The 72089-nt window shown below is 41.2% G+C and overlaps 3 protein-coding genes and 1 non-coding gene across 7 annotated transcripts in view; 2 read left to right on the forward strand and 2 right to left on the reverse strand.

Annotated features, from left to right (window-relative positions):
• The first annotated feature begins 7113 nt into the window (after positions 1–7113).
• On the forward strand, positions 7114–39173 carry LOC112143205 (isthmin-2). Its single transcript, XM_024266998.2, has 6 exons — positions 7114–7774; positions 16916–17149; positions 23233–23524; positions 28915–29046; positions 30029–30088; positions 34582–39173. Exons 1-6 carry the CDS (start codon positions 7646–7648, stop codon positions 35097–35099), a joined length of 1365 nt encoding a protein of 454 aa, XP_024122766.1. The 5' UTR covers positions 7114–7645; the 3' UTR covers positions 35100–39173.
• Positions 39174–49054: 9881 nt separating this feature from the next.
• trnat-ugu lies at positions 49055–49127 on the reverse strand. The gene has a single exon. It is a non-coding gene; the product is annotated as a tRNA-Thr (tRNA).
• A 3320-nt stretch (positions 49128–52447) lies between these two features.
• On the reverse strand, positions 52448–67174 carry hhipl1 (HHIP-like 1). The gene is made up of 9 exons (XM_024267021.2): positions 66572–67174; positions 60612–61258; positions 60379–60522; positions 59938–60266; positions 57507–57633; positions 56513–56658; positions 56365–56446; positions 53582–53664; positions 52448–53503 (listed from the first exon to the last, which is right to left on the reverse strand). Exons 1-9 carry the CDS (start codon positions 66869–66871, stop codon positions 52953–52955), a joined length of 2409 nt encoding a protein of 802 aa, XP_024122789.1. The 5' UTR covers positions 66872–67174; the 3' UTR covers positions 52448–52952.
• A 1595-nt stretch (positions 67175–68769) lies between these two features.
• Positions 68770–72089, forward strand: part of LOC112150289 (coiled-coil domain-containing protein 85C-A) — a 21408-nt gene continuing 18088 nt past the window's right edge. The window contains exon 1 of one of the 4 annotated variants that reach the window (XM_024278469.2): positions 68770–69880. In XM_024278469.2, coding sequence (XP_024134237.1) covers positions 69256–69880 — 625 coding nt within the window. In that variant the 5' untranslated portion in view covers positions 68770–69255. The remainder of the gene's footprint in view (positions 69881–72089) is intronic. The other 3 variants (XM_024278479.2, XM_024278486.2, XM_024278496.2) reach the window with 3 other exon arrangements.

The following is a 72089-nucleotide window of genomic DNA, read 5'->3' on the forward strand; positions in this document are numbered from 1 at the left end:
ACCCTTTGCTATTTTGTCTGGGTGTCTGAATCTATAATTCCAAAATCTAGTGTCCTAGAAATTCCATAGAACTCTGCAAAAAAAATTCGGCATTCATCCCAACACCTTTGGCAAATATAGACCACAATGCATTGCGTTTGAATGATTTGTTGCTTGATAATGGCGGAAACGAGTTGCATGAGGGATAAATAATAAAGTATCTGTAGGAAAATATTGATTAGGGTGACAACTAAATTAGGCCACTTTTTGGTTAATCGCTTGGAAAAATAATAAAAACAAAACAAACAAAAAAAAGTATGACATTTGATTGTATTCCTGTAATTGTAATTGTTCTTCATGTTTTTGTGTTAAGCACTTATAAAAAACTGAGACGTCTTATGGGACATAGTTTCTGCACAGCAGTAGTAGTTCTTTTGAATTTTGCCTTTGAGATGTGGGCAGGACTATTGGTGTGAATCTGCGACAGACTGGCGACCTGTCCAGGGTAAACCCCGCCTTCGCCCTTCAGTAGGCTTCGGCACCTCCGACCCCGAAAGGGAAAAAGCGGACAAGAAGGAATGAATGAACTATTGGTGTGAAGATGGCCTGCGCTTATTTCCCATCATCCCTTTGTCTACACTCTCTCCCGCTAGCTTTCAGCCCTTCACAACCCCAAACTAGCATTATTGTTGCAAAAAAATGTATTGTTTGTAGCTTTTATTTATCAAGTAAATACTTTTTCAAGCAGGACTTTTTCATCTGCTCCTGATTCACAAGGATTTGAATAAAGAAAAGCTCAGAAATGCAGTTTTAATCAAAATTTTCTTTATATATTTTCTCCATCATCAGAAAAATGACACAATTTTCATTAGAGTGGGTCTTTCAGCCTAATCCACTTCTGAGAATAATAATAGATGGAGTCATGTATGAATATGCCCTGCAGGTGGCAGCAGACACCTTGTGAAAGTTTCCCTCTGGCTCTGGGTTACAAAGTACTGCACTTTGTTTTGTTGTATGCAATAAAGAAACCTAAAAATTAAAAATTAAAAAATCGAGTCATAACAAATGTCAAAATGGAAAATAACGCAGTATAGCTCTTAACTACCTTGCTTCAGGGTCCAAAGCACTTTACAGTCAGAGTACCTTTCACCCATTCACACACTGATAACAGCTCCTCTACCAACACTGGCAGCAGCCTATAACTGCCAGGGTGGGAATCGAGCCTGCAATGTTCCAACCAGAGATCGCCCACTCTACCTCTGTACCACAGCAGCCAACAAGCTACAGTGAGATCCGCATACTGACTTTGCCCCCCAAAATTCCAGCTGCTTGAAACCTACAAATAGAAACATCTGCTTCTGATTATCTGAGTAAGAACTCTGAAGTATGTCCATCATAAACTGAAGATGTGAGGATTCAGGACCCCAGCATTGAATGCTGGAAGGTACATTACAGAGTTCAAATTAGGAGAGATTCACCCACTCAAAAGAAAACAAATCAAAACAGTTTAATAATTGTGAGACTGTATGATGTCGATTTACCTGTTTAGACCAAAAAAAAAAAGTTTTTCTGCTTAGAACTTCTTTGTTTTTTGATTTAGAAATTAAATTAGAAATTTGATATGAACAAAAGCTGACAGTGTTAAAACAAAATATAATTTAATAAATGAAACATTGGCTGCACATTAACACAAAACAACCAGAAACAATTTGTCAACATCAGCGTGAGCTGATAACACCACCCTTACAGATAAGACAAACACGGCTTTTGTTTAAATAGAATTAAATAAATTAAAACTACCTATTGCCATAAGGATTAGTTTCTCCACACACATACATCCCTTGGTGGTTTCTCCTCCAAGCTCGTTCCTCTACCTGAGGCCTGGGAGCTTGAGCGTCCTGCAGTATCTTAGCTGTAGCACTGCGCTTTTCTGGACTGAGATGTCTGAGGTCTTTCTAGGGATCTGCTGTAGCCACTCCTTCAGTTTGGAGGTTACAGCCCTGAGTGCTCCAATTACCGCGGGCACCACTGTCACTTTCACCTTCCAAGCTTTCTCCAGTTCCTCTCTGAGTCCCTGGTATTTCGCCTTTATCTGGAAGTCCCACAGGATCTTTGCTCTCTCGTTCTCTACCACTTTCGGAAGCTTGGCTACCACGCTCACCAGTCCTCGGCCTGCTTCCTTGTGGCTTGCATATATATATATATATATATATATATATATATATATATATATAGACACAACAGACTCAACCACCCAGCCCCTCTTTCTTCAGGTGCCTCTCTATTGTACATCCAGAAATGTCTGCACCCCAGTTTTTCAGTTTGCATCTTTAACAATTTTTCTGGCAGTTGTGGCAGAAATTTGTGACCATTGTTTGGTTTCGGGCTGCACGGTGGTGCAGTGGTTAGCGCTCTTGCCTCACAGCGAGAAGGCCCCGGTTCGAATCCTGGCTGGGACCTTTCTGTGTGGAGTTTGCATGTTCTCCCCGTGCATGCGTGGGTTTTCACCGGGGACTCCGGCTTCCTCCCACCGTCCAAAAACATGCTTCATAGGTTCATTGGTGACTCTAAATTGCCCCTAGGTGTGGATGTGAGAGTGAATGTGTGTGTGATTGAGGCCCTGAGACAGACTGGAGACCTGTCCAGGGTGTACCCCGCCTTCACCCTTCAGTAGCCGGGATAGGCTCCGGCACCCCGCGACCCCATATGGGAAGTAGCGGTCAAGAAAATGGATGGATGGATGTTTGGTTTCATCAGAACTCACTTTCAACTTCTTGATCAAAGTTTGAACTCTGGTGACTGGCATTCTCCGTTCCTTGGATGTTTTCTTATATTCCTCTCCATAGGCATGTTTAAATTAAAAGTGGGGTCATCTGGACCCCACAAGACAGCAAGCTGAACTTTCTTTTTTAATGATTTTTTTTATCTTTACTGGTGTCTGTGGTAGACATTAAATCCTGTCCACCTTTATCATTGGAGGAATTACACATCAATTTAAGGGTGGGGTCATCTGGACCCCATAAGAGAGTGTTTGTTTTTTCACCTTTCGGCTTATCCGGTTCATGTTCACCACAGCAAAACAGCAACCACTGCTTTGGATCAGTGATTTGGCAGAGAGTTTTTACACCAGATCCCCTTTCTGGTGCAACCCTGTATTTGAGAGGCACAGGGAACACAGTTAGGCTGCAGTGTCAAGGGTCTTTTTCAATGAATCAAAAAATGACACGAGTGAAGCTTTAAAGTGTAACCAAACCCCAAAATCAACTTTTTTTCACTGTTGACTTGTATAGATGGGGCTTTTAAAGTCCTGTCTGTTGGTTCTCACCAAATTTTTGACAAATAAAAATAAACTTGTTTAATTCTTGAAAATATATCCAAAAACCTTCTGTGTGCTGCCCCATAAAGGTTGAATCGAGGTAATACAGTTGAATTTCGTGATTGGTCAAACCATTTCAGTCCCACGTCATTTCAGAAGTCCCAGTCCCGTGTCATGAACTGCAGCTCCAGTGATGATAACAGTCCTGTTCCCCAGCCCCTCCCTCCCCTCTGACTGGATTTTCACCTTTCGGCTGTGGGTGGAGTCAGCCTCCAACTTCCCTGTTTGGTTACCCTGTAGACCAGGGGTCGGCAACCTTTAACAATAAAAGAGCCATTTAGGCTCTTTTTCTACTGATCCAAAACCTGGAAGGAGTCGTATAGTCTTACTTTAGCCTTTATGAAATTTTGATTTACATTCATAACCTTCTGTTTTTCAACAATAAATATGAATTTTGTCTATTTTTGGCACGAACAAAGGCAAGCATATGAAAAGAACCTAGCATCTCTCAAAATGTGATTTATTTATTTTTTTTTTTTTATTTTTTTACTTTTGGCAGAAACTCAAATAACTTCATTTCAAAATGAAAGATGATCTGTGCCAAAGTATCATCTCAGTGTGACTCTGGGCAGCTAGTTACCAATGCTGTGGAGTATAAGACAATATGTGCTTTTAACTTACAAAAGATCAAACTTTTTACCAAAGTTTTGCTTTGCATCTAAAATCTGTGCAATCCTCATTGAGCAGACGAAACGTCTTCAGGTCAACAGGAATATAAAAACCTACTAGTTTATCATCTATGTGCACCTCAGACATCATTTTTTTAAATTTAACTAATCTAATTTTGATAAATGCTAATGAAGTAATCTTTAATTAAAAAAAATGCTTTTTCTTTTTCTTTTATTTATTTATTTATTTATTTTTGTTCTTATTTCCCCTCTTTATCCTCAACAGTCTTACTCTGCTGGTTTTTGTTATTTTAGTTTGGGGTTGGACCTTGGTAGTCTTAGCTTTCAGGCTTTGTTTATTCGTTTTCTTTAGTTAGTTTTGGTTACACAGACATTAGCAGGAGCTGCTGACTAAGATGGTCGACATGTCTGGATCAGCAGTCTTTCTGACTTATTTTATTTTTGGCCAAGGAGTCACCATGGAGAGATAAAAGATAGACATGTTGATCTGGAGCTGCAGGTTGAAGATCCCTGCTGTAGAGAGAGCAAGAGCAATGCAGTCACACTTATGAAATATTTACCAATCAGAAAAGACCGTGCATCTAAAGGGGAGGGGCAGAAGCAACAATTAGTCCAAGAAGCAAGTGATCTGTTTTTTTTTTTTTTTTTTTGTCTACTCTTAGAATCTTGCAATGATCCTAGCATTGTCTTTCCGAAGAATCTCCTGATCACAATATGAAAGCAGATTAACTGTTTTGATCATCAGCAGATTAATTGTTGCACCGTTATGGTTGTTGTGTGCCATTTTCATCAGTGAGAGTGCCTTTAGTTTTCTTTAGTCTTTGATCAGACAGTCCGTTTACTCCATTTGCAGCTTAACAATGACTGAATCTGTCTGTGTGGGGGCTGACAGGACCCCAGCCCCATACACCCCCCACACCCCGCTGCAGGTTTGAGCATAAATCATCAACACTTGCGCTCCGACTGGAGCTCAGGAAGAAAATGTTTAGGATCTTTCTTACCTTTTTCATCTGTTTTCACCACTCATTAAAACAGAGCGATGGCTTTCACAGAGCAGGTCCACCAGACCACAGACCCACAAATATGGGAGCAATTAGCTCGGGGGATGGGGTGCAGGGACTGAGTGGTGCTCCTCTGGAGGTCTACACATGCACACACAGACACACATAAAAACAGATCTACTCCGCGCACGTGCACAAATATTGACTTTGCCTCACAGAGGTCTCAGGACTGTCGTGCACTCGCTTTTTCAGATCCTCGATCCTAAGCTCCGCCCCTTTGGATCATGGTTCATTAAGTAGGCAAATAAACCGAAGCTGCAATCGACTTCTTCATCAGGAGAGAGCTGAAGCAGCTGTACAGAACCATCAGCTGAAGTGCAACTCCTATAACCTTTGAAGAAGCAGCAGATGTGACTTTTAGAAAACAAACCCAAATGAGCTCCTGAAACAGTCATTTGGATTTCCCCGAAGCAATTTTCTGGTTGAAGTAAAACCAACTGTAATTTATACACAAAAAAGCATCTCCAAACACTGACCTTCTTAAGGAGAGAAGTCCAGGTATCCACTTCCTGGATACCTGGACTTTTATCCAAACTAATCTGAGACTGAACCTAAACTCAAACCCTCAATCACGTCTTCAGGCCACAGTTTTACAGCTGTCATTACAGGCAGTGACCTCTCTATTGTACGATCGTTTATGTCCACGTGCAAAAGATGATGAGGGACTTGCATCTGAAGCACAAACTGCATCTACATCTGGAAACTCTTTCACCCTTGACCTCCCCCCCAGCTCCGCTCCTTTACGTCTCCGGGGATCCCCCACCAGGGCCCTGGCCTCCATAGCTGCCGTCTGAAGGAAGTTAGTGAGCGTGCAAATGAAGCTGTTTGCAGGCTTGAAAGGTGTGTGGTTTAGAAAGCACAGAGGAAAGGATTGTCCATCTGTGACTTACATGAAGAAGTGACTCAAAGTCCGTCGGGCTTTCAGACACCGCACCCAAAAACTAATGAAGCTCTTCTGCAAATCCTTGTTTTTTACCATTGTGACCTCACACTGGATCTTCAGGCTGATGATGATGTCATTATTGATGCTGCAGTGACAAACATCAAGCTTCAAGAAAGTAAAGACAAAAACACTACAATAGAGCTATTAAGATGACGTAAGGCCGCGTAACGAGACACAGAAAAGCAAGTAATACGTTTTTTGTGGCATTAAACTAAATGTTAAAACAAGTAAACAGTTGGACCAATTATTCCTTTTTGGCTAACATGACAATCTAAAGCTCTACATTTGTCCGCGGCTCACCGATCGCCTCATTTCTACCGTGCTTACATCACGTGACTGTCAGGTACGGGGGCCGTTTTGGTTCAGTTGTTCCGCTCTCGGTTAGTTTCATTTTCAGACTGAGGAAACTCAGAGTGAACAGAAGTTCAGTCCGATAAAAAAAAAAAATAACAAATCGAGACCACCTTGAAATATGGGTCTGAGAGCGGTTTCTGGTACAAGTGTGGTGCCAAGATGGTTATCCCTGCCAGGATTCACATTCTGGCAGAGGATAACTACCCCGGCACCACAGTTGAGCGGAGAAAGTGGGTGTGTGTTTGTTGTAGTCTGGGGGTGGAGCTTGCAGCACAGATTTTTCCTGGAGGAGGGGGTTCACATCATGCTGATGTCAGCACGTTTCCAGCCGCTCGTTTTTGTGGGTATGGGAGGGGCTGCTGCTGAGAGTGCAGGTTTTTACTCTTAAATGCATGAACGGATCAGGATACCACTTTGGGGTTCTTTAAAAAGAGGAATGAACAGTGAAATGTCCTTAAAACCTCAAAAAGTAGAATTTTGGCCCCTTTATAGCTACATTTAAAAATGATTTTTTTTTTACTTGTTTTTTGTGGTGATGAAAAAATTTTCTCTGTGTAGTGTAGATCGGTCATTAAAGTTGTTTTTAAACTCTTTCTTTCTTTTGCGTAAAACATCTTTTCGTTTCTTCTCTCTTTTAGTTATGTCTTCTGCTTGTTCCTGCTTTGAATGATTCTCTCCACCTTTGTCTGTACCGAACACATTGAGGAGTTTGTTGTAGCTCACATTCTGGTTTGTGTGGATCAACACAAATACACCATCAGATTGATCTTATGGAATAATGAGAAGTGTTTCTACAACTCAAAGGAGAAGTTTGAGTTTCCCTGAGAGAAACAGTTCCAGCAGTGGTTGAGACTTAAATCCAGGTACATGTTTAGTTTGAATAGAACTCCTGAGGAGTGAACTCATGAGAAGGTCTGGATCTGATAAACATCTGTTTGTGGAAGTCCTCCTAAAGACCAAAACTGGTTTGGACTCTAAAGAGTTTCTGCAGCTTTCATTGGACCCCAAACTTTGGATGGGGGGTGTCATCGTTCCCGCCTCCCACACTGACGTCATCCCAATCAGAGGGGGTGATTCAACGGCTCCGCGCGGACAGTGGGCAGAGGTGAGCCTCCTCCTCGAGCGGAGCAGTCGGGAGGAGAGAACTGACAAAGCGAGATTTGGGTTAATGAGATCGAAAGTGACAAGAGCGCGCAGAGACGCGCGCGCACGGCGGGAGTCTATTGCCAAAGCCATGCGGCTCCAACAGAGATCTCAGGCTGATGGTTCTGTTGGTCGGGTCGGTTCGGGTTAGACCAGACTCATGCGGAAGATGAAGATGAGAGGAGCGCTGCGCGCGTGCCTGCTGGTCCTGACCGCAGGAGCCTGCGCACTTCCCGCAAAGATGAACCCCGCAGGCGCAGACAGAGCCGTGGCCGCGCCGCATCCTCAGGTAAGAGATGCTGTGGGGGTTCAGCTTCTTAAACGTTTGCAGGGATGGACAGATGTTATTCAGTCACCTGATGACACCCTCTCACAGTGGTTCACTTGTGCCTCCAAACGTCCTCTCAGTGCATCAATAGAATTATTGAAATCAAACTAACTTCCTAGATTTTTACCCACTTCTCAAGTTTTTTTTTTTTTTTTTTTTTTTGTGATTTTCCACATCCTGTCTCTTAAAAATTAAACTTCCTAACATTTCTTTCGTGTTTTGCTTGGGTTGCACTCCCTTCAGATCAGGTCCAGTTTCACTACAGGAGCTTCTGCAAAAGTGAAGGAAAAATGTGCTGATGCTGTCTGGAGCTGGGAAAACCAGGAATGATCAGCAGGTCTTTGGACGGGTCAAAAACAGTTTTTGTTCAAGAACAAACAGCAGAAGGGCAGCAGAGGTTCAGTCCACTTTCAGAGGGGTTTCATGGGTCGTTCTCTGCAGCTTGGTTTCAGAGGTTGTGATAAGCTGTTCAGCAAACTCAGGACTTTCCCCCTCATATTTATTAAAGTAAACCATAAAAAACTTTTTCAGTTTGGGGGAACCAACAACATGCACACCTAAACTTTCAACAAAGACTACATCGCTGTCACCATCTTCATTGGGTTGGTTAAAACACTTGTCTAGTGATTAATTATTTACTTTAGGCGATTATTCATTGATTTAAAGCAGAGGTGTCAATCGCACACTGAGCCAAAATCCAAAACACACATTAGGTCGTGGGCCGAACTGGATAAACTTATATTTAATGAACTCCATCCATCCATCTTCTTGACCGCTTCCTCCCTTTCGGGGTCGCGGGGTGCCGGAGCCTAACCCGGCTACTGAAGGGCGAAGGCGGGGTACACCCTGGACAGGTCGCCAGTCTGTCTCAGGGCCTCAATCACACACTCATTCACTATCACATTCACACCTAGGGGCAATTTAGAGTCACCAATTAACCTATGAAGCATGTTTTTGGACGGTGGGAGGAAGCCGGAGTCCCCGGTGAAAACCCACGCATGCACGGGGAGAACATGCAAACTCCACACAGAAAGGTCCCAGCTGGGATTCGAACCGGGGCCTTCTCGCTGTGAGGCAAGAGTGCTAACCACTGCGCCACCGTGCAGCCCTTTAATGAACTCTAAAACGACATTTTTAAAACTTTAAAACTGTAACTTTTTAACATAATTATGAACTACATATAAAACATTACCTGCAATAAGGCTAGTGTGAATGCTGTAAGCTGAATTTGGCTTCTGAAGATGCTAGTGCTGATAGCTGAAGATACTGAAATTGCTAAAAACACTGAAGCTGATAGCTGAAAACAATTAAGCTGATAGCCAGCTAAACATAGTGGCTAGTATACCAGCTAGCATGTAGCTGAAATATAGCTAAACTTCATCCATCCATCCATCTTCTTGACCGCTTCTTCCCTGTCGGGGTCGCGGGGTGCCGGAGTCTATCCCGGCTACTGATGGGCGAAGGCGGGGTACACCCTGGACAGGTCTCCAGTCTGTCTCAGGGCCTCAATCACACCCACCCACCCTCACATTCACACCTAGGGTCAATTCAGAGTCACCAATGAACCTATGAAGCATGTTTTTGGACGGTGGGAGGAAGCCGGAGTCCCCGGTGAAAACCCACGCATGCACGGGGAGAACATGCAAACTCCACACAGAAAGGTCCCAGCCGGGATTTGAACCGGGGCCTTCTCGCTGTGAGGCAAAAGCGCTAACCACTGCGCCACCTTGCAGCCCTAGCTAAACTTCAAAACAGCCTAAAAAACAAAAAACAAAAATCCTGATCTTTTTTTCTTTTCAAATTATTACTTTTTGTATTTTTATAATCATTCTTTAATAAATACATTCTGCACAAATCGTTTTTAATAAAAATATTGTGAAAAAAAATTTGCATTAAGAAATGAAGATGATTTTTACTTATTGCTTTTTATATCATTACAAATTCTTTGATGAACACTATCTTCACAAAATGTCTTTAATGAGAAAATTTAGATCATTGTTACTGATTAATATAAAGGATTTGTCTCTGGATGTTTTGAAATTTGATTACATCAATGAAATTAATGATTCTTCATGACCTGAATTTATTATTGTAGAGTATAAATATTTGATATTAAGCAATATGAATCCGATATTGATAATTCACGTAGAGAAAATGGTATCGTTGAGCCGGGGTGGGATAATAAGTTCGCTTCCTCCCACTCCCTTTCAAGCGATCTACTTGTGATTCAATGTCATGTTATATTTTTTGCATGTATTATTCCTGATTGTTTGAAATAAACCATTTCATTCATTCATTCAAATTAGCCAACGCAGCTAGCATGTAGCTAAACTATTTGCTAAACTCCAAAATAGCTTAAAAAAAAATCTTAGTAAATTTCAAAATAGTCCAAAAAACTAGCAAAATGCCAATTTTTAAAAAATGTAAAACCTTTTAACATAATTATTAATAATAAAAAGGCAGGAATATTTTTCCAGAATAAATCAACTTAAACCTTAAATAACTTTCAATATTTTACTCTCCAAAAAAAAATATTTAGTCAAAATTATACAAGTTAAAAAAATGCGCAAGATAACATCGGGCCATTAATAACAATAAAATGAAATGATCTGGGAGGCCAGATAGAATTACCCAGAGGACCCAATTCGGACCCCGGGCCCTGACTTTGACACGTGCTTTAAAGAGTCATATCAAAGACTACAAATGGGACACTCACCAAATGGTTTCTGAGCTCAGCTGTGTCTGCAGCTCACCACTCCCCAGGGGGTGGGCCAAATGTGGAGAACAAATGTCACGCACCGAGGTGTGTGATAACTGATGGGACTTTAACTTTAAATATCTGTCTGGCATGATTCAGGCTCATAAAAACCTCATCTCAGTGCGAGTTTAGATCTTTGGGGCAAATTTTGTTTTTTACTCCAAAAATAAAACCCAACTGTTTGGCAGAGAGGTGGAAGCTTGATAATCTGGGCTCATTTTGCAGCCCAGGATGGAAGCCACCTGAAGGAACAATTGGCTCCACCATGTACAGTAAAGACCAGAAATGATAGACAGACAGAATGTTTTTTTTTTTTTTTTTTCAGTGATCCCAGTAACTGAGTTTAAACCATTGACTGTATGTGACCCCCTTCCCTCTGACGTTCCAAACAGGAAGTACCTGCTGGCTCCAAGAAACCAAAATCCCATCGACTTCTATAGAGAAATAAACAGCTGTTGCTCAGTCATTCTATTGGTCAGAATAACTATGCTTTCTCTGATACCCTTTTAACATGTTCTTAAGAATCATCATTATTTAAGGATATTTTCTTCTGTAGTGCAAGTTATTCAAGTTATATACTGGCCAATCAGATGCCCATTTTTTAAATGTCAGTAGGGCTTTTAAGACTTCCAGGAAGATGACTCCTACAGTTGTCATAGAAATGGTGACCCAGATTGACTTGGACCAATCATTCCTTACTGATGTCATCTGGTTCCAACATGGCAGCATTCATACTGAGAAAAATGTTGACTGCATTGGCTTCATTTGGATGGAGCTGAAAGTAAACCATTTTCATAGGTGACTCACTCGGTCCAGTTGTCTTACACAGTCAATGATTTGAAATAAGTACAGTCATCATTAGTGTCTTCAGCCAGGGAGAATTTAGCCTTTATAAGATATAAGGACATTTGTGAGACCTCTTTGTCGTAGTTGAAAATATATGTACCTAAATTGTGACTGACTGAAGGGAAAAATTAGAATCCAACTGTCCATATATTTTATGTTGAATTGAAAGAACTGGTTTTTCCACTCTCCAGGTTTTTCCTTTTTTTCATATTCACCAATTATAGCAAAATGATTTACTAGCAAGACAATCCACTTTTCTGTTTCCTGACTTTCTGTCATCATCAGAACATATTCTAGCCCCCTCCCCCTGTTGATGGAACTACGGTTTAGTCTACTTCAGTTTTTGGTTAGAGCCTGGGTGGAGATGTCGTCTGCAGGACTTAACTGCTCCTGTTAGGTTGTTGGGAGTGTTTGAATGTTTAAAGCCCCCATGTCCCCCCCAACTTCTGTTGGAAAATTAGATCTCTGAACAAAGAGATCTGCACGTTGGAGTGATAAATCATAGGGAAATCTGCAATCTGCTGCTTCTCAATAATGTGTGTTTGGTTCACACAGAAAACAGAGTCCGGCTCAGCTGTTCTTACAGTCAGACTGTTATTTTTATGGAAAATAATAAAACTCCGCAGAAGTTTTGTTTTGACACTTTGGGGCCTCTGGGCTTCGTTTTCAATCATCCCCCCTTTCAGCTCATCTTTCTTCTCGTGCAGCTCTGGTTTTATTAGAGCATCAAGTCTGGAAATACAAATCACACATTTTAACTCCCCAAGTTAGATTTTTATCAAAGCTTTTTTCTTAATCTACAGGTTTATTTCAAAAAAATATGTAAGCTACTAGAAGCAGGTGACTTCCCCCCAACATGAAGAAGGTTCTGCTGCACTTTATCAACTTTTAGAAGGGACGTTTGGAAATATCTGGAGGACGCTTTTTCACGCAGATCTGGATGTGAGGAAACGTCTGAAAAATAAACTGATAGTTGTTGGTATGGCTGCTCCTTCAGGTTCTGTCGGGTTCCTTCAGACTCGTTCAGATTCGTTTAGACACATTCAGGTTCCTTCAGACTCCTTTGGATTTCTTCAGGGTCCTACAGGTTCTATCTGGCTCCTTCAGGCTGCTTTAGAGTCCCTCAGCTTCCTTCAGGGTCCTTGAGATTTCTTCTGGCTCCTTCAGGTTTTGTCAGGTTTCATCAGAGTCTTTAAGGTTTCCTGGATTCCTCCAGTCTCTGTCAGGTTCTATCAGACTCCTTCAAGTTCCTTCAGGGTCCTTAGGGTTCTTCAGACTCTTTCAGGTTCCTTCATGTTTATTTAGGGTACTTCAGAATCCTTCAGATTCCTTCAGGGTCCTACAGGTTCCATCAGTGTCCTTCAGGCTCCTTCAGGTTCTGTCAGGTTCTATCAGACTCCTTCAGGGTCCTTAGGGTTCTCCAGACTCCTTCAGGGACCTTCTGGTTTCTTCCGGTCTTCTCAGGGTCCCTCAGTTTCCTCCAGGGACCTTGAGACTCCTTCAAGCTCCTTCAGATTCCTTCCGGTTTCTTCAAGTTTAGTCAGGTTCCGTCGGACTCCTTTAGGGTCCTACAGGTTCCATCAGAGTCCTTCAAGCTCCTTCGGGGTCCCCAAGTTTCCTTCAGGGTCCTTGAGAATCCTTCAGCTTTCATCAGAGTCCTTCAGGTTCCTTCAGGCTCATTTGGATTCCTCTAGTTTCTGTCAGGTAATATCAGACTTCTTTAAGTTCTTTCAGGGTCCTTAGGCTCCTTCAGTGTCCTTCAGACTCCTTCTGGTTCCTTCAGAGTCCTTTAGTGTCCTTCAGACTCCTTAAGGGTCCTTCAGGTTCCTTCAGGCTCATTTGGATTCCTCTAGTTTCTGTCAGGTAATATCAGACTTCTTCTAGTTCTTTCAGGGTCCTAAGGCTCCTTCAGAGTCCTTCAGTGTCCTTCAGACTCCTTTAGACTCCTTCAGTATCCTTCAGGGTCCTTCTGTCCTTCAGGGTCCTACAGGTTCCATCAGAATCCTCCAGGTTCCTTCATGGTCCCTCAGTTTCCTTCAGGGTCCTTGAGACTCTTTCCGGTTTCATCAGTCCTTCTGGTTCCTTCAGGCCCCTTTGGATTCATTCAGGTTCTGCCAGGTTCTATCAGACTTCTTCAAGTTCCTTCAAGGTCCTTCAGACTCCTTTAGGGTCCTTCATATTCCTTCAGGGCCCCTAGGGTTATTCAGACTTCTTCTGGCTCCTTCGGATTCTTTCGGGTTCTGTCAGGTTTCATCAGAATCTTTCTGGCTCTTTCAGGCTTCAGTGATGTTTTTAAAGTTCTCAGACAGATGAATTCAACAGCACGTGCACAAACTTACATGCACATGGTAACATGCTCATATTTCCGTGGTCATATTGAAGTTCACATGCTCATGTGGTCATATTTACGTATACATACCAATGCGCACATACTTATGTGTATGTGCTAACGTGCACATACTTATGTGCACAAACATGTTCCAGCCCCCCCCCCCTACCACTGGATTGGGCGTTGGGGCAGCTGCAGTGCAAAAGTTTACCCACAAACGTTCCTCTTCTATAAAATGGATGAGGATTGAGACTCTGTGGGGGTGAGGGCTCTGATTGATGCCTGGGGGGCTCTTTTAATAAAGATTTCAGAAACGGGGGTGCTTCTGCTTCGACGGAATATTCTGGGTGGATCGTCTTCCCTTCCTTACTTCTGTCCCCGGAGATGATGCTTGCACATTTTGAGGAGGGTGTCACATTCTTCAGGCGGTTCAAGTTAAAGAGGCGAGCTTCGGGCCAGGAGGGGGGTGGGTACTGAATGTCTGAACCTCAGTAAAGGAACTGTAACATGTGCAGTCTGTATGTGAGCGCCTGTGTTCGGATCATATCTCAGCACAGCAGGATTTGTCTTTTTTTTTTTTTTTTTTTTTTTAGAATTCTTTGTGGTTCTTTTGTGGCAGCAAAATGAAATATTTATTTTAAAGTTACCACTTTTGTCAGGACCACAATTGAGTAAGTGTGTGGGCTGGAAATCTTCCAAACTCTGCAGCTTTTTGTTCTTGTTGACTCTTATTTTGAAATCGTGGTCATCTGAAGGTGTCTCCCCTGGTCTTTATTCTTGCAACAATGTTTTAAAAAAAGAATTTCATATGAAATAACTAAATGAGAAAAATGTCTTTTCGACTGAAGGGTTTAGTCACTACTACCGTCCATTCAGCAAGGCCCCAAAAAGTGGGCAAATAATGTAGGCCCCAATTGGGTTTGTTCGCAGTTTCTGTGGTGGCCCCAGCTGTGTTTGCCCACATTGACTTAAGGGGGATTCAGTGGATTAGCTCACTACAAGCCAGCATAGTGTGTTAGCGAGCTCTATGGAAAGCTAGTAAACTCCTGTAGTATGCTAGCGAGCTCTGCTGTAGCATGCTAGTGAGTGCAACTGTAGCATGCTAGACAGTGCAACTGTAGCATGCTAGCAAACTCTGCTGTAGCATGCTAGCGAGCTCCGCTGTATCAAGCTAGCAATTTGCATCGTAGCAAACGAGCTCCATTGTAGTGAGCTAACCCACTGATTGCCAACTTAAATCAATGTGGGCAAACGCAGGTGGGGCCACCACAGAAACTGCACACAAACCCAATTGGAGCAAACATTTTCTGCCCACTTTTAAACCATATGGGGCCCACTTGGCTTTGCTGGCTGGGAGGTGAATGTCTGTGAGGAAAACCCCTCACAGCAGCCCCTCACACCCCAAACCTAACACTAGCTATGGAACAAAAATGGTGAGCAATATTGGAGCCATCCAATTGTACAGTTTTGATCCAGATATTAACTCAAACGAGGAGAACAAAGACGGACATGGATGCATCAGAATGGAGCGGAACAGGAAGACTGGCCGATTTGTAGTTTGTACGTAATAACTACAAGCTTTTTTAAACTGCATTTTTCGTCTCTTCCTGATTCACCACTAACCACAATAATCATTCATTGACTCCCACTCCAACTATATATATATTTTTTTCAAATTATTTTCAGTGGTCTTTTAGTTACGATGTTGTTTTTATCCCCCCTCCCCAAAAAAGTTTCATTTTTAGGACATATTTTCTGCACACCAGCAAGCGCTTATTAGAAATTTGACTGAGTAGTTGGTGCGGAGCGACCCCGGCTCCAAAAAAATGGTGAGCAATATCACAGCTACACAGCTGTACAGTTTGAGCCGGTTGCCAGCTCAGATGACGAGGAAGACAAGTACAGTAGGGGGTGAGGACTGGAGAAGTGGAGAAGGGACATGGTGTCTGTTCATGTCAGCTGCATCACAAACCTGAGCTTTTCAAATGCTGTTTTTATCTGCTCCTGATCCATCACAACTTGAATAAATAAATACTTTAAAATGCAGTTTTATTCTTAAATTATTTGATACATGTCCTTTATCATCAGCAAAATACTACAAGAACAACATGTTAAAAACACCATTTTAATTGGAGTGGGTCTTTAAGACCACTGATCCACTTTATAAAAATAGATTTATTTACTTGTTTTTGCTAAAAAACAAGCTTTTCTGTAAGTTTTCAGAGTTAGAATCCACCTCACCACTTAAAGTTCACTTTCAATTCATTGTGAAAAATACTAATCACTAATTGCACTTAATATGAAAATATGTAAAATAAATATACCAATCAGCCAGCAGCTCTTCTGGAGTCATGAAGAGGAGGAGGATAAAAATGAAATATTGACAAATTCAGCCCCCTTCCTCTGGTTTTCATCACAGCCATAACTGTAGTTGATAAATAAACTTATCTGCACTTAAAGCATAAACATATAAATTTTTCTTTTGTATTTTAATTCATAGCATTTTTTACTCTAACCCATCCCAAGTCTTTCTGAAGATTTTCTTCTTTCATTTTCAAAAAACCATTAAAATATAGATCAGTTTTAAAGGACATTTTCCAAAAATTGTCTTTAATGCTTAATAACTTCCAGTCATCAAGACCATTTGAGGCTAAACTCTTTGTTGAGAAAAACTGCAAATCTGAAGTGGAAATGTTTGTAGAGTCAGAGCTAAAATATTAGTTGAATGCATATTAGCCAAAATAGCTACCATGCAGCTGAAATATTAGCTAAACTTCAAATTAGCCTAAAAAAACAGAAAAAAATCCTGAATTAGCCAAAACAGCTAGCATGTAGCTAAAATAGCTAATTTCAAAATAGACCAAAAAAGCTTCATAAATGGCAAAATAGTTCAAAAATCTAGCAGAATGTGATTAAAACTTTCAACTTTACTCTGACGCGATAAAATATAAAGTAACTAGTTGTCGACTATATTAATAGTCGATTAGTCGACGACTCGTGGCAGCCCTAGTTGGTGATATTTGGATGATTTGAATTTCTCTACTACAATTTCTGCTTCCGTCTTACTGAGGCTGTTTCCTCTTCTCCAGTGTTGTTTTCCTGCACTGTTCTCACTTTTATAACTTTACATATCAAATCAAATGAAGAAAGACCTTATATTTCCTCACAGGTGACGCCTCAAGAGAACCCAGGAGGGGAGAGTCGGGGCTTGGAGGAGCTCCAGCAGGAGAACCTGCTGCAGACTCTAGCTTCTTCTCCGGCACCCCTGCAACGCTGGTCCAAACACAGTGCAGTCCTCTCTGCTCCTTTCCCTGACGACCACCCAGAGTCCTTCATCTTGGATCTGAAGAACCTCCCGGAGTTGGGTCACGCAGATACGGGCTCCCAGAACCCCAACATTCAGGTGAGCGGTGGAGTCAGGCTGTGGTCTCACATTACATTAGTGAAGGAGAGGGGCTAACATCTGCGCATGTCTGCACGTGACATCTGCGTGCAGACAGGGAAAAAGACTGACAGAAAATATGAAACATATGAGAGCAAAAATTAAGGGTCAAAGGCTGTTTTTTCACCGAGGCTGTGGATCAAACTCTGGCAGAGAAACATGAAGGCTGGATTAGGACCAAACATGTGCGCTCATGGAGGAATTCATGGAGGAGGTAATCTGTCAGGATGCCTTCATGCCGCCCCGCCAACAGGAGAAGAGGAGGCTGAGATCTTCAGGTCTTCATAAGGAGTCATAACATCACAGCTGCACACCGTTAGAGATTGAAAGCAGCTCAGGTCACAGAGCTCCGGTCCAAGGCTGCAGCTCACAACACTTGATTCTGTTCAAAAACTGATGCAGGTTACAACATTTTATTGTGTTGTAAAAATGTTTCGAAGGCTGTTTCTCCATCGTAGTATAATACTCTGACACAGCAGAGATGACAGCTCTTCAAATAGGCATTAAAAAACAATCAAATGCACAGCAATCAAAGGATTAACCCCTTAATGCCTGTTGTCTCAAATATGCAACAAACCAAATTAGCTATAAAATTAACTAAATGTAGCATTTACTTAATAACAAAAACCCAAGTGAATATCTTTTTTTATAGCTGGGAATAAATTTTGGCGTTAGGGGGTTAAGCTGCATGACAGCTGTGATGCACGGCACACTTAGGTCTAATACAAACGAAACACAGGATACAACCCTCCATAAACTTAGGGAATTGAAAAAAAAGCCAAAGTAGAAAAAAATTAGTCCGCTCCCACACCCAATAAATCCACCACGCTGAAAGTCCTGTAGAGAGAGGACAGCGAAAAATGAATAAACTTAGCAAACGGGACAGCAGGACACAATGCTTCAACTCTAAAAACACACAATATTACAACAAAAACATTTCTTATGAAAATATTTTAATCATTGTTTAAAATATAACACTGCTGTCATGAATAAAAATGTATTTGGTAGGTTGCAAAACTTCATGGCCAGTCTATGAAATGCTCAGTCGAACCATTGACTATATAATAGAACTAAACAGAGGGACTCCTCCCCCCAGGGTTCCAAACAGGAAGTACCTGCTGGTTCCGAGAAGCCAACATCCCATATTCTTCGATAGAGAAATAATCAGTTGTTACTCAGTCATTCTATTGGTCAGAATAAACATTCTTACTGTAATACTTTTTTACATGTTTTTGATAATTCTTATTTTTTATTATTATTTTTTTTTTAGTGCAAGTTATTCAAGTTATAAACTGACCAATCATATCTCTCAATAAGAGTATGTGGTCTCACGCAATGAGATAAATCACTAGAGATGACATGCTAGCTTGTTGAAGGTCATATTGGAATGGTATAGATGTCTGTTTACTGCTGTGTTACAATTGCACAAACAGATCTGGAAAAACAAGAATGTGACTTTTCACTAGTAAATTATTGCTGATAAAGGAGAACTTCTAGAAAACATTTGAACAGGATCTGAGTGAGTTTACTCTCAATAGTGAACGTTTAGGTTGATCTTGTAGTCTATTAAAGTCAATGGCCGCTTTAGACTTCACACTATTATACGTTTTCTGTCAGGACCATCGATCTTTTAGTTTATGGAGGATGATCGTGGTATTTGTATGTGTTTGACCTCAGAGCTGACCAGATGACTCGCTGATAATCAGATTACTAAGTGGAGAAAAATAAACTAACTAGGATTTCTTTGGTAGTGAAGAGGGAAGAGTCCATCAGCGCTGAATCCTCGTCTGGTGGGTGGACCGGTAAATGTGGCATGTGAAAGACCGCCTGCCCGCTGTCGTGTTGGTGCATGAATCCTTTTGATCGAGGCTGAGTGGATCCACTTGTAGAACAGGAGCCTCCAGCCCAGCGTTGCCACCCCCGCCAGGTGAATTTACCCCGTGGTGTTGCGTCGCGACCGGTTCCGGTTCAATAATAAATCCTGGCTGCTCCGTCCTTTAAAGCGAGTGCCACCCGGACCTCGCCGCTCCGGGGCCGTGGATGGAGTTCTCACTGAGCCCTCGGTGCCGTCTCTGGGACCATCGGGACCGGCGAGGCTGTCGACCGGGTTGGATTGTTCTCAGTCGGCTCAGACCGTGTCGCGCTTATCCGGGCGCGGACCAGCCGATATATAACGGGCTCCAGCAGTCTGGGGCGATGTTGACTACCCACCGACCCGTTTATAAACAAGGACTGAGGAGTGTAACAGTTTGTGTAAATCTCAGTGTGTGTGTAGATTTGAATAAAATGAATGAATGAATGAAATGGTTTATTTCAAGCAATCAGGTCATAATACATAACATATCACTTAATGAATCACAATTAGATCACTTGAAAAGGAGTGGAAGGAAGCGAACTTATATAATCCCACCCCGACTCGACCATACCATTTTCTCTACATGAATTATCAATATCCGGTTCAGGACTTAATATCAAATATTAATAAAATCAGGCTATTAAGGATCATTAATATCATTAATGTAATCAAATTTCAAAGCATCCACGACAAATTATTTAATATTTTCATTGAAAAAAAGACACTTCCATGTATCAGGTATGCATTGAGTTTCCTATATAATAACGTATTTATTTATAAAAAAGTTTGAAATGTTGTTCATTTGTTGCACTTTGTACAAAAAGTGGGAATAATTTTTCTGATGATCAGAGTTTTGTCCTTTTTAAAATCTGACCAAAATTAACCATTTTATGGTCATTTAACTGTCTGCTAAGCCATGTCTCATTGTTTTAGTTTTATACCATTCCAATGTGGTGTCACTCTTTGTGCATCTTGGACAATAGTAAAAAGCCTGCGTGCCATCTTTAGCGGTTTATCTCATTGGTCTCACAATGAACATTAGAAATGTCTGTTTTCACTTCCAACAAGCTCAGTCCTGATTGGAGAGAGTGGTTGCCATAGAAACGTTGACTCAGACCAACTCGGACCAATCACTGCTAACTGATGATCTGTGGTTCCAACATGACAATGGCCTCATCCAAAAAAAAAAAAGGTGACTGAATACTTTCTTGAATTTAAACCGGAAGTAAGTCCTTTTCAGTGGGTGACGTCACACTCACTCAGTCCAGTTCTCATGTACAGTCAGTGAGTCAAACAGGATCTGTATCTGTCATAAACCTATCACAAAAGCAGTCTTACCATCTCTCACGACTCAAACTAACTAACTTACCTCTGTGAACTACCTGGTTCCACAACAGGAAACTGGTACCATGACAACCACAGGTCAGCATCCTCCTGGGGACAGAAACACCCTCATCAGCCTCTCATTACACGTGTTTGTAACTGTGTATCTGAAAATTAGACATTCCAGTCAGTGAAAAATAAACAATTAAGTCATAGAAATATGCAGCTGCAGTCTCCAATCAACACAACATGGGTAAACACATGATCCACTAATCACAACCATAGCTGTCAGCATCACAGACGTGTATAGCAATCAAGTCATAGAAAGTGTAATTTTTATTACTTCCAGCTTGAAGATAGCTCAAAGGTAATGATTTTTTTCACATTGAAGACCTAAATCCAAATTAGATAATTGCAGATCAGTGTTGATGGATCTCACTGATGGTGGATCTAAGATGCTGGGGTTCTAGCCACATCCTGCTTCTTGTCTCTTCCAGCACGATTTAGAGCTCTCATGACCATGTGTGAGGGCAGGAACAATGGTTCAGTAAATCCAGAGTTTTCACTCCGTGAAGTGCTCTTTCTTTACCACAACATACTATGCTTTACTGCAGCCGCCGCTCCAGCCACCTGCTAGTCTCACGCTCCACCCTGTCCTCATGCCCCAGTGAGGCTCTGCTTACCCAGACAAGAACAATACACCGTTTTCCAGTCACAAATCATGGCCTATGAAATGAAAGTCCTTACTCTCTTTCTAAAAACTTCCCAGATCATCTCAACATGGAGAAAAAACTGTGATTATCTCAAAATTTAAGAATAAATATTCTAAAAATGCAGAAGATGAGTATAAAGAAGTGCTTATTATGGTTCTTCAATCTGCATCTTTATTAATTTTTCTTTATTAAATCTCTCATTGATGCAGCTGTTTGGATGCTCCTCTGAAGTTCCTGCTGTTTTCTTGGTGAACATGTGCGTGGAAACGTGTTTGTGCGCGTGGGGCAGAAGAGCAGCAGCCATCAGTGCATCTCCACCACATTCTTCATGCATGTTTCCATCTGCTGCGCTCACAATAACCCTCTTTGATGGAAGCACCTTCCGTCTGAGGTTCAGATGGATAAGTGTACCTGCAGCGGGCGGGCCCGAGCCCCCCAGCCTGTCAGAGATTACGCCGACATGTGCAGGAATGCGAGACGCTCCGATCGTGCCGGGAACACGTTCACAAATGAAACTCATGGAACACAGAGAGACAAAGCTTCATTTGTCAGAGCAGAACATGTTGAAACGCTTCCCTTAATGCCACCATGGAAACAAAAGCGGTTAGCTGAGATGTGCTATTGTTTCTGTGCTTTTACGTTATCAGGTCGTAAAGTATCTATCTGATCAACTTGTTTGTTTATTCCACTGTTTGAACTCTGTAAAAATACACATTTTTTGCACACGGGGTAGAAAAACACGAGAATTTTTTTCCTAGAGAATTTGTGTTCTGTGTGTTAAACTGTTTAGAAAAGTAATTTTACCTTTGATGAATATGAAATATTCCCAATAACTCAAAAATTTTCATATTGACTCATCACGTTTACATCAATTTAAACAATTGATTTAAAAATATATATATAAATGTTTGTATGTACCGTATTTTTCGGACTATAAGTCGCACCGGAGTATAAGTCGCAGGGGCCAAAAAATGCATAATGAAGAAGAAAAAACCATACATAAGTCGCACTGGAGTATAAGTCGCATTTTTTTCAAGTAATTTATTTTACAAACTGGTTGAAAAAAACGATATTACATCATCCTGGAAGGTAAGTTATAACATTCATAAGTGAATAGAAAACAGGCTGAATATGTGTCAACACATATTCACATATTAGCATCATGAAAAAAACGAAAAGGTGTAGCATTTATATAACAACAGTTTTATTTAAATATAGCCTCAAGAACTCATCAACTTTGTATCTTTACTGTAATTAATTGCACGCAATCTCACTCCATATCACTAAATCCCTTAAATTCTTAGTCCTCTGTGTCACGTCTGAATAACTAAAGTAAATAAAGTAATTGCATAGATCACCATAAGAGGGCACTCTAGACTTACGGTCCATATCTCATCTCATTAAAAATTCGTATATAAGTCGCACTGAAGTATAAGTCGCAGGGACATTCAATCTATGAAAAAAACCGCGACTTATAGTCCGGAAAATACGGTATATATGTATGTATGTATGTGAACTCCTAAACTAAGCCTGTAGATCGTGACTTAAGTGTCGATCTGATTTCATGAATCAAGATCAATGATTCACAAATCAAACAATGATTTTCATCATTTAAACTACATATGTCTGGATGGTTGGTAAATGTATTTTTACTGGATATATATATATATATATATATATATATATATATAGCTTTGAGAAGAAAGCGGATTTGTCTAGTCATCCAGGGTTTCTGATTTGAGAAAACCCGAATGGTTTTGCCAACAGTCACATTCTCAACACAGACATTCAAAATTGCTCAGCAAAATATAAAGTTTAAACAAGTGAACTATCCTGATAAGGATTACAAATTATAGGACTTCCATTATTCTGTCTCTCGTTGCTTTGCCCCGCCCTCATAATTCCTGGCCAATGACTGAAGAGATCTTTACTCACATGGCTTTGTTTCCAAGCTTTGGTTAAAAAACAGAAAAGTCAGGATGAAAGCCGGTCTGAATACAGAACAAACACAAGGTTTAGGTCTCAATCTAAGCCATAGGACTTTTTCAGTCTGAATACATCCTTAGATCCTAGATAATATTGGTTGCTAGGTAACCTGGGTTGATCAAGATTCAAGAATGCAAATTGGTGAATGGTTTTTGGTCACTCTGCAGGTGACCATCGAAGTGGTGGAGGACACTCCCACAGAAACAGAGGTGGAGATGGACCTGGCGAAGGAGGGCCAGCGGAACAACTGGTCTGCCGAGTGGATCAACATCAACAAGAAGCTGTTCTGGCCACTGTTCTGGGAGTACCCAGATCAGGTGGAGAACGGGCTGGGTGAAGCCAGCTCCCAGGAAGAGCCGGAGGACTACAGCTACAGTCCAGAGGACTCTGTCCTGAGCCAGGTGGGCGGAGGCTGGGCCCAGTACTGGAGTAAAGGATGGGATGGCAAGGATAAATACGGTAAGCGCACATCAGGCTGGACCCTTGAGGTCACATCTGTGATGATGAACAAACGCTCACGAACTCTTATTCTGATCCTCACCTGAAAACTCACTCCTTCGTTCAGAAATGTTCCAAACCCTTTACATTTGTGGGAGGTATTCATCTGCATCTCCGACCTTTCACAGTAAACTGACTTCAGGCGTTGAAGGGAAATTTCTTCCTCCCTGCATAAATCAAGCGTGTGCTTTCCATGACGGGAACAGGAAGGAAAAGACAAACAGCACTTAGAGGAAAAGCTTCATTTTTTTTTTTTTTGCCGTGTCTCTCTCCATGTCTTTGTATAGCAGAGCAGCAGTGCCCCCCCTCCCTTACAGGAAAAATACACATCCATGTTTGTATTACTTCAGAGGCCACTGATTACTTGAACACCGAACTCGACTGTAACCTAAACCTGAAGGGTTTACACTGGGATCTGCTCTGCCACGGCTCATTAGATTAACATGAGACACACACACATACACAAATATACCCACACGCTTACACACAAAAACACGCAAACATTGGTAGACACACTCACACACAAAGAACACATACGGACACATTAAAAGTCTCATAATAAAGGGAGAGCTGCAGACTTTCGCAGTGAAAACAAACCGTTGATAACAAAAAAAAAACAGTTAACATGTCAAAGTCAGAGTCAACATGGAGGATCAGATACCTGCAGACTCACCGTGACCTTTAGTTTGTTTTGACAGTCTGAGCAGAGAAAGTATGATAGAGAAGCATAGATTATAACCTATGTTTTATGTAAACGAACAATGAGTCAGTCATTGTCTGCTTTAGTTATATAACCACCAAGCTTGGTCTTTATTGATGGAGAAGTTCCAGATCTTGGGGTTACTACTTGTTAAAGTCTTCCCTGTCCCTCTTTGGTTCTGGGACAGGATCAGCTCTCAAGCTTACATGATGGTGAAGAGGTCGTCACAGCATCAGATCCTCAATTGCTCTGTTTTAGACTCCAGTGATGCCCAGCCCAAGATGCATGAGTTAAATGCAGCTAATTAAAAAATATATATCTGTAAGCTTTATAAAGTTTATTTTTAACAATCTATATAAGTGAGCATGAGATTACATGTAAGGGTTATTGGGGGGATCCCTGTGAGGCAACTGTGGGAGGAACATTCCTTTTGAATGGAATCATAGGAAGAAACCTGCAGCAGAACCAGAATCAATAAAGCCTCAGTCATAACTACCTTCAAGAGTGGATTACGGGTAGTCTGCCGGCAAAATATGGTCTAATTTGTATATATGGTCATCAAAGGTCAGAGATGGCTCAATGAGCCCATAGAGGGAAAATGTGCTGCAATTTTTCCTGTAGGCCTGCTGTTTACAACAAGTCAAAGCGAACATTTCAACACATTCTCATTCCCAAGTCGTCACATATTGACGTTTGGTTAAAGGGTAACCAAACAGGATAGTTGGAGACTGACTCCACCCACAGCCAACATTTGAAAATCCAGTCATGGGGCGGGGCTGGGGAACAGGACTGTTATCCTTACTGGAGCTGCAGATCATGACGTGAGACTTCTGAAATGACGCTGGACTCAAATGTAATACCTTGTTTCGACCTGTAGGGGGCAGCATACAGACAGTTTCTGACTATATTAAAAAAAAAAAAAAAGTTTTTTAATTTGTCAAAATTTAGCAATGACCAACAGTGAGCACATTTAAAGCCCCATTTATATAGGCCAACAGGCCTATATAATTTAGGGTTTGGTTAACCTCTAAGGACAAAATGTCCATAAAGGATATCCAAAATGTACAAAAAAAATGACATTTTGGATATCCCTAACTCGTCGATTTTTGACATTCCAATTAAATCATGGATTCTAACCTTCGGGTTTCGAACCCTAACCCTGTCCTGGTTCGTGTCCCGTGTTCATGTTCCCCTCTGGTACCAAGTATGGTGTGGTACCGCATCTGGTATTGTGTCCGGTGCCAGGTGAGGGTCCCAGAAGTGGTCAGCATGCGGTACTGCATCCAGTACTGTGTCCCAAGGGTTGGGGACTGCCAGCACATCAAAAGACAATGAGTTGTGGACGCTCAAAATGTCAAGAAGTGATACGGAGGGGTCATTAACCAAACGTCAATATTTGACGAGTTGGCAATGAGAATGTGTTGAGCACCTATTATAGCACACAAGAGCATATAAGGGTAAAGTGGGCGTAGGCGTATCGTCTGGATTCATTTTTATTAAACTCCACCAAATCCTGGTCAGTATTGTTAATGTGATAAGTGTGTGCTGACAGAATGTAGTTTGTGGACATCTTACAAGCGTTCTACAGACACTTGCGTATCAGCAGGGAGCCAATACTCACATGGTAAATGGTAAATGGTAAATGGCGTATACTTGTATAGCGCTTTCTACCCTCCTTCGAGGGCCCAAAGCGCTTCACAGTCACAGACCCGTTCACCCATTCACACACACACATTCACACACTGGTGGTGGCTCCGCTGCCGAACACTGGCGCCAACCTCCCACCAGAGGTAATGTGGGGTTCAGTGTCTTGCCCAAGGACGCTTCGACACATGGGTGGGCAAGGCGGAGTCGAACCCGCTCACTTCTGATCAGGAGTCGACCGCTCTACCACTACACCACGGCCGCCCACATCTTACTAATGACTAGACTGTGCTGTTTGGGGCACCATACAACAGCATCACTCACACATCGTAAGTGCGTGTAACTTCCATTACTACTACACAGTACACTTGTCACACGCACAATAATAGTACATTCCATTTTCATGACGTCCCTCAAGGTTATGAGCCTAAGAGACACCTGTGTTCTCTTTAAGATGCTGCCTCTTCTCTCTTCAACCCTCCTTGGTTCCAAGCAACCCAAAACCCAGCAGCAATCGTATGGGTCGACCCCTGGACGAGTGCATGTTACTACAAGTGCGTTTACTGTAGCATTCTGTAATCTGAAAGGACGAGAAAAAGAAAAATATGAAAAACAACTTTTTTAAGATGAACATGTTAGCTGCAGCAATGAGAGGAAGCAGAGGAACCAAAAACAAAATCCCATCTGTTACAAGAAAAAGAAATCAATTAGTCTTTGCAGCGGTAAGGGACTGCGAAGCAGAGGAGCATAAAATCACCAAACATCTGTTAAACAGACATGTTTTTATATAACATAAAGACCGAAAAACTCCCCAGAACATCTGTTGTAGAACAGAGAAGATTTAAGTAGGTCCTGTACACCGAGGTGCATGTTTCATGCAGACGTACAGTATGTATGTAGATTTCTCTCTGGCATGTTTCCATCTTCATACAACATTCAGGATTCCTGTAGGGTCTTGAATTTGGAAATAATACCTTTAAAAGCCTTGGATTTTGATATCTGAGCCTTAAAAATTGTGCTCTTTGAAATGTTTCCGCTTCACATTTCTCAATGAAAACATGATTTTTGTGACCCATGAACTTTTTTGATCGAATAAGGAGCAGTAAAACCATTCGTTAGATTGGGCTAAGGCAATATGACACAGAACACAAACAACAAGGCAGGAAGTTACAGTTTTGATCATGGGGAAACGTAAATTTGCCTCTCTGTAATGCTGTTTTTTTTTATTTTTAAAATTTAAATACCAGTAGGCTGAAAAATTGGTCTTAATTTTTTAGATACACAGTCTTAAAAAGTCTTGAATTGAACTTGAATGAACTTGTAGGAACCCTGAACATAGTTGGTCATTTTATGCAGGAGGGAGACGACATGTGATGGTCACATGGTTGGAGTAGTGTTCCAGACAAACTGCTGTTTCCTCTTTATGGAGCCAAACAGAAAACAGCAGCAACATGTGAGTTTCTTGCTGATAAATGAGCTGCTACATTACTAAAGCTAAAGTTAGTCATGCTTACAAAGAACAGACCAGTAGAGGTTTATTTAAGTAGCAGTAAGTTTCAAAGTTATCACATACCTAATACATTTTGATCCAAGATCCAAAACACAACTTAGGTCACGGGCCAAACAGAATAAACATTTATTGAACACTCTAAAACTACATTTTTAAAACTTTAGAACCCTAACTTTAACATTATTATAAACTAGATATATACTACATATATACTATACGGCATTACCTGCGATAATGCTAGTGTGAATGCTGTAAGCGGAATTTGGCTGCTGAAGATGTTAGTGCTGATAAATGAAGATGCTGAAATTGATAGCTAAAAACGCTGAAGCTGATGGCGGAAAACGCTAACGTTGACAGTTAAAATCACAAAAGCTGATTGCCAGTTACATATTAGCTAAATGTCAAATTAGCCTAAAAAAAAGAAAAAGAAACTTAGGTTAGCCAAAACAGCTGGCATGTAGCTGAAAAAATAGCAAACATTCAAACTATCCTATAAAACTATACTAGCGTGTAAATATTAGCCTAACTCCAAAACAGACTAAAAAAACAAAAAAAAAAAAACGCCTAAATTAGCCAAAACAGCTAGCATGTAGCTGAAATATTAGCTACACTCCAAAATGAATGAATGAATGAATGAATGAATGAAATGGTTTATTTCAAGCAATCAGGTCACAATACATAACATATCACTTAATAAATCACAAGTAGATCGCTTGAAAGGGAGTGGAAGGAAGCGAACTTATATAATCCCACCCCGACTCGACCATTTTCTCTACATGAATTATCAATATCCGGTTCAGGACTTAATATCAAATATTAATAGCGTTTGCTCGTCGTGACCCGTCATGACCCGGAACTGCCTTAGCCTAAAAATCTTAGTAAATGACAAAATACTCCAAAAAGCTAGCAGAATGCCAATTTTTTAAACTTTAAAACCGTAACTTTTTAATATAATTACGAGTAATAAAAAGGCAGGAATATTATTTCAGAACAAAAAGTCAAAAAACGTTCAACTTTACTACACTCCGATTCCATATAATATAAAGTAACAACTAATCGACTATTAAATTAGTTGTCGACTATTTTAATAATCATGGCAGCCCTAATTGGTCTATTAGTCACATACTTGAAATCATAGTTCTGTTCTTCGTATGAGCTCATTCAGATGATCCTCTGCTTCCCTGAGACCCTCAGAGCTGTGATTGTTCCTCATGCGCAGCCGTCATCACTCTCACTGGAAGAAGACCTGAACCCACATGCCCCCCGCTCTTTGAAGCCCCTCCTCCCCAAAGAAAGTGCTGTGTTTAAAAACAGAGAGGTCGCGCAGTGTTGTTGCTCAGCTCTTTTCAGCCGCTCCTTAATTGCATAACGTGCATGCTCCAGCTGAGCCAGGAATTCACAAGTCTGACTTCAAAGGCCTGTTTTAATACTGGATATTACTCTGGAGGTCAGACCCCCTCCTCTGCATCACCCATCCTTTATTCCTGTGTTTTTCAGAGTACGAGGACTGGAGCGGCTGGGCTCCCTGCAGCGCCACCTGTGGGTTTGGAACCCAGAAACGTTCCCGGTCTTGTGGTTATGCGTGCACGGCCACCGAGTCTCGAACATGTGACCTGGAAAGCTGTCCCAGTAAGAGGCACACAATCAGCGGCCTGCTTTGGACAAAGCACACACATTCTGCTCCTGCAGCTGCATTTGTGCACGAGCACATACAATAGTTTACACGTGCACGTCGCGGTGGGAGATCTCCTGCAGGAGGGAGCTCCTAAAATGATGATGGGATCTCACAGGAGATGATGTAAAAGGTCACCTGCAGCATGTGTTTGCAGGTCATTAGTGAGGAAGAGTACTTTTCTTTTGCACGTGCGCCACATGGAGACGTTTGTGTGAGAGGGAGGTGAAAACAGAGACATAAAGCAGGGATGGAAGGACTTCTATGACAGTTTCACTAGGAACCTATGGAGAGAAAATAGACTCACTCTGATTCGTGCGTGATTCTTGATTCGTAACTCGTATAATATGTTTTGTGCACAAGTAAAAAAATTACAAAATTTAAAAAATACAATTTACACATGAACCAATTAAAATTACAACAGCTTGAAACTAATTACACGCAAAAATCTTTTAAAAATATGCACAAATCACCTTTTACGCACACACAACACATCAGTTACGCAGAAATCTCTTTTCACGTCTCACAAATTCGTCTGTGAGGGATGCATTTACATACTACTAGAATGCTCGTTCACCATAGTTTTCTTGTCAGCCGTTTTAAACTTCAATTGTGAATAATATTTAAACCTTCTTTTTAGAAACTAATATTGAAATTTTACTCCCAACAGTGAGACACAACCCGTAAGTTTGCTATCAACTGGATTCAAGACTAAAAATAAAGATCAAAGTGATGCTCTGTCTCTGCAATGATCTTCATCAGGAAGAAGTCCTTCTCCGGACTGCCTGATCAGAGTTTTCTTATTTAGTTGAGTTCTGTACATTTTTGGGGTGTTAGAGGGTTAAGCAGCATGAAGGTTTCAGGAAGGGATGAATATTTATTTTTTTTGTGCTGTGAAAAGTCATTTGCTGTAAATGTTTTCTTTGTTGTGTTTTCCAGACGCCGTGACAGCCGTGACTGAGTTAACGCCCTCCCTGACGAGCACGAGCACCGACTCGAGTACGTACAGAGGCCTCTGCTGTCATCTCCACTCGGGCTATTGTCTCAGGTTGTTGCGTTCGGCGGAGCAGAGAGGGTCTGGTTTTCATATTCCAAACATGCGCTCCACCACACGGAGAGCTCCTCTGAAGAAGGAAAAGCTCGGCCCAGAAATGGTCCAAAGCTTGTGTTTAATTGCTCTCTTGCTGCTGCTCACCAGAGCCAAAAACAGAGAACCTAATATAGTTTCGGGATCCCCTCTGCACACCTCCAGCTTCACTGCAGAAGGAAAATAAAGACAACAGCCTGTACTTTGACCAAGAGCCAACCAAACTCACCTTAATGGTCCGAAAGAGGCAGGAACTTGGCACTGCAACGATCGCTCTCTGCCAGCTATCGTTAAACTAAAACTCTGGTTTTGTTCTTTGGACAACCATGAAGATATTTTTTAAAACATTAAGAAGGAATTCTGGATTTTTCACTTCACTTTAAAATATGTTCAAATAAAACCAATCACAGAGAGGTTGCAAGTGTCTAAAGGTGCATTGACACTAAACACAATTTCGTGTGACAGATTTGCGTGTCCTGACCATCTTTCACCGCACAGCGAATTTGCAACTCGCCGGCTGTCAAAAAATGTGTTCCTGACACCGCGACCACATGTGGGAGGAGCTACATCTGTTGATATCTCACTTTGAATAAATGTGAGATATCAGTAATCATGTCTCCATGTTTTAGGTTTAGGATAATTATTAAAAGATTATTAAAATAAATATTATTAAATAATATTCAAAGATTTTCCTGGTACTGGGGTGTCTGTATGACAGCCGCTTCCACTGTGTTTCTGTGTCTCTGTGTCTGAGCTTGCAGGCTCACTGTCTCGTATTAATCTGAGGGAGAAAATAATATTAGGAGACATTTTTTCCTTTTCTTAATGTCTGGATGAGGCCAGAGCCGGATAGGGTTTGGCACCAATTGGGTTTTTTTTCCGTTCTGGTGCCAAAGTGGTTCTTCTGTGTCAAAAATTAACGTTTTGGATTTTGTTGTTTTTTGACGTTCTGGTTGTTCCTATTAAATCAGAGCTCCAGAACCTCCGAACTGCAAACCGGTGCCCCACCCCTCTTTCACCACGTGGCGAATCCGCTGCTCGTCGCCTGTCAAACGTGATGCTGAGCTTGACCCCGTGGCTGCATGTGGGTGTCTGGGAATTTCAACATGCTCACACACCAGCTGCGTCAGCGTGCATTCCAGCGCCAACCCCCAATGAAAAGTCCGTGCAAACGCATGTAAAAGTCTGAAATTCTACTATACGCGCGTTTGTATAGAACCCCCATCGGTGCGCGAGCACCCCACACCTCCAATGAAGGGAAGACACTCAGATCAGATATATTTACTGTGAATAGTTCTACAAAAATCTATAAAAAATGAAATCCTTCAAAGATCGTCTCGTTGTTGGGGATTCTATCTCACTCTGTGGTGTGTCTGGATGACAGCCGTTTGTGACTGAGTTTGAAGGCTGAGACGGGGGGATGGAGAATATATATTTTTTATTATTTTCTTAAGGAAAATAAGGAAATTATCACAGTGCAGGAGACCCGAGCTCGCTGTCGGTCCCCTGGCGTATTGAGCGAGCTCCGCTGAAGTCCGGGAGGCTGTCTGCAGCCAGAGAACCACAGCGGTGTGAGTCACTGAAAACGTCATGTGTTTAAAGCTGAGTTCCTGATTGGCAGATGTGACGCAGCGACCTGTCAAATTTGAGGTGTTTACATTTCGCCCGATTCGCGCCTCCCCATGCACTCAAATTGAGCCTCCTGCGCTGCTCCAGTCACTCAAATCACGGAGCTTCAATTCGCCTCAGAGCGCGCCTGTACCATTGATTAACATTAAAACTGTCCGCCTCTACCGCGCGAATCACGTCCGATGTGAATGCAACTTTAGGGAGGCTAAGGTGTAAACAAAAGCAGCTGGACTGATTCCTTGTGCAGCATTTATCACAGACTCCTATTGTCTCCATCATACCTCATGCTGCAGCGTTTGGTTTAGTTCTGGTGATCGTCCCAACTGATGCTCAACTCCTGCGAGCGCCAAAGGGAACATTATGTTGGTAGTTGTGCACTGCAAAAAGAAGTGGCCTAAAAATAGGGAAAAAAACAAACAAATATTACAAAGAAAATCACTAAACGATCTATCTTACTTAAAAAATATCTTATAGAAGTGTTAGCGCTGTCATGCATTTAATTTTTTTGTATGAACATATAATCGTGACCTGTAATTAGTTAATTTATTTTTAATCGCAAATATTATTAACCTAATAATCACTGTAAAAAGCTTCATTTCCATCTTAATAAAGCCTCATAAAATCTAAAACTAGGACATATTCTTATTAAATTAATCTACATTTTTGTTTTCAAAATAATGATAATAGATGCCAGTCTAACTTTATTTCACTTTAAAATAGCATCTTTAAAATTGAACTAAAAATGACATTATCATTTTAGTTTTATTTAAGACTTAAATTAAGTTTTTCTGTTATCAAGAGTTTAGAGCAAAATTAATTTGACTCATTTTAGTAATAGTTTCTTTATTTCTAGATCCTAGTTCTTCATGAGCTCAAAAAAAAAAAAAAATTCCCAACTTTTCTGATCTTGAGAAAAACTTGACAAGGTGAAGAGCAAAGAAAAGTTAAAACCACTTCTAACCTGCCGCCATTCGCTGTAATCTTCTGTACCGCCTCAGACTGTCTCTATGCCTACGTAAGAACGGCGAGGGAGAAGCTAGAGTGCAGCCGCATGTGGCGGGCATCAACCCCCTGTCATGTTAAGCCGTTTGGGACAGATGGTTTTCCATGAGCGGGGGCTAAGTTCTCATCAGGCAAACTTTACAGCCTTGTGGTGGTTGGTTACAAACCTGAGTCCTATTTATGTCTGCTAAAGCTACAAGCCACAGCTGTGTGTGCGTCTTTGACTTTAGCTCATTCAGCAGCAAAAGACAAATCATCAGAATTACTTTGACGCCGTTTCAGTATTGCTGTAGAAGTATCTCCGTTTATCAGGGTGACTCTGGGTCCTTAAAAAGTCTTAAGTTTAACTTCTATATATCTGTAGAGACCCTATTTATAGGTACGCATCTCAGCAACAGCAGAGAGACACAAACCAGGAGGAAAATCTAAACCTCATAAATCATTCAGAAATATAAGTAACATTCATTACTGCATCAGTTATCTAATGTTAATAAGATATATTATATGTATCTTATGTTTGTGTCTTAAGTTACAGTTTTGTAGCTAATCATTTGTTTTTAATCATCTCTATTTACACAAAGAAATTTCTCAAATTATTATGATATAATATCTTGTTAATGTCCCCCCATGACATTTTTGTTATTTTAAAATAAAATGTTCCCAGTAGTGTTTTAATTATGAAGTTTTTAACCAAAACCCCACAACCTAATTGTCTTAAAAAGTCATTTTTCATGTTGATCTGAAGCCTGTTTCCAAAATCTCCTCTGAGGGGGCGTGGCTTTTGGAGCTCCGCCCCTGATCTGATTATGATAGCTCTGTGTCTCTCTAGCATAAATCTTCACCGCTGCTACATAAAAACATCCATCAATCTGGGTAATGTCCAGCCGTATGGTTCTGATCCGGATGTCAGCTGGACGAGGAAGTGAAGATCTTCATGGACAGAACTTCCTCCAAAATCCTGATTCTTTCTCCTTCCAGTTCACCAAAGACTCTTTTAGCTAATTCTCCAATGTTTATTGACTGTGATCAATACATTCAATCATTGGTTTCTCAGAGTTCTTGATAAAATAATCAAAGCTAACATCAAAATGCTCTTTCATTGATTTACAATCCTTTCCAACTGCGGTCAAATGAGCCGCCGTTCACATTTCCGTGGTCACATCAAGAAGCTCCGTGGAGTCTGGTGGAGATTTTCCAGCGTTCTCAGTCCTGCTACCGTAAGTATTGGATGAAACTCACACCAAAAATCCAGTGATGCTGATTTGACCACAGAAATGTGAACGGCGGCTCATTTGACTGCAGTCAATGTGAAGATACCATCTTCTCTTCTCCAGAACCTGAACTAGACACTAGGAACAGATGAGGGTTTAGTGCATGTGCAGCAGAGCTGTTGATGGAAAGAAGATCATTCATTCAAACAGAGTCTGTCCAAGACAGTTTGATTGACAGATGGGCTTTAACCCATCCCTTTTTTTCTGGAGAAAACCCACACATACACCAGGAGAACATACAAACTCCACTCAGAAAGGACCCAGTACCTTCCTGATGTGAGACAAACCCATGTAACACCCTAAAAAGAACAGCTTAACTTATGCCTTATTTTGGATAATACCTTTTAAATAAGAGGATACTTACCAATTAGAATGAATTAATAATTGAGTACATTTAAAATATTAAAATCAAATCACACTATTTGGGTGAGATCTTAGCTGTTTGGTCATTGTTTTCTGAATTAGCTCCACATTACCAATAATTGAAACTCTCCTTCTCTCAGATGTGGACAGCTGTGAGAAGTGGCTCAGCTGCAAGAATGACTTCCTGCAGAGGTACCTGCACCAGGTGCGCACCCAGCTCCCCAGCTGCCCCTGCTCCTACCCGTCTGAGGCCGTGTACAGCGCCGTCAACATCCCAGACGAGCAGCTTCAGAGGACCTACCGCTGGAGAGATGCCAGCGGACCCAAAGAGCGGCTGGACATCTACAAGCTTTCGGCCAGGTTCTGCCTCCGCTCCATGCTCTCGTACGACAGCGCCACACTGGCGGCGCAGCACTGTTGCTACGACGACCGGATGAGGCTGATCACTCGAGGAAAGGGAGCAGGATCGCCGGATTTGATCAGCACTGAGTTTTCCCCAGAGCTTCATTATAAGGTGGACGTCCTGCCCTGGATTCTGTGCAAAGGAGACTGGAGCCGCTTTCATTCCGTCAGGCCCCCCAACAATGGGCTGGACTGCGAGGAAAACCCCCCCGAGCCCGTGTTTCAGACGGAGCTCAGAGAAGCCAGGGAGTACTGAGCGACAGCTCGGCGCTCTCGTGACCTCCTGCTTCAGTTTGGACCAAGAACTGAGACGCCACTCCCTAAAAATCCAATGAACTGAAGTCATGGAGACTGTGAGGCTTTTACTCCCCCCCAGAGAAAAAGACGGCACAGCGCAGCTGAAGTTTGTCCCATCACAGAGCTGAATTTAGGGGGGGCTGACCATATTTAACCAAACTTTTGGTAAACCTGCTGAAACAAGAAACAGATACTGGAGGATATTTCAGCTTCTTTTAAAACTGGAAAGGTGTTTTCACTTTGTTTTTTTTTTTTCTATTATTTTGAAAAAAAAAAAGATTTCAGCCAAAATCCTGCAGTTCTTCCTCTTCAAACATTTGAGAAGAACTAAAAAGAGTCAAAAACCAATAAAAGTAAACCAAACATGATCATAAAAATGAATCATTTGATTTAAGGAGTTCTAACAGCTGAAAAGGTTTTGTTTTATCAGGGAAGAAAGTGATCTGTGGAAATCTGCAGGCAGAACTGGAACAAGACGTCTGATCCATCAGTGGAATTATACCCACTTTTGAATAATCTTAAAAAATGAAAAACATACTTTAAAAAAAATCCTAATAATTCATGACGATTTACATCAGGGGGTCCAAACCCAGGCCTCAAGGGCCGGCCTCCAGAAACCCTGCCTGATCTGCTGCTGATTACCTGGATCAGGTGTGTTTGGCAGCTTCAATGGCAGGTTGATTGGAAAACATGTAGGACATCAGCCCTCGAGGACTGACTTTGGACACCTCTGATTTACACTAAAATACTGGAGGACCTGGTTGCAGACAACAAGATGGCGCCCAGACATCATTAGCTGGAACAGGAAGTCTGCGATCGGAACTAGAAGTTCAAGCCCCCCCCCGCCCCCCCCTCCTCTCTCTTTTGGGTTAAACACATAAATAATAAACAAAAACTGTTTTTTTTTTTTGTTTTTTTTGAGCAAAAAAAAAAACTAATTCAACTAGTGACACTAAGATTACGACCATATAGAACAAAATGTTACGGTGCTGCGAACTGGTTGCAAGTTTTAAAAAGTCCGACAGGTTCTGTCACATTCGGAGGTTATGTGGTTATGTGGTTATGTGGTGGCAGTACAGCAGGGGTGTCAAGCTCAATCACACAAGGGGTCAAGATCCAAAACACCCCATAGGTCGCGGGCCCAACAAAATAAACATTTATTGAACACTCAAAAGGTACATTTTTAAAACTTTAAAAACGTAACTTTTGAACGCAGAATGAAACCGATACGCAACCCTAGCTCTTGGACCGCGTCCGGAACCAGTACTGAGCCAACTGTCCAGTATTGTGTTAAGGTTAGGATACCAGTGCAGTCCATGTCCCAGTACTTAACCAGTACTGGTTTGAGGCCTTGAGGTTGGGGAGACTTGATTTAATTGGACGTCACAAAATGACGAGTCAACTTTTAACGCAGAGGGGTCGTTAACCAAACTTCAAAATGTGATGTCTTGGGAATGAGAGTGTGTTGCCATTAGTAACAAAACTATAAAATGATCTGGTGGGTCAGATATAATCACTCATCGGGCCGGATCTGGTCCCCGGGCCTTGACTTTGACACATGTGCTGTACTGCAACAGACGGGTGGCAGGAAGGCAGCAGTGTGATAATTGACTGATAAAAGGTCTCTAAGGTCCCCAAAATCATTTGATGATCGTCTGATTTCAGACTGCCAGCCACCCTCCTGCCCCGGTGCTGCCGTCCCACTGCCCCCGTCTGGTTGTTGGAAATCGTACAGTAGTATTGCAGGTTTTAAGCTCATCTTGCAAACTATACAATTTTTTCACATCGAAACATCTAATAGAAAAGGCAAGTTTATTTGTATTGCACATTTCACGTACAGAGACAACTCAAAGTGCTTTACATAAAACATTCAAAGAAACACTCAAAATAAAAGGTGCTGCAGTTCTGAAGAACGGCAGGATTTCTGCTTCTGGCTAATGATGTCTGAGCGCCATCTTGTCTGCAGCCGGCGGTGAAGAAATACAATCTCAGAGGTCAATCTGTTCTTTGACTTAAATGGTTGTGGCTTCTAAATTTACAGCTAAAAAAAAGTACAGAATTTCTCACATTTGTGAGCTCTGGGTGTTTCACTGATTTTCCAGAGTTAAAACAAAAAGTACAAAAGCATAAAGGTTGAAGATCAGAGAGATCATAATCTTTTAAGTTTTAACCTTAATTATCACTATGACAAAAAAATAGCATAACAAAAGGTTTTTTTTTTTTTTTACTTGAAGTTACTTTCACAGGCTTTGAATTTTTTTAAAAAAGTTTACAAATGGCATCAAAACACATTAACCACAACTGTTTCTGCTGGAATCAAAGCAAGAATACACCTGCTCATTTAGGGGGGCTGTTGTCCAAAACCAGCCCGACCAGGACAGATTAAAGCAAGAGGAAGGAACGCGTCTAGTCCTGAGGGTCCTCTGACTATCATCTATGAAGAAGCTCCTGCAGCTCCTTACTGCACCACCTTCATCCAGCAGACATTTTTGCCTCGTTTCCACTGAGCGGTCCGGACCGGACTGGACTTTTGAGTGTTTCCATTACAAAATCAACCCGTTAAGCAGCACCGACTGGTACCATTTCTGGTCCCCCGTTGGTCGTAGGTCCATGGAAAAATGGAATGGACCCGTTAGGGCGGAGCTTCTGTGTCACATGATGTAACATTGATTGGTGAAAAAGTTTTACCACAACAGGGAGCAGCGCTTTTCCCGACTCAAGATCCAAACCGAAACTGTTGTCCTCCTTTCGCCTGTATTCTTCTTCTCTCCCACAATCTTCTCGCAAAGAATAATAAATACTTTACATACAATATTACTCCTTATTCTAGACTGGTCTAGTCCGTCCTGTTCAGTGGAAACGAGGCATTTCAAACTTCTTCGTGATTCCTGATTCTCCAGATTCACGCTGAGGCTGTTTTTAATTCTCCTATGTGGAATTTACAGCATCACCTCCCTTTGATTCTCCTCCTCTCTGGTCTGTGGAAAGACTGTATGTGTTCACACTGTAGTGAACCACACCAGGGTTCATATGCAAGACAATACAGACCTCCTGTAGAGGATCAAAAATCCCTTATTTGATCCAAACCAGGTGAACCTTCACTCCTAGATCAGAACTGGACCAGGGCAGGATTAGAGCAGGATGATTAGAGAAACTTTGTCCACCATTAAACTCAGGTAATCTGACATGGTCTCTGAGTTTTTGTGCTATGAATCGTAGTTTTAGCAGTCAGGCTGGACCGAATGCCAAATAAAACAGGACCTTAAAATATTTTTGAAACGGTGACTTTTGGTGAACCTCAGAGATGTTTTCTTTTCAGCGTTTCCACTCGAGCGCTGCAGCACACCTGCATCATGCAGGGCCGGTCGGTCTGAAATCGTCACAGGAACAGAGGTAGACAATAATTCCCTGCTCTCGCCAGCTAATCCAGCAGGAATGTTCACACAAACACCGGTTGGGATTGTTAACAGCGGAGTGTGTTTTCCAACATCTTCAAGCTTCAAGTTCAGGACTGAGACTGAATCTGCTGCATTCTCTCAGATTAATTGGATTATGACCCCGCAGTAAATGCAGGTTCCTCTCTGTTTCCCAGACGTGAGTCTGCTCCGAGTCCACAGGCCGGGATCATTACGGGGATTAGTGTGGAGTTCATCCCTGCCTGTGTGAAAGTGGTCTCGATGACAAAAACAGACAAATGGCTGCTGGTGGGGGTGGGGGTGAGGGGTGTCTGGCAGAGCTGCAGGATGTGGTCACAGTTGATAGATGGTCCCTAAAATCCTCTGCTCCTTCCTTCCTCCTGCCGTTATCTGCGTTTATGGGATTGTTGACACTGGGAGAGGAGGCAGGGGTGCTTTACTAACATGGACCCCCCCCTGCTCAGAGGCACTCAGTTAAACTCTGACAGTGTGTTGTTTTAGGAGCAGACTCCGGCTGGACGTCCCAGAGCTTCAAGGGAGGGAGCGTTGGTTCATCCCTCCCTGGCGTTACCTTTGGTGTTTTTTGTTTTTCCACATTAAAAGTCTTTTGAAATTGAGTCATTTGTCTTGCATGTCGGCACCAAAAGAAGAGCTGAGAGGTCAGACTGCTCCCCATGGGAGGAAACCAGAGATGGAGCAGAGCCATCAAAGAATAGAGTCCATTTTTACCTGTTGTTGAAGGGGCGGAGCCTCACTTTTAATGTAGCTCTAGTTCTAAACACCTCCAGAAAATGTCTTGATGAGCTTTCTGTCCAAATGATTTTTGGATCAAAGGTAAGTGGGGTTTCCATGTGTACTAAATCCACACAAGAATCTCAAATGCATCACTATTTATTAGGGCTGGGAATCATGGGTACTTCATGATACGGAATACATGGCTCACGATATTGATCATACTGCGATAATTAGTTAAAAAATATTCTCTAATAACTCACATTATATAGAAGAACATATATTTTTAGGGAAAGTATATCCTCGTTTATTTTTTAGCTTGAACACAAGAAAAATAAACAAATTGTGTCTTTTTTTTGTGCAACAAATAATAGACACTTTTTTGCAAATCAGTAATAGTCTTTGACAAACATTGACAACAAATGAATTTGAATCATCTCTAAAATTCAGTGTTAACAATAGTAAACATAAACATCAGGGCCACTATTTAGTGCAAAGTTGTTGTAAACAACAGAAGAAAAACAAAATAATTCAAGTAGCTGCCAGACTCATTGGTCCCCCCGACAGCAGGTTTCAAACTATCGACCTCCAAAGGAACGTCTCACCAAAGGAGGATGAACGTTTTACAGCCTCGACAAACGAAAATAAAAGATCGATACTTAGTGAAAACCCATCGAGAATCAATCAAAGGACTTAATGCTGCGATATATCGCAATATTGATATTTTAGCCAAAGAGTGTGAGAGGTTATAGTGGTACAGCTTAAAATGACTGGAGAGGAAATCCAACAAAAGAGAGACACAAATGTGACTTAGTGGAATGTGAGTAAACCAAGAGGTAAACTACAGTATGACCTTAAATAAAATAATCTGGAGCCGAGTCAGTTTACCAAGTGACCACTGGGTGGCCTGATGCAACCTCACAACAAACATGAACATTTTTATATTCAAGCTTAAAGTTCCATTCACATCAAACGTGTATCGCGGGACAATTTCGCTACCCGCCTGTCAAAAAATATGTTTCTGAACTTGATGGCGCGACCGCACGTGCGAGGAGCTACAAGCTAATGTGTATATGTCACTTACAATATATAGAAGCTGGTGTGGTTATGGTGAGAGATCAGGTTTATTAAACGTTAATAGTTTTATAAAAACATCTGTAATCACGTCTCTGGTTTATGAGGTTATTCAAATATTTCCCCTCACCGAGGGCTTCAGTCTCAGTCCGGGGACTGTGGTTGTGCCAGAATTCCCCCCCTAATCACTATATAGTGTGTACGCCATTTTCTAGTGCTGTCTATTAATTCCAAATTTGAGTGCACTCGAAATTTCCCAGAAATCTTTGGGAAAACTAGCGTGCATCGATTCTCACTTGATTAGCGAATGTAGACCACAATGCATTGCGGTCGAACAATTTTGAACAAAAAAAACGTGTTTAAATGTAATATTTGAATTAACCATCCACATTTTCACAATCAGAACACAGTGGAGTCATACATAATTGTCGTGAAATGTTCGCTTTTATTCGTCATATCCGGTGTTTAGAAAAACAAACGAAAAGTAGTGAGCATCGTGTATGAATTACCTTTAAAATCCAGGCCACTATATAGTCCTGCACTATATAGTTTTTTAGTAGTTAGGGGGGAATTCAGACAAAGCCTGTGTCTGGATGACAGCCGTTTCCGCGGTGTTTCTGTGACTCTGTGACAGAGTTTGAAACCTGTCCCCCATTAACCCAAGAGAAGATAAACAGGGGGGCTTTTTTTATTATTGTCTCATTGACAATAAAAAAATGTCACATAGTTCAGGAGGCCCGAGCAGCAGCTGCCGCACCTCTTATGGGTCTCTGTCTACCAGCGTATCTAGCGAGCAAGCTCCTTTAGACTAAGGAGGCTGAGTGACTGCAGCCATAGAGCCACCGCGCTAGGCTAGCAATCTGCCCGGTGTCCATCCCTTCTTCACCTGCCCTGGAAACTCCGTGGTCCCAACAGGTTGAAAAATTAGATGGAAGTTCAGGACAGAAACTCTTGCAGTGAGTAATATTCTACCTGCTGCTTGAGTCACTTAAAAAAAAAACGTCACATGTTCAAAGCTGAGTTTCTGAATGGTAGATGTGACCTGTCAAACTTCAGATTTTTACATTTTGGCTGTGACGCCTAATTCGTGCCTCGCCGCTCAAATTGAGCTGCAGGCAGACCTCCGTGCCGCAAGACTTCAGATCCCCTCAGGTCATGTCTGTACCATTGACTTAACATTGAAACTGTCCGCCTCACGTTTGGTGTGAATGCACCTTAACAGTCAGATTAGGTGCACTAGGGAGGAATTTTAGGAAATTTAACTTCCTGCAGAAGACTGGGGACATTCTTGATGGATGGATGGATTTGCATGTGCTCATTCTTTTCAGCTTCCCTCCACTGTCCTGAACCATCTTTACAACCCTCTGACGTCTGAACCATTTTTTTTAGACACAGTCTGAAAGTCCTTCCTTGGGTCTGACGTAGCTTCAGTTAACAGCTGACCATCAAGAACCAACAGCTTCCTGGGTCGTGACTACAGCTGAGCCGTTTTGGCTCCCCTGACCCGTCACTTCACAAGAATCTTGTTCGATACCTGTTCAAAGCTCCCTGGAGGCCTTCACCTTCACAGAACGTCAGTCTCTCTGAGGGATGAGACGAATGGATTCAAGTTGTTGGAGCATGCTCAGTACCAGGATTTACTCTGGAGACCGCAGTAGACAGCGCTTGTCACAGTCTTCTGTGTGTTTTTACTGTTTCCTTGAGGAAGGGGTTAGCTGTTTTAACAGGGAACCATTTGGTGCCCCCCCACCCCGGTTCAGCCTTTGATAGTGGGTGTCCAGCAGAAAGGCTAATGTTTGCACACCTCACTGTGACCCAAGTGTGGAATCGGATGATCACCCAGTCAAAAGACAGACAGTCGTTCTTTTAAAAGAAATATTAAAGTTAAAATCCACCCTTTAGTACAGGGGTCCCCAAACAACGGCCCGCGGGCCTGGCCCCCCCAAATACTATCAGAGACGCATACATTTTCTTTTCCTCAATCTGGCTGATCGAGAACCACATAGAACATGGCTTTTTATTCCACCCTTCTGCAGTCTGAACTATGACGGGAGAAGCTTAAATATTTATTGGTTTCACTTTTACGTTTTAGTATTATTTTTTCTGTCAAAATTACTGAAATGAATTATTTAAAATTTGGCTATGTGTGGCTTTCTGGAAAACCATAAATGTTTAGGTTTAGGCTGTGATTGTTACACTTCTTCTGTTAGTCTACAAACGGACCCCACTCAGAGAAGAGAACAGTTATGTGGCCCTCACAAGTAAAAGTTTGGGGCCCGTGCTTTAGTGTGACTGTCCCCTTTTTCAGAATTGGGGACATATCAGAAAGGAAATTGAGGGCAAAAGAAGACGGGGGTCAAAATTGTGAAAAAAAAAAAAAAATTCCTTAACCTTTACTCGTATGAACCTAAAACAAAACTTTAAGAAAATGACAATTAAGTAAATAAAGTGCAAAGTTCCTCTGATGAGAACTTGGACATTAAAACAGTAGATTTAGAGTTTTTACTATGAAAGTTTAAATTGCTTGAAATCTCAAATAGTCAAGTCTGACTTTTACTCAAAGCCTTTCTTATTCTGCTTCTGTGTGTGTGTGCATGTGCTCGTAAGAATCTCTCAGAAAGCGCTCCTTGAAACAAGGCGAATGGTTAGCAGGACTTTGTAAACGGAGAGTTGCCTTCAGAGCCAGGCCACTTCATTTGCCTTTTACACAGTTCCAGCAAAAATGTGAGGCTGCTCATAAAACTGCAGAGAGCCTCTGAGGTCAGCTCCCCTCCAGGAGGAAGAGGAGTTTGAGGTGTTTCTGACCAGCAGACATGTCAAAGGCGTAAGAGCTGAAAATCAAAGAGGAAATCATTTGACGAACATTTCCCGGATCAAAGTTTCAGCAATCTTTTATTTCTTCTCAAACAACAGTCTCAGGTTCTCATCAAGCTAAGATCATCAATGAGCTTCCTCAGCCTTGTTTGACTGATGTTTGGTTTTCTGAAGCTGATGGACTCACAGGAAAGCTTTGAGTCTCCTGATGAGGATTGATGTCCTCTTCTCTTTAAGGTTTCCCTTTTTCAGATTAGAGTTCTCTGTTGGTGAAGGTTCTCGTTTCTCCGGGTCGACATTGTCTGAAGTTATGTTGTAAAATTTGGGCTTTCACCACTAATCTGAGAGGTTTCATCAGTTGGAATGGTGTTTGGCTCGAGCCTCATGTATCTACCAGGTGGGTACACTCATTCCTGTAATTGGATGGTTTGCTTCCTGTGTAACAAAAGTTCAAACTCCCTGTTTTGCTTCTCCTTGTCCTTTTGGTTCTGCGACAGATGAGATTCTTGAACGTGTGTTTTGCACATGGTGTTTAAACACTAGATGGGTAGGGAGGGGCTACTTCTTCTTTTTTTTTTTTTTCTACTGTTTACTAACACATTTCCACTGCCTATAGTTAGAAGAGGCCTGGTATGAAATGTTAAAGTCGTGATAAATCTGGTGAATCTTGCTCCAGTTGTTTTCTTTCACAGCTCTATTTCAACAAATGGAAACTATAAGAAGATACAAACCACAATTATGGATTTCTCCTCCATGATCAATTTTCAAATGATTGGCACTGCTGTGAATAAAAAGGGACTCCATTTATACACCACTACTAAATTTGAGTCTCTGGTTAAAGTTTGACCTGGTGTAGCTTTCAATGGATGCTTGTACGTAGAGCCTAAAAATGGTTGTGGAAACTTGCAGTAAAACTTGAACACGTGACTGTGAGAGTTTTGAAGGCGAAAGCCCAAAACGTGCATTTAAGTGCATTACGTTAGACTTTTCATTGAAAGTGGTCACTTGTCAAGCACGATGTCAATGTACCTTCAGAGTCTATAAAAACCTGTCCCATAGATTAAACGATGACTAAGCTATCCCCAGATGTGAGTATATGTAGCCCTGTGACAGACCGGTCAGAGTGTACCCTCCTCGTCCAACAGTTGCTGGGATAGGCTCCCATGACCCTGAAAGGGATTAAGTGGGTTTGGAAGATTTGTGGATGTGTAACTTGTGTAGTTTTGTGAGAGTGCTGTTTGATGCTAAAAACTCTTTGTAATTTTTATATCTGCCTCATAGCTGTCTGTGTCAGGACTCAGCGCTCTGTCTCCCCCTCCGGTCACTGGCAGGAGCTGTCACCAGAGTACTGACTGCACTACTTCTCCCAGCAGCCCCAGTGCACAGTTCCTGGATGCTGCTCAGCTGTCTCTCATTTTTCAATCACCCACAGGACACTCAAGCACTGCACAGAGCCTCACTCTGTGCGAAGTATTGTTTGTATCACTCTTCCTGCATTACTGACCATTTCTATCTAAATCTGATCTTCTGTTTCTGACCCTGCTTTATCTCTGATTGCCTGCTGCCTGCCCTGACCCTCGCCTGGACTCTGACATCTTTAGTCTCTTCTTGCTCATGATTGACCTCTGCCTGTCTGAGCCTGATTTACTTTGTGGACTTTTAGTTGTGCTTAGTTTAGTTCTTGTCTGAGCTAATGAACCTGCTCCACGAGGAACCAGCTGTCTGCTCGGATGTGACAGTCTGAAGTCACCAGAAGTCAGATATATGAAGCTGAAATGCAGCCCTAACAACAAGTTTCAAGTCAGAGCCTTGAGTTTTAGATTTGCCCATCTGGACAGATCAATCTATACAGATGAGAGTTCTTCATTCAATTGGAAATCAGCAAATTGTTGGGATGAATCAGTAAGATGATATTTAGTCTATGTTTTAAATGTTTACACTGAACTGGTCCAGTCTAAGTAACCCAATAACAGTCATAATTTACATGAGATGCAGCACTGCTGACCACCCCTGCGCTGTGGAGTATTCAGCACCGCTCTTGGTTGCTGGTTTGATCCCAACATTCACAGCCTGTTTGCATGTGGAAGAGCATTCAGCACAGAACTTCAAGCCTAATCAGAACTGCAACCAAAAGATCAACAGCTAATGATTTATGTTTCCCTTGGGAGCTGCCATGAAGGGCTCTCAGGAGACAGCAACCAAGGTTGAGTGGCCTTGGTTGTTGACTTTGGGGTTTTGGAGCCAAAACAGCAGCTGCAAAGCACATCAGCTGAGTCCCATAATATCTTTACACACTCTCTAACACTGCTCAGCGGGACTAAGAGTAACTACCAAGACATAGGAGTGTCCTTTTGAACACTGGACTTCTCTTGTCTTTGCTGGTTCATTCAGCAATCTCAGAGCAGCCTTTCATCAGGACGTCCCCCAAACACCAGAGACGGCCGAGGTTGAAATGTCACATATGATCTAGAAATACTTTTATTAGGATTATAAAATTTGAGAAGTGTACAGTAACACCATATCAATAAAAATGAGACAGTTTCTGACAGACACTATCCACTTGAGCCAGTCTGTAAAAGGTCACACCACCCTGTACTTTCAGACCCCATTCAGTAGACGGTAGTTTGCCCTCTTTTCCACTTTCTATCTACAAATCAATGGATGAAAAAAGGGTTTAAGGTGCATTCATGGTAAACACTATTCGTTCATCAAGGAAGTCCAGTTTCAAAATTAAATGAACAGATGCAGTAGGAGTGTCAAGTTTATGAACATAGTTTTGGATAAGTGTCAAGCAGACAATTTGATATGTTACTGAGACAAAAGTGTCATGTTTTCTGTCTGTGGAGCACAGTGATGTTTGCAGTTTGGTTTACGCTGAGATGTTCTCTGGGATGGAAGACTGAACTCATAAACTCTGACATTAAGTATACCATTGTGAACTGTTAGAATTAACCCCGGAGTGAAGTCAGAGCCCAACGCATTCTCACTCCCAACTCGTCACATATTGACGTTTGGTTAAGGACCCCTCCATGTCACTTTTCAACGTTTTAGATGCCCTCAACTCGTCGTTTTTTGATTTACTGGCTGTTCCCATTAAATCACGGCTCCCCAGCCTCCGGGCCGCAAACTAGAACCAGTCCAGAACTGCGACGGGAAGCACACCAAACCCATTACCGGTACCCTAACCCAACACCAGACCAGATGCAGTACTGGACCTGAAACGGATGCAGCACCGGACGCGAACCAGTACTGGGTTAAGGTTAGGGTACCCTAACCCAACACCAGACCAGATGCGGTACTGGACCTGAACTGGACGCGAACCAGCACTTGTTAAGGTCACGGTACCAATATTGGTTTAGGGTACCAGTACTGGACGCATTCCGAGGACAAGTACTCATCGAGTAACGCATCCTGTACCACATCTTGAGGTTTGCGGACCCTTGATTTTACAAATGACCACTACGTCAAAAAAACGACGAATTACGGACGCCCGAAATGTCAAAATCTGATGCGGAAGGTGCCTTAGCCAAACATCAAAATGTGACGACTTGGGGAGGAGAATGTGTTGCAGAGCCATGCCCGTAGTATAGGCAGTATCCAGGGTGTACTCTACTTTTTCCCTTCAGTGGCTGGGTGGGCTCTAGCCTCCCGTTATCCTTACTGGGTTTAGAAACTAGAAGAATGAACTCAACCCTCCCAACACACATATACACACTCTGACCAAGCAGAGTGTGCTGCACTTCTGTAGCTCTTTAGGTGCTGAACGCTAGAGGTGTGACCCGTAAATACACCCTTGTGGTTTGTTGGGACTCACATTCACTCACGTTTCCTTTAACTGCCTTGTCTGCCGGTTCCATATGTTACACACAGCGGTGTGGTGCACGAGAACATGAAAATCTCACCTTAAACCTATTGAGGGTGAATTTGGATTAAGATGACCTCCTCTGCTAACCTTTGATTGTGTTCCTGTTCTCACCTGTCTTTCTATGCTGTAAAAGTTTAATTGTTCTCAGGATTGCTGGTGAGATAACATCCTGTTTTCTCAAGAGGTTATCATTGTTTTTTCACACACACCACCACCTTAACTGAAAAATCCACTTACTGAGACTAAAGGTAGGATCTTGTGTGGGTCTGTACTGCAACTGAACTTCTGCCTCCCCGAGCTATAAGTCTTCATCATCAGCGCTGCTGTGTTTGTCCAGCAGTTCACCCCGTCACAGGTCACCTGAGAGATGAAAGAAAGAAGAGACGGAGACGTTGAGTGTTGAGGGAAGGTAGGTCGTAGCTCATCAATTGTCCCTGCACTTTACTTCTCTGAAGCTGCAGGAAAGGGCAGAAGTGCAACCAAGACTGTCGATCGCTAATTTTTTCAAGCCATCAGAAGACTTTTAACTTTTTTTTCTTCATGTGCATGTCAATTTGTACACGTGACCTGCAAAAACTCACACCTGCTGCCAATTTGCCTGGGGGTCACTGTGGCGATTGAGGAGTGAGAAAACCAAATACACCTGAGATTAATTTAAACCAGGATTGGAGCTTGCAGAGGAAGAGAGGCTTCCTGTATGTGTTTAACATGTTCTCGAGTTTTCTGAAGCCATTTCATATCTACACTGCAGGTTCCATGATCGACATTCTCTGCAAAATGATTAACATGATTAAAACCTGATGACTTTCAACTTCACATTAAATAAAGTGTTAATTTCAGGGCAGAGTTTCCAGACTTTCATCCTAAAAATGATTTGCATATTTACTTTTTAATGAGTGATTTAACCTTTTATAGTTTGAAGTCTCTTTTTAAGTCTCTCTAAATATGCATCAAACCACTCCAAAATAACCTTAATTTAGCAACTACTTCAAAACAAAAACATAAGTGATGTTTCTTTTCATATCTGAAAATAAATTCAGGTGTCAACAATTAATTTGTAGAGGAATGTCGAGAACTAAGAGTTAAATTTAATTATAGCCTAAACAACAAACAGTAACATTTCTTTAGGGAACACATTCTTTTAAAATCATTGTTAATTAAATTAGCTCAATGAAAGAATAAAACAATTAAGACAGCAGTATGTCAGTGCAAAACTCACAAATCACTACAAACTGTGTAAAGTTCAGAAGTTAAATCTTTACTTGTACACATGGTTGGTTTTATATAATGCCTATCTGTCTTACTGAAACTAAGTAACCAGTGGAGGTAGAAGTTGAATTCAAAAGTTGTGGAAACAAAAAAATGTAAAACAAGTCTTAAAATAGACAAACAACTACTAGAGAAACAATAACAAATCCTAGAGACACGCGCGCGGTCCGACCAGTTAAGACCTCAACACAGAACAAACGAGATAATCGTGATAACACTGACCCCTAGCGGCTGATCTCTGTATATACAGCCCAAACCAGGAACGAACCGGCTGTATTTGTTTGACGGTTTTCTTTCTTTCGTGTCGTAACTTCGAGATTTATTTGTAACAATATGTCTTTACTATTTGCATCTTCAGAAGGAAGCTAACACCAAATCACAAATACGATGGCAGCATATTACCACCTCGATGACATGACAGGAGATTCAAATTTGAAAAAGCTTGAAACTTCTTTTGATATATTTTCTTCTTTAGTGCAGTATGTTGGAATGAGAACGAGGGGCCACACATCCCCGGCAAGAATGGTGTTCTGGGAATTTGTGCTCAGAATATAAATGACAGGACGGAGAAAAACACAGAAAATGGCATACATTTATTAGGGTGTTGGTTTTTAGACTTAGCTTTTTTGCGATTGGGAACCGGTCTATTGTTGGGTTTGCATAATGAAAAGAACCGGTCTATTGTTGGGTTTGCATAATTAAAACACAAAATGGCATGTAAGAGAAAACACAAATGAAAACACTAGGCCCCAGCGAGGATCGAACTCGCGACCCCTGGTTTACAAGACCAGTGCTCTAACCACTGAGCTATGGAGCCATTCCGTGATCAGCTGATCCAATATTGGATCTATATATGTTAGAGTCAACATGGTCTGTGAATATAGTAACATTAGTAATAGTGTAAAATGTCGTCCTTTGTGGAAGCCCTTTTTAAAATAACTATTAGATTTGTAAAAGAATACAAAACAAATAAAAAGTTAATGTTCTTATTCACCACAAGAGGTCAGCAACCAACATAAAAATGACATGTAAAAAAAAGTGATGGTGAAAACATGTTGTGACAGCAGCCATAAAAATTACATAAGATTTGCATGTGCACGTGTGGAATCTTGTTTCTGATGATCAGTTAGAACTGCAGCAGATTGTCTTGACCATGTCTACATGATTCAATTATTGCCATGTGATTGGCTGATTAGAAATTGTCATTAACGAGCAGTTGGACTGGTGTGCCTTAATAAGTTAATAAAACGCACCACTAGAGGTCTGTAGAGCACCCTTTTGCATTTAGTTGTGTATGTATAAATATTGTAAACACTTTATGTTACATGTATAATTAATTACTGATAATTTGATTTAAAAAAATGTATTTAAAGACTTAGATGTAGAGACTTTTTTATTATATTTCAGATTTTGTAAGCTTTAAAGGGAAACAATGCATTTCTCAGGTAAAACTAGCTCTTCTCTAATGTTTTCATTTTTTTACCTCCACTTACGGAATTATTAGTCGTGCAGAATGAGAATGAGTTCAAATATGCTATAAAATAGACAATAATATGTTATTATACCACAATAACTGAGCTCAGAGACGCAGAGCTTTGAAACTGAAAGAGAGTTTAAGACGTCCAGTAAGTAGCAGCTGGAAATGAAAATATTCACGTTGAATTTCCTTTATTGTCATGACTACAAGTACAAGCCCATGTACAATGAAATTACTCGTCTTCTAGATGGGAAAATGGACAAATACATGAAGGAAAACAGTGGCTAGAAAAAATGAAGAGCATACATCTGCATTCTTCTGTCGTCAGCACAGTTTGTTAGTGCAGAAAAAAGCAGAACAGAGAAAAAGTACAAAACAGGGAATGGGGGGGCAATACCAATGCACAAACTCTGCAGGTTTGCCAAGATTGGCATGAACGTTCGAGATTCAACAAGTGTTCTTCACATGCAAACTACATTTCACTTTCTGTGGAGGCAGACAGAGAAAGGTCTCCGCTCAAAGTAAACTGATCAAACTCTCACTGGCATCAACAGATCGACATTGTGTGTCTGCTGGTTTGTCCTTGACTAATCTTCTATCAAAACAGACAGAGTCGCTCTGAGTTAGCTTCCCTTTTTCACGCAAGTTTAAAGGTCTCCAGCACTCTGCCCCGTTGGGAAAGTGAGACAAAATGTTTTTGGCTCACTTTCCCATAAAAGCCTGTCGGTGTGAGTCTTTCCAGTCCGATGTAACTCTCCACAGAGATCCAACAGCTCACCTCTTGGAGTTTACGGCTTACAGCATGTGTCAAAGTCAAGGCCCAGGTTTTTTTTTAGTTTTTTTTTAGGCCTATTTTGGAGCTGAGCTAATATTTACATGTTACTTGTTATGGCTAATTGAAGCTTTTAGTTTCTGTTTTTTTAGGATATTTTGAAGTTTAGCTATTTTTTTTCAGCTACATGCAAGCTGTTATGGAAAACCTAAGTTTTTAATTGTTATTTTTTTTTAGTTAATATTTTAGCTGGTCATTAGCTTCAGCATTTTCAGCTATCAGCACTAGCATCTTTAGCGGCCAAATTCAGCTTGCAGAATTAAAAACTAGCATTATTGCAGGTAATGCTATATATCTAATTCATAATTATGTTAAAAAGTTACTGTTTCAAAAATGTACTTTTAGAGAGTTCAATAAATGTTTATCCTGTTGGGCCCGCGACCAAAGGTGTGTTTTGGAGTTTGGCCCCTTGTGGGATTGAGTTTATACGCCCCTGGCGTACAGACTGCCAGATTAATCAGAAATTCGCAGATTCTAGTTGCAAAAATCCGATTATTAAAAATCATAATTGACATGTTTTCACCGTCTTCCACAGACTGGGACAGACACCAACTTCCACTTGACCTGTGGATCATTGATGTATCTGGCTGCATAACTTTCATCCGGGCTGTAGGGGACAGCTAATCAAATTCAAAGACCAGTTTATCAAAGACTCAGTCCAATGAAAATCGTCTATTTTTGTGTTTTTAACATGCATTCGTAGCCTTTTTCTCATAATGGAGGACCCATATAAATGAATTTATGATTAAAACTGCGTTTCTGCGTATTTATTTATTAAAATTGCGTTGGATCAGAAAACTGGATGCTTGAAAATTCTCAGACTAATAACGCAGCTAGTCTCCTCTCCCCCTCTAGACTCCCTCACGCTTAGGTGTGCGATACATGATGAGCGTTCAACACTCGTGCTGTAGCGAAATCCGGTTCTGGCTCAAAACTGTATGACTGGATTGATTCAATATTGCTCATCTATATTATTGCGTAGCTAATGTTAGCTTGAGGCTATAAGCTTGCGTTAAACAAGAACAGAGCTCTCAGCGATGGGGAGGGGGGCGGGTTGTTCTGTGTCAACAGTCCCGCCCACAACCTAGAATTGCATTTTTAATAAGCTACCGTCACTGTGCATAAAATATGTCACAAGTTTTTTTATTTTTTGGCAAAAAACTTCATAATCATAATTAATAAATCACTGGGAATGATTTTATGATAGACAAACATATGGTTGAAGAGGGACTTTAACCCTTTAACACCAGAGCTCCAGTGTTTATGTTGTGTCACTGTAATTTTTCAATTGTTAACACTATCAACATAATTCCAGTAGATTCTGAAGGAGAATAGTTAGAAAAGTTACAGTTTGTTACGATTTTGTGTTTTAGCGTCACGTGCTGTGCCTCAGGTGTTAAAGGGTTAAAGGGTGACCAAACCCTAAATTAGCTTTTTTTACCTCTATGAATGGGGCTTTAAAAAGTGCTGGCTGTTAGTCATTGCCAAATTTTGACAAATTAAAATAAACTTGCTTAATTCTTGAAAATATAATCAAAAACTTTCTGTGTGCTGCCCCCTATAGGTTGAATCGAGGTATTACTGGTTGAACTTCGTCATTCAAGTATCACATCATGATCTGCAGCTCCAGTAAAGATAACAGTCCAGTTCCCTAGCCCCACCCCTATGACTGGATTTATCAAATTTTGGCTGTGGGTGGAGTCAGCCTCCAACTTCCCTGTTTGGTTACCCTTTAAATCCATTTTTAGAATATACAGAAGGGTGCACAAGAATGAAAAATACAGGATCAGAGGGGAAGACGGGACAAAAGAGAGTAAATCATAGCAAGAACTGGATCATTTTTGTTTAATATTATACTTCTGGGATTAAAATATTTGCAGCATCTGTGCTTGAAACAGTTGCTAGCCTCTGGATGCACTGATAGCTCCGCCCCCAGAAGCTGAAAATGTGGCACTTTTGGAACCAATTGGAAGTGATTAAAATCAAAACGTCATTTTGAGAACTTCAGGCATTTTTTGATGAACCAAAAATGTATTTACATCTTCAAGAAAATCGTACAGACAGCAAATAATCTAAATTCAGATTATTCCAGGATATTAGGAACAAATCAGTTAAATTTAAAGTTTAAATAGATCTCTTATCCCCCCACACCACTGACATAAGCTAGATCCTGAATGTTTTTAGCTGTGTCTCTTTACAATTAGGAGTTTTGACAGTACTGAACAACAATGCAACAGTTTTAGCATAAAAATGTGAAGATCTAAGGAAATTCTGTTAGATTTAACAACCACATTGACTGCTTAGTTCTTGCTGACTGTTTTCCAGTCAGGTCTTTAGGCTTCTATAACACGCTTTGAGTTGGCGCAGATGACTCCGGCATCTTCGTAGTGGGCACAGTTGTGCGTTCCCACGCCGGCATGTGTGCAGGTCAGCAGGCTGGACTCTGTCCCTTCACACTGAACATCGTCCAGAAGAATCCGCAGTCCCCTCCCTTCACCGAACTCTGAATTTCTGGATGCTTTCAAAGCGTACCGAAATCCAAGCTGTCGGCAAACCACCTCAGCATTTTTAATAGTCCACAAGTCATCGCAGACCGTCCCCCACTCGCCATTAATGTAGACCTCTACTCGTCCACGATCCTTGGCCCCTTGGTCGTCATTGACCAACCTCACCGCTCCGTTGTGGAGCTCAGGAACCGCGTCTGCTCTGTGTTTTCCCTTCTTGCGCTTGCCTTTCCTCTTAGTGCTTCTGGGCGTTCTGGTCGTTGTTGGTGTAGACGTGGTCAAAGAAGATCCAAGCTGATCAATGAGCTCTTGAAGCCAGTCGGAGGACTCGGTGGGCTGTGACTCAACCTTGTTGTTTGGTAAGTCAACACCAATCAATGCTAACACAAAGAGAAACATTTAAAAAAACAACAGAATGAGGTACATTTAACAGGTTTTCAGGATCATCTTGAACTTACTTTCTTGAGGTACAAATTTGATGAGATTGCTTTTTACTCTGACAGGAAGTGGGTCGTAGTGACACTGTCTTGGTGGAGCGCGCCTGAAAGACAAAGAATTGAGAAAAAGACTTGAATTTCATTGTTTGAGATCATTGGTTTTTCTCTTGCTCCATTCCATACTCGGACAAAATAAAACTAACAAGGCCAAGGCCGGCTTAAAGAGGTGCACCAGTTCAGATCGTCTGGGATCACGGTACAGATCTGGTGTGACAATTAACCTTTTAACACCAGAACTTTAGGTCCATTGACATGAATAGAGATAAAAACAAGGCTGTTACGTTGGGTTCCAACGAAATGACGTCAGTTCAGTCGCCATTTTTTCATGGTACGGATTTCGCCCGATTTCGCCATTGGTCCCCGAATCTAACACTTCAAACGTTTGAGGTGGGGGCACCACATGCTGTTATTGTGGCATCTGTTTCTAACTTGAGATGAAGAAAATATATCATTAAAAAAAAGGTTTAGCGAGAACATGTTAAAAAGAGACACCAGAGTAAGAATGGTTATCCTGATAAATAGAATGAGTAATAGCTGTTTATTTTTCAAAAGACGTCTATGGGATTATGGCTTTCTGGGACCAACAGGTACTTCCTTTTTGGAACGCGAGAGTGGAGGGGATGATCAGTCCAGTTCTCTCTATATACCGTCTATGTGCACACTACACACAAGTGGGATCAATACATATCTGCTAATTCTGTTTTTGTGCCGTTAATGATGCAAAGTTGATATAAAAAGCTGCTTTTTTCTGCGTCAGAATCAGATTCATGTTGATCAAGAAACGGTTGAAGAGCGATGACAGGTCAAAGAACTTGTGTTATTTAGGTGTCCCCGGTGGTATATCCAGTGTTAAAGGGTTCAAAGTCAAAGCTGGGACCTCAGTTACACAACAACCAGCGTAAAACCACAACAAAAGCCAAACTCCAAACAACACTAAGCTCTAACGACAGAGCATAGTTCAAAAGAATAAACAAAACAGTGGCTTTTTCTTTTTAGCAAGAGTATAAACCTCTCCTCTTTGGATGGGTGGGGGAGAAAATCCCTGATCTAGAACGGACCAGAACCATCAATCTTATACTGATCGCCCACATCAGGGGTCTGCACCCTACGGCTCCAGAGACACATGTGACTCTTTTATCTCTCCATGTTGGGTCTCTGGCTGAAGAAAAATAAAATTATAGTCATTTTCAAACAATTTAGAGTTTAGCTTCTATTTTGGGAACATGCTAACATTTCTTTTGCTAGTTTGTTGTCTACTGTGGGTTTTAGGCTAATTTAGAGATTGGCTTCTATTTTAGCAACATGCTAACGTTTTTGACTAATTTAGTTTACTGAGGAATTTTAGGTTATTTTGAAGTTCAGCAAGTAATTAAGCAACAAGCTAGGCTTTTTGGCTAATTTGGCCTCTAATTAATTTTTTATGCTAATTTGGAGTTTAGCTAATATTTCAGCCATATATTCTAACATTTTTGGCTAATTTGTTATCTTCTGGGGTTTGTAGGCTAATTTAAAGTTTAGCTTTTCTTTTAGCAACATGCTAACATTTTTGGCTAATTTGATTTACTGAGGAATTTTATGCTAATTTTGAGTTCAGCTTTTAATTAAGTAACAAGCTAGATTTTTCGCTAATTTGGCCTCTACTAATGGTAAAAGGTAAAACATAAAAAAAAATCTAATTTCGAGACATGCAAGTTTCTTTTTATATTTTTGCTTTTGTTCAGGCTAAAAATTTGTCAATTAATTCACATTTATAAAACAAAATAAACAAAAAAACAAACAAAAAACAAAAAGAAGGTCATGAATACAAATCCAAGTTTCTTAAATTCTAAAGTAAGACTATACGGCTCCTTCTAGGTTTTGATCAAGGATAACAGAAATCATCTTATTAAAATTCTTGTGAATAATTTGTTTAAAACAGTCCTGCTTGAGATTCTGAGTTAGGATAATTGTTCTGAATTTGTCTAATTTTCTCTACTTCTCTTTTTTTTCCTTAGTACTGTTGGTCTCCTCACTTCTTAAGTTTATTCTGTCCCCTTTTTATTGTCTTTAACCTGCTGCAGCAAAGACTTATTTAATATATTTAGAGACATTTGCTTGATTTTAATGACTTTATAGAAATTCTACCTGTAAAGCAGAGTCACAAATTCCTGTTTGACCTACATTTCATTAAAACTAATGAACTGACATTTCTATCTTGCAGTTCAGAACCCAAAATTTTACTGGGATTTCAATCTTCATATTTTGTTCATTAAATTATGTCTTCATCACAAAACATTTCTATAACGTTTGCTTCTTGATGATAGTGAAAAATCTGTTGCACCGAAACTTTTTATTTTTGGTCTAATAAAATTAAAGTCAAACTTGGATGTAAAACTGATGGATCTGACTGGATTTCCAGCCCAAGACAAATGTTCTAGTCTCAAACTTGGACCACTTTAAATCAGTGTTTAACTTTCTGCTTGAGTCCCGGTGGTGTTGGTGAGGGGGGCAGTTCAAGTTCAGTGAAGGAAGATCATGTGACAGGACCGTCAGAGCGAGCCAAGAGTGGTCTGGACCCGTGTCAGAAACAGGAAATCACACAGAGGCGGGCAGACCTTTACCTCCAACCACAATAGTAATGGGGCGCGTCATGGGGGGGTAAAAAACCATCAGTCTGAAGCTGCTTAACTCCTGCGCTCCATGGAACATTTGCACCACTGCCTTTACCGTTTAACGTGTCAGAACCAAACAGGCGAGTCGCTCACCTGGATGGATCCACCAGCTTATAAACGACTCCTGACGGGGCGGTCGCCCGCGGTACTCCAGTGGACATGAAGTACAACTCACCTGCACAAAAACACATTATTAACCTGACAAAAATAAACACAGTAATGAACACTGCTGGTCATTTACCGGATTCATCTTCTCCAAAAGAGATGATATACGGGAAATAGTTGTTGATGAGTCCAGGGAACGCACAGGTCAGGCCCATTCCCATGCAGATCTCATTATAGTTCCAGGATCCTGTGCTCGGGTCCTCCTTCAGGCTCATCAAACGTCTGCAACAAACAGTTCAGCATCTGTCCACTGTTCTTATGGACATGTTTTGTTCTATTTAGATAAGGATACAGCGGCTAACTGCATAAAGAAAGCCTTCATGTTTGGCACTAACACTGTTTGATGTTCACTGTTTTCAAAAGAGATGTGAAACTCAAAGATGGAAGAAGTTTTAGAGAATACAAATGCAAAGAAAATTACTTTTCATAGTGATAAAGGCTTTAGTACACAAGTGTGAAAGTCAAGGCCCAGGGGCCGGATCCGGCCCTTCAGATAATTTTATTTTATTGTTATTAATGGTCACATTTTATCTTGCACTTCTAACTTGTACAATTTGTACAAAATATATTTTTATGGAGGGTTAAAATATTGAAAGTTATTTAATGTTTAAGTTGACTTATTCTGGAATAATATTCCTGCCTTTTTATTATTCATAATATGATAAAAACAGTTTTAAAAATATGCATTCTGCTAACTTTTTGGGCTATTTTGGCTATTTTGAAGTTTAGCTAATATTTCACCTACATGCTAGCTGTTTTGATTAATTCAGGCTTTTCTTTTTATGTTTTTAGTCCGTTTTGAAGTTGGCTACATATCTAATTCATAATTATTTTAAAAAGTTACAGTTTTAAAGTTTTGTAACTTTAGAGTGTTCAATAAATGTTTACCCTGTTCGTCCTGCGACCTAAAGTTACCATTTAACTTTTATTTTTGCTTTTTCCTCTCCAGGTTCCAGTATTTTTGCCCCCTGTTTGCTTTAAATTATTCATCCCCATCTTAGAGATTTTCTTAACACAAAGATAAAAGCAGCATCATTTTGAAGAAGCATCTGCTGTTGGGTTACGCATACCCACTCATGAAGTCTCCAAATATGTACATGCCATTCAGGTTGGGGTATTCACAGCCGCGGTATACGTAACCCCCGGTCACCGACTTGCCCATCTTGTGGGAGTACGCATAAATTGGAAGGACATCATCTGTGGAAAGAACAAAATATTATTGTTGGCGTAACTTTGAAGGAACTGAATAGTTGAAACATATTCTAACAATCAATCAAAAAGAAGGCCATGAATGCAAATCCAAAGTTCTTAGAGGTTAAAGTATCCGGCTCGTTCTAGGTTTTGATCAGTACAAAACGAGCCCAAATGGCTCTTTTACTGTCAAAGGTTGCTGACCTCGGCTAAACCTTGAAAACTGCAGACTCATTGTTCACTTCTTGGTCTTTTGATGGGACACCTTAACCTTAAATCAGTTATAAGTTTGTGTGGTAGCAAGAGGATAATCCCAAACAGTCACACCATGGTTTCTGGTGGAGATCTTGTTACTCCTTTCTTTCTAGAGGTACAAGGTGAGTTTGAGCCAGGCATGACAGATGCAGGTAACAATACTTGAGCTCATTGTGAGGATTGTGGACTTTGGTTTGGTCTTCGTCTTGTAAGGGTTTTGGTCATGTTCAGTTTTGAATTGTCCCTCAGTCACATCAGTTTCAGTCTTGTCATGATCCACAGCCTTCTTCACTTCAGTTAATTACCTTCAGTCTATTTAAGTGTCTGGTTTTCAGGTCATCTGTTCTGTTACGCCACCTTTTTGTTGCTCCCATGGTTTTGTCATGTTTCAGTTTATTTATGAAATGTTTTACTTTTCTGGTCTCCTGGATCTGGGTCCTCCACCTATTCCTGACACTCAAATCCTGGTTTTAACTTATAGAGCTTTTAATAACCAAGCACTGGCCTATATACACTCTTTTTTATTCAGTGTTTTACTGTGAAGCACTTTATGATTTTTATCTTAAAGTGATATATAAGTAAAGATGATTATAATTATTCATATGAGGAAGAGGCATATGGGTAATTTGTTTTTTAGGTTATTCTTTGTTGTCATTTGAACATCTTCTGGTTAAACATGGCCTCCTTAACAGACACTTATTTGGATACCTACAAATTTGAGACTTTATATTTAAGAAAACTACCAAGACTTCTGAAATCATATCTTCACCATAATAAAACCTACTCCTTAAACCTCCTGCTTAAAAAAAATAATTACTTGCGTCTTTTATAATGTTCTCAATCAGACCAATTCATCGACTATATTAGATGGAGTGTGTGACTTTTGATGAGGATCTATGGGATGTTGTTTGGAACCAGACAAAGCAATATGTTTGCAATCAAGCCAGGGGATTATTACAGTACAAAGTGATGAAATCTCAAACATCACCCATGTGTCAAATATGTAAATCGGCTATAACTGACTCACTGTTTATTTCTGTCTGAAAATTTTGTCATTTTGTAGAAAAAGTTTAGGCGGAAATTAACAAATATTGGGATGAATTCAACTGTAAATCCTGATTCTTTAATTCTGGATTATGGGGACATTACTGTCGGCTCTACCTCAGATGGTATGATATCCTGTTGTAAGCCGAACATTTTTCTGATTCAGATCAGAGACAAACCTCCATCCAAAGCAAACTGGCATAGACTCGTCAATAAACTTTTTCCACTGGAATAGTTGTTTGCTCAACTCCACAAACGATCACTTCATGGACATATGGACCCCATAACTCTGCTATACCAGTCTCAACACAACCTCTTTACTAAACTGCTTAACCATTGACTAACATTTAGTATAAGATTTTTTTGTTTTCCTCAAACTGGTATCTTTAATCCTGTAAGAAGGAATTTATTTTGGATTGCAAAGCTGCAGCCAAATCTGAATTCCTCCACTAACCCTACAGCTTTTTACATTTAGTCCTTCAAATGGAGAGTTATGGAAAAATGGAGTCTTCATATTCGGATTCACACTTGATGACATTATCAATAGTAATAGTCACTGGTCAGCTATGTTAGCATGGCACTACTAGCACTTGAATATATCAGTTTTATGACTTTAAACACTGGATCTCCAGTGTTTATGTTCTTGGATTTACTGTAATTTTTTTATTATTAAAATGATAATTCCAGTAGATTCTAAAGGAGAAAGTGGCGCGGGCCGCTTTTCTCCTTTAGAATCTACTGGAATTATCGTTGATTGTGTTAACGGTTAAAAAGTACAGCATTAAAGGGTTAAAAAGGTCATGCTAAATCAAAAAGTCATTACTTTAATTTGAATGTAAACTTCTGTGCTTCAGAGAGCACTGACATGAAAAAAAACCACTTCTACTTTGTGACGCGGAACAACCTCATCGCAGAGGGCTCAGTCACATCTCAGAAGCTTACATTAAAAAATGTTTGATTAGATTCCTCAATAGAACCATAATAAATGCATGTCTTGTGAGGAATTCTTACCCAGAGAGCTGTTGGCACACAGCTTCTTATCGTAGCAGGAGAACCCCTCTTTTGCCCTCCAGCCGTAGTTCCGACCTTTCTCAATGATATCCACTTCCTCAAACTTGTTCTGCCCCACGTCCCCACAGAAGATTCGCCCCTTGCCCTCTTTGGTTTGTGGGTCCCCGCGGTCCACTGAGCACCTCCACATGTTGCGAACACCATAGGCGTAGACTTCAGGTCGCGCTCCCTGCACGTTTACAAAAGGGTTGTCTGGAGGGATTTTGTACAACGGGCCTTTTTCGTTGTCATCAACATCAAGACGAAGAACCTTCCCCAAAAGAGCTGATCTGGAAAACAAGAGGCAAAAAAATGAACCTTCTGCTTTACCTTCAAAACTTTCTTATGTTCCTAAAGCATTCAAGGCCTCCTTATTTGTCTCAAATTACAAATGAGCCTTACTTGTTTTGAGCATTTCCATATTTCCCAAATGGGTCTCCTGCCATTCCACCGTCACCTGTGAAGATGTACAGGTAGCCATCATCTCCAAACAACACCTGCCCTCCATTGTGGTTGGACGCTGGCTCATCAATCTCCAGAAGAACTCTTTGGTCACAAAAAACGTATTTTTTAGTTTTGTCACCATGAATAAAGCTGCTGTTTAAGGCAGAGCAGGAGCTGCAGCCCATACCTACCGCTCCGAGGTATGATCCACCATATTCATGTCATGCGATGACACCTTGAACTCGCTGATTCTTATTCTCTCATCAAACCCCACCTCTACAGAGTAGTACACATACAGCTTCCCATTGTACTTGTATTTGGGGTGAAAGGTGATTCCCAGGAAACCTCTCTCATCACCCTCCCAGGATGAGGTCAACACCGCCTTGGTGATGTTCAGAAATGGTTTCCCTAGTCTGGAGCGGTCAGGAAGGTACGTCCACACCAGGCCCACCTGCTCTGCTACAAAGAATCGATGCGTGCCGTCGTTGGCGTGCACCATTGCAAGAGGATTTCTCAGCCCATTAGCCACTTCCTCCAAACACAAGTAGAGACAGCCGTCTACGTCGGTCTGAACCCGCCCCAGGTCCTTGGTGAGCCTCTGGTTGCTGAGCAGGTGGGGATAGCAGTAGTCGGCATCATCCAGCTGCAGATGCTGGCAGAGACGAGTCTGGTTGTCTTTGATATCTGCTATACTGGAGTCATTGGACAGTAATGGGATGGCAAAGCGACACTTGTTCCAGATTGTGGAGCAGTAGTCGGGACAGAGTCCTGGGATGGTTCTAAGAGGAGTGCTCGGGTCCTCAGCGTCGAAAAGGTGAGCTGCATACGGGGAACACTCCTTAAACCAGAAAAATGATAGAAGATGGGGAGGAGATGAGGAGAAAGACAGAAAGTTAACAAATGTGAATCATTAGAGTTTGGTCTTTGTGCTCATTATTACTGTCAAGGCGGCCACGATTAGTCGACTAATTGACTATTAAAATGGGCGACAACTAATTTAATAGTCGGTTAGTCTTTATTTTATATTATATGGAGTCGGAATGTAGTAAAGTTGGAAGTTATAATGCCATTATGCTAGTTTTTTTTCTTACTATTTTGGCATTTTTTAAGGTTTTTTTTATACTAATTTGAAGTCTAGCTAATATCTCAACTGAATGCTAGCTATTTTTTACCAATTTAGGCTTTTTTTCAGCTTTTTTTAGGTTAATTTGGCATTTAGTTAATATTTTAGCTGGCTATTGGCTTCAGTGATTAGTCATCAATTTCAGCATCTTCAGCTATCAGCACTAGCATCTTCAGCAGCCAAATTCAGCTTACAGCATTCACTCTAGCATTATCACAGGTAATGCTCTATATCTTGTTTTTAGTTAGTTTAAAGCTAATGATGGTTAAGATGTGTGCTTTACATCCAGCTTTCCCATGATCCAATTAGTCGACTAATGGGAAACAAATAACTGATGATTAGTTGACTAATAAAATAACTGTGGTAGCACTAGTCACTAATAAACGCTTCAGTCTGAAACGGAAAAGGAAAACTGTATTTGGAGAAATTGTTGTTCACGACAACACAGCCACCAATGGTCTGAGGCAACAAACAGGTCTTTCTGAACATCAAAGGAGAAACTGCCCTCTTTGAGCTCTTTTCTACTTTTTTGGCACTCAAAGTATGTCTCCTCTGCTTCTTATCCACCATTTGTTCCCAAAAAAGGCCCACCCATTGACACACCGGTAAGACGGGTCTAGGCTGTTTAACAGAAACCCCCCACAGGTGCTAAGTGTTTGATCTCAAACACAACAAATCACAGCCAACCACAAGGATGTTTAGCTAGTGATAAAAGTAAAAACAGTTTCACAGCAAAATAACAGTAAAAAATGCACCAAAGCACACAAAAACATACAAACCTTAAGATTGTTGTTAGCTTCACGGAAAGTTAAAACAAAAAGAATAGATCAGTTTTGAATCTCTGTGACTTCCAGGCTGAAAACAATGGTTTCTAAGGCTTTTTTTGTCTAAAGGAGGGGACTCAAACTGACTTCCTGCGGGCCAATTGCAGCCCCCAAGTTACTATTTTGCGGCCCCCGCCTTGACATGAAAGTTCAATGACTGCTAAGTAATAACTTCTGCATGTCCACGCATGGTAGATGATAGCTTTGTATTTGCTTTGTGATGTTTCAGCTTACTTCTTGCTTAAAACTTTGCATTTGCTATTGTCGTGGATCTGGTCGTCAGAAAAGTCCTTAGCAAAAGTTGCTATCATCGTTAGCTCTTGTTGTTTTACAGAAAACAGAAGATATTGCTTAGTAGTAGTGCTGCCGCAAACAGTTATTTTAGTAGTCGACTAATCACAGACTATTTTTTTCTAGTTAACTAATCGGGTCATGGGAAAACTGGATGTAAAACACACATCTTAACCATCATTAGCTTTAAACTGACTAAAAACTAGATATATAGCATTACCTGTGTGAATGCTGTAAGCTGAATTTGAAAGCTAAAAATACTTAAGTTGATAGCTGAAGCTGATAGCCAGCTAAAATATTAGCTAAATGCCAAATTATCCTGAAAAAAATCTAAATCAGCCAAAATAGCTAGCATGCAGCTGAAATATTAGCTAAACCCCAAAACAGCCTAAAAAAACCTTAATAAGTGCCAAAGTAGTCCTAAAAGCTAGCTGTTACGGTTTTTTCTGGTTTCTTGTTTGTTTTTTCTGTTTGTTTGTTTTTTCTTTTTCAGTGACTCGGAACAGCTGAGAGGGGGGACGGCTGGAGCCGATCAGCTGATTGGAGGGCTGTCACCTTTTTCCCGTTTGACATGAAGGAGGCTGAGCTGATAAAAGGAGACGAGACGGCCGCACTAACAGAGAGAGACGAATAAACTGGCATTAATCTATAAATTGGACTTTCGGCTGTTTAATGTTTCGTCCTGGTTGTCTTAGAGGGTGGTTCTTGTTGCGACTGGTCCTGCTGTGTGCAGCTGTCAGGGTTAGGTTCGTAACACTAGCAGAAAGCCATTATAACTTTCAACTTTACTACACTCCAACTCCATATAATATAAAGTAACAACTAATCGACTACTTAAGTAGTTGTCGATTAGTCGACTAATCATGGCAGCCCTACTCAATAGTACATAGACATGAACAAATGTTCAGTAAACTTGTTCAGACAATGAACCAAAGATAAAGACAGTGGACGCATAAACATATTTTTGGCACAAATGGAGAGCCCATAGAGCCCAGACTCTCCCTTCAGTGGCCCCAAGGTAGAATGAATTTGAGAACCCTGGTCTAAAGACTTATCTACAGATGCTTTACATGTCCTCAGACTCAACAGGCTCCGGGGGTCAGTTGGGTTCCAAAAGATTTGGTTGTTCTTTCTATCTCCACGTCGGATTCAGTTCTAAAGTGAATTTAGTACTACATATCTGATGGTAGGACACCTTTAATACGGTTATTTAAAGGAGATTTCCTGCGCTGGTACACTGGTCCTTTGCTGGCCATGGTTGTTGAAGATCTGCCCTAAATTGTGGTCTTTCTTCCCAAACAACTTTCTTCTACCCTGGTCGGTACAGTTCACAAAAGTGTGTAGCCAGAAGGATATTATTAGTCAGGATGTGATGTCCTAAGGAGCAATAATAATTAAACTCTGGTAGATTGTGCTGTTCAGTCATGGAAAAACCTGCAGGGAATCTAAATTTGTAGAATAATCACCACTATTTTCAAAAAGGTACAATTTACTGACCTCTAATTTGGTTCTAGTTCTGTTTATTATTAAACATTACTGCTTCTGTCAACTGAGTTTTATAGTGGATGCTATTTTCATCTAAACCATGATTGTTTTATCACTGAAACATCGACTTAGATCATTTTGGCCCAGCCCTGACCAATCTGAACATTTGTACTTCTTAGTTTGTAAAGCGCCACCTGTTGGCTTACCGAGGAACTCGCTCAAACATGAACTATGTGGTGAATGGTTTTGATTTTCAAAGATAACCTTTATCATGCACCTAAAGGTGAACAAATAAAAAAAATTATAGAAACACTCAGAAAAATGCTGAGATTGATACAAATGGAAGTTCCTCTCTTTTTTGGTTTCTGCTATAGTCATGGGACTTTAACTCTATTTAACCCATTAACAACGGAGCTCCAGTGTTTGTTCTTTGATTTACTGTAACTTTTCAACCGTTAACATGATCATCGTGTTAACGGTTGAAAAGTTATGGTATGCTAGAGGTTTAGTGTTTATGCGTCACCGGGTTACGCCTCAGGTGTTAAAGGGTTAAGACTGTGATTTTGTTGAAAAATCTTGTTCATTTGTACTAAAACAGCAATCTGCACCTTTTTAGAAAAAAATCATTTTTTTTAAACTTCTCCCAAACAGAAAACGTAACATTTAATAAATGAAACCCTTTTGATTTCCAGCAGTTTGACAGCATGAAGCCTCAGCCAGTGCAGAATATCTGCACGACATATGAAGAAGCACCAAAATGTCTCCTAAAAACCAAAATGAAGGCTATGGGAAGGGTGTCAAATGAGTTTGCTGTCTCATGTAACTGTTCTGACAGTGAGACTGTTTAGCATACAGAAACATCAATGACAGAATGAATACCAGGATAGGTTAAGGTGGTCATGGAAGAACCTGAAGAGTTCTTGGTCACAGCAGTGAAAGAAAAGTTCAAGAAAATCATTTAGACAACCAACATCTTCACTGGACTAGTGAACATCACCACGGTTTGCTACAAAGATCTCCAAACTGTAAACATCTTGGCCTGAACTTATTCAGTTTCAGAAACGGATTACAAGAGGACATAGACCCTGATGACAATTTTTTTCTCAGTCAACATGGACTGCAAATAATACAGACATAGGACTTGAAAAACTCTGGTAACCAGAAGGAAAACTGTCAATCATTCACTTGAACAGTAGAGGAATGTATACTGACTTTGGAGCCTTCATGGACTAGCTTTATCTGAAACTTTGTTCAACCATGACATAGACTAGTTTTATTCGGAGAACTGTGAACTAACTATGTAACAGTGTAAATGGAGAAGTGTATCAACAACAATAATATAACTAATAATAATAATTCTGGATTACTGTAATTATCTTCTCTGATGATAATCCATAAGCACTCCATCTTTGTTTTACATGGACTTGGACTAAAGATAAATAAATGATTAAAACTGAAGAACTAGAATATAGTTATGTCCAAAAAGTAGAAAATAGTAGGGGTGGGATTGTGTGAACTTGCTTCTTCCTCACCTCATTTCAAGCAATGAATCAAAATCGCACAGATTGGTTGGTTGGTTGGTTGGAGTTTCGGTTGGGATTGGTTGGTGGGTTGGTTGATTATGGTTGGTATACTTATGAATATTTTTTTGTTTTGATTGCTTGAAATGAACCGGTTCCAATTTGCTCTATAGTATTGTACACTTGCTAATATTAATATAGATGAATTATTGATTTGAAGTAAAAAATATATATACAAAACAAATCTTTTTCCGGCAGAACGCAGCTGTAATCTTCACTGTAGACAACTTTTAAAGAATAAACTAGTAAGCTCTTTTTAGAACCAAACAATTGTTACGTTAAAAACAATCAAAGTAAGATGTTAGGAAAAAACATCCGTATGACAAAAATATTTGAAGATTTTTTTAAAGAACAAATTTGGAGGAATCGGCATGTTTCAAAATTAATTTAGACTTTATTCCCATCATCCTTTATGGGATAATTAACAAGAGGAAATCAGAAAATGTTGAATCATGAATACGTTGTTGTTTGTTTGTTTATTTTAACATCACAATCAGTAAACAACATCGAACAAATGTGTTTGGGAAAGAACTGTGACTGGAACTGAGTTGTAGCTGTGATCTCTGTGGATATAAATCATTTATTTTATAGTTTATTCTAGACTTGTAAGCAGAGTTTAAGAATCATCATAACTTCAGTCCACCAACACATTTGTTTTACTTTATTCTTGCGTTTTAACAGTCAGTGACGTCAGAGAACCTTTCATCTTCATAAATGCATCTCAATGAAACTTTGAACATTCTGTTAAACACCGCGTGCCCCTCTTCTGTTTATGTAAGAGTGGTGGAGCTGTCAGTCTGCTCTGTGCGTGATGGACAGACCCGCGACCTTTGTCCGTGCGTGCGTACCTGGCAGAGCAGCTCCATGACATACCCCGCACAGCCGGCGTATCCATGGTAATCAAAGTTATCCACAATCCGGTTGAACTTCGCCATGAGTTCTTGGTCTTTCTGGTGGTCGCAGCAGCCGAAGTCCTTGTACATCACGCAGAACTGCAGCTCCCGCCGCGGGCGGAAAGGCGGCTTGAAGTCCAAACACTGCGGGTGCGGCGCCACAGGTGTGACGCACAGCGCCAGCGCGCACAGCCACAGGAGGCCGGGTGCGGGGAGCCGAGCAATGAGCGGGGGTCTGCCTGAACACCGCGGCATGACGGCGGGCTGTGGACTGCGCGGATCCGGGCAGGCACACTTCGGCTCCCCGGGCGGACTTCGCTCTGACGTGCTGACGTGTAGCGGCCCGCTGCCAGCCTGAACCGGGCCGGAGGTCAGCCTGCAGAGACCGTCTGTGCGAGGCCACGCCCCCCAGCAGCTGCAGGAGCAGTATGGGAACCGGGACTGCAGCCAGAGAACCAGAACCAGCGCCAGTTCTACACGAGCACGGACCTCCAGCAGGGGGCGCTCCCCGACAGCAGCTGGGATCACGTGGACACATCGACTACTGGATGTGGAAGTTTTTCAAGGAGACAATAAAAAAAATGAGACAAACTATAGAAACATCTATAGTATATCAAACTTTGGATGATTAATCAAATTTGATTGTAAAATTAAACATTTAAAAGTAAAATATATAAATCGACATATGTAAATTATGCCATTATAATTACTCAAGATATTATTAATTATAAAATAGGACACATTTACATTAGTAATAGCACTCCAGCTAAAAGAACTGTTTTTTTAAAATATTAATGACAATGATAACAACAATGACACTTTTGTTTTATAGCAGCCTTACTTCCACTGTCCCATTTACCACCTAATAGTAAATGTTCCAACTCGTCCATGACATCCCTATTATGATTTATTTAACTATTTACTTATTTTTAAATGCTTATCTTGTTCATAACATAGAATTAAAAACATAAAATGTTTCCAGAAATCCTTTTACATATCACAGGTCCAGTATTGAAATATAGTTTTATTGATGCAATTAGAAAAGATTATTACAATAACTTAGAGATTATTAAGCTATTAGTTATCACAGCCTGTTATCAATTCATAAACTAAATCAAGTAATGTTTTTAAATTATCAGATTAAATATCCACCCTAAAGAAACCTCGTTTTTTTTACTAGCATAGAAGCTAACCCACTCATTGTCCACTTAAGCCAATTGGCAAACACAGGTGGGGCTAACACGAAAACTGCGGACAAACCCATTTGGGGTCCACATTTTCTGCACAATTTTAAACCATAAGGGGCCACTTGGCCTTGCTGGCTGGTATTTTCCAGGGCAGCTACATTGTTTCTTTTCTGGACAGGGGGGTGACAAGATCATTTTTGCCCAGGGCCAGCCCTGGTCCCACCCATAAACTCCTGCCACTCTGAAGAAACTTTGTCCTAGAAAACAACAGTTTTGGTTTAAAATTATTATTATTGCTAAAAATAATCATTGGGAACAATTTTACAACAGATCAAAAGATGATTGGAGTGGGACTTTATAGAAAAAGATGTTCTTGGTGCCCCCTACAGTGCATGCCTCTTGTACTCTTTTTCTTCAGATGTCAAGTTTGTTCCACAGTTCCACTCGGAGTTCAAGAGGAGTTACAGGGTGTTGTAGAATCTTACATGATTTAACCTTATGGTCTAAAATGACAGAGGTTTTCCACAGTGATGGAGACCAAATGATTGTCCTCTGCAGCAACAATAACAACGTTGTTGCTTTTTCTGCTATTTGTGTTGAACATTTTGCAATGTTTTTTCTGTATTTTTCCTCTTGTCACTTATTTCTGTTTTATGTTTGAACACAGATTTGTGTGACACCCTCACCTTTCAAACACTGAAAGGATTTAGAGGCTGAGTATTCATTTTCTTGATGTTTTTGTGTTCTTCTCATTTTTCTTATATAATTGTTTTCAAAAAGTTTTTGAAATCAAATATTAAATATTTTATTTGCAAATTGTTTTTTTTCTCAGCACTTTACATTTGATTTGCAACTTGCAACAAATTTTAATCTCAAAACTGTTACTTTTGCTCTCAATACGGTGTCACAAAAATCCCTACATAGTTTTCCCTTTTAATATAGAAACAATAGATGATCTGTTTTATATATGCACTCACTAAAACAGTTTTTGGGAAAATTTTTTACTGTAATTAGGAAAAAGGAAAACAATAATTATTGGAGTAATTTTAGGAAATTAACTCTTTAATTGAGTTTTTAACGATTTCTTAATAGTTGGTCAATTTTATTTTAAAACGAACTCTAATGCATTTAATGAGGAGATCTCCTTATATTTGACCTGACTTAAACTTATAAAAATAAAAATGCAAGAATATTTCAGAGTATTTGATTTTTTATTATTTTACTGTTATTTTGTTACTCTGTAATAATTCTGAAATTTAAATAAAAATCCGGTTTCTGCCAGCAGAGGACTCTGTTTTCTGTTTTCCTCTTCTCCATCACAGCCGTGCGTGTGCGCGCGCGTTCCTCCACAGCCCTCGGGCGCTGCAGCTGCTCGCGCACGCGCGGCGCTGGTGATGGATCTGCAGGAATGCTGCTGAGTTTCTCCTGAACTTTTCCCGGTCGGAGGCGGACATGGAGGCGGCGGGCGGTAGCCGGCTGTCGGACGAGGAGCTGCTGCTGCGGCGGAAGGAGGACCTGATCCAGATGCTGAGGAGTCTGGAGAACCGCAACGTGGACCTGATGCTGGAGCAGGGCAATCTGATGAAAGACGTAAACCGGAGCCTGCAGGTCCACCTCCACGAGATCCGGAGCCTGAAGGAGGTCAACCAGAGGCTGCAGGAGGACAACCAGGAGCTGCGGGAGCTCTGCTGCTTCCTGGACGACGACCGGCAGAAGGGCCGGAAGATGTGCCGGGAGTGGCAGCGCTTTGGCCGCTACACGGCCGGCGTCCTGTGGAGGGACGTGGGGCTGTACCAGCAGAAGCTGACGGAGCTGGAGGCCGGCCAGGAGGCGCTGAGGGCGGAGAACGCGGAGCTGAAGGAGATCGTGCTCATGCTGGACGAGGAGCGCGGCGGGGCCGGATCCCGGAGCTCCATCGACAGCCAGTCCAGCCTGAGCGGCGCGGTGCCCCCGCGGGACGGCGGGGACGGGAGCAGCGCGTCCAGCACCGGGAGCGGGGGGAGTCCCGACCACCACCCGAACCTGCTGAAGCCGAGCGAGGGGGGCAGGTGGTGCGCGGATGACCTTTCTGTTGGAGGTGAGTCTGATGCAGAGCAGCAAGTTCCTGCAAACTTACCCCCACCCCCACCCACCCAGCCTGTTACGGGGCAAGTCAGAGCAGAACCCTGAACTTCTACAGACACACCTTCACGGGGTCTGTCATTATTGGATCATGTCGGAGATTTTGAAGATGAACTTAAGAACCTACCCAGACACAGTCTGCAACTGTGCTCATCCATCCATCCGTCATCCGTCTGTCCATGTGCCCATTCGTCCATCCATCCATCCATTCCTCTGTCTGTTTAATTCGTACATCCATCCGTCCATCCGTCTGTCTATGTGCCCGTTATTCCGTCCGTCCGTCCATGGATCCATCCATTTGTCCGTGCATCCATCAATCCATACATTCGTTTGTGCGTCTCTCCATCTATCCGTGCATTCATCCATCCATCCGTTCGTCCATCTGTCTATCTATCCATTTATCCATCCATCTATCTGTCCATGTGCCCATCCATCTGCCTATCCATCCATTTATCCATCCATCCGTCCATCCATACATCCATGCATCCATCCATTCGTCCGTCTGTCCATTCGTACATCCATCCATCCGTCAATCCATTCATCCTTCCGCCCATGCATCTTTCCATCCATTCGTCCGTCCGTCCAACTATCCATTCATCTGTCCATCCTTGCTTCCATCAAACCATACATTCATTTGTGCGTCTCTTCATCCATCCATCCATCCATCCATCCATCCATCCATCCATCTCTCTATCCATCCTTCCATCCATCCATCCGTTTGTCCATCCAACCATCTATTTATCCATCCGTCTGTCATTGCATCCATCAATCGATACATTCGTCCATGCGTCTCTCCATCCATCCGTCCGTCCATCCATCCATCCATCCATCCATCCATCTTTTTAATCCCCCGTATCCCTTTCGTGGTCGATGGAGCCTGTTCTAGCTATTGTTGGGTGGGAGGGTTCACCCTGGACTGGTTTCCAGTCTTTCACAGGGGGACATTTTCTCTCCCACACACACTCACAGTTCAGTCACCAATGAAACCTATAAAACCTGTTTTTGGACTGTGAGAGGAAGCTGGAGGAAACCCACACGTCCACAGGGAGAACATGCAAGCTCCACACAGAAAGGTCCCAGCTAGGGATTCAAGCAGGGCCTTCGTGCTGGGGGAGTACGCTAACTACTGTGCCCCGTGCAGCCGCTTGTGCGGCCAACAGCACAGAAACAGACGATGTATTGTAATGATAATGAGGCATCATGGGAAAGTTTTGCCCTAAAGGAAAGTTCACGGGAGTCTAATCCTGAGGCTCTGGGTTCATTCTGGGCTGGGGGGTTGTGATGTGGTTAGGGGCAACGACTGGATGTGAAGCATGACGAATAAAAGTCAGTTTATGAGTCAGTCTGTGTTTGTTAGTGCTATGACCAATATGAAATGCTGCATCAGCAGCAGCGGTTTCCATGGAAACAAACCCTTCCAGTCCTATTTCCACCTCACCTCTAATATTTTTCTTTTCACTTTCAAGAAACAAACAAATAAACTTAAACTTTGTTTTCATGAATTAGAAAAGGAAACTTATTTTGTAAATGTTCTCCTTCTGATAGGAGTTTGACAGTCCCATGCTACTTTAGTTTTGCCAACTTTTTCTGCTTGTTATTAAAATGCAACTCTTGAGCTTTAACAAGAAATGTAGAAGCAGATATTCAAATGAGAACACAGTTGAGAGTACCATGAATGAAACACAGATTTCCTTGAAAGTTTGAGCCATCAAATTTTGGGCAACACCACAACAAAGAGTCCTGGCTAAGAGGCAAACTACAACTCAAATCCAGACATTTCAAACAATTAAAATTATTTTAAAAAAAGATAACGAATAACATGTTAATGAATTTTTTCAGGTCTCTTAGAATAGCATCAAACTAAGAGAAAGTTGTGAGATATGGTAGGTGAAATGTCCTTTGCAGTGAATTCCAGCCTGTAGGTGTCCAATACAAAGCCATCTCTTCCTTACTTTGTCCCACAGCATTAGGAACAGACAGCCGTGCAAAGACTTACACTCAAGTATGAAGGGAGCAGCTCAATGAGTCCCTTATAATATAAATCTGCACCAGTGTGTGAATGCCAAAGCTTATCATTTGGCTCACGAGAATACTTTGCAGCAATCATTTTTTTAACAAAAGCTTCGTCATAAGGCTTAATGAGCCATGTCTAAATATTTTTAAGT

This window comes from Oryzias melastigma, linkage group LG22 (genome assembly GCF_002922805.2).
Source record: "Oryzias melastigma strain HK-1 linkage group LG22, ASM292280v2, whole genome shotgun sequence".
NCBI classification, from domain to species: Eukaryota; Metazoa; Chordata; class Actinopteri; order Beloniformes; family Adrianichthyidae; genus Oryzias; species Oryzias melastigma.

Bases quoted from the DNA above. Each gene is read 5' to 3' on its own strand.
- LOC112143205 (XM_024266998.2), top strand. From the start codon at position 7,646: ATGCGGAAGATGAAGATGAGAGGAGCGCTGCGCGCGTGCCTGCTGGTC. The intron at 7,775-16,915 runs GTAAGAGATGCT...ATTTCCTCACAG, and splicing joins TGGCCGCGCCGCATCCTCAG to GTGACGCCTCAAGAGAACCC. The intron at 30,089-34,581 runs GTACGTACAGAG...TCCTTCTCTCAG, and splicing joins GAGCACGAGCACCGACTCGA to ATGTGGACAGCTGTGAGAAG.
- hhipl1 (XM_024267021.2), bottom strand. From the start codon at position 66,871: ATGCCGCGGTGTTCAGGCAGACCCCCGCTCATTGCTCGGCTCCCCGCA. The intron at 61,259-66,571 runs GTACGCACGCAC...TTCTGGTTTAAG, and splicing joins TCATGGAGCTGCTCTGCCAG to GAGTGTTCCCCGTATGCAGC. The intron at 57,634-59,937 runs GTAAGAATTCCT...TTCTTTCCACAG, and splicing joins GTGTGCCAACAGCTCTCTGG to ATGATGTCCTTCCAATTTAT.